The sequence below is a fragment of the Miniopterus natalensis genome, chromosome 16 (genome assembly GCF_054644295.1).
Source record: "Miniopterus natalensis isolate mMinNat1 chromosome 16, mMinNat1.hap1, whole genome shotgun sequence".
In the NCBI taxonomy this organism is placed as follows: Eukaryota; Metazoa; Chordata; class Mammalia; order Chiroptera; family Miniopteridae; genus Miniopterus; species Miniopterus natalensis.
In genome coordinates, this window is record NC_142096.1 from 42,349,769 (window position 1) to 42,405,588 (window position 55,820).

The 55,820-nt window shown below is 53.0% G+C and overlaps 1 protein-coding gene across 1 annotated transcript; it reads left to right on the forward strand.

Moving 5' to 3' along the window:
* The first annotated feature begins 16,521 nt into the window (after nucleotides 1-16,521).
* Nucleotides 16,522-55,576, forward strand: DENND3 (DENN domain containing 3). Its single transcript, XM_016207790.2, has 23 exons — nucleotides 16,522-16,617; nucleotides 22,336-22,615; nucleotides 23,704-23,819; nucleotides 24,695-24,837; nucleotides 25,623-25,734; nucleotides 26,501-26,620; nucleotides 27,179-27,397; nucleotides 30,188-30,312; nucleotides 33,247-33,402; nucleotides 33,788-33,884; nucleotides 38,226-38,329; nucleotides 38,847-39,046; nucleotides 40,667-41,188; nucleotides 43,901-44,160; nucleotides 45,132-45,302; nucleotides 45,881-46,010; nucleotides 47,643-47,750; nucleotides 48,423-48,562; nucleotides 50,434-50,594; nucleotides 51,150-51,283; nucleotides 54,093-54,205; nucleotides 54,293-54,427; nucleotides 54,556-55,576. The coding sequence occupies exons 1-23, from the start codon at nucleotides 16,540-16,542 to the stop codon at nucleotides 54,754-54,756; spliced, it is 3,825 nt and encodes a 1,274-aa protein (XP_016063276.2). The 5' UTR covers nucleotides 16,522-16,539; the 3' UTR covers nucleotides 54,757-55,576.
* The last annotated feature ends 244 nt before the right edge of the window (nucleotides 55,577-55,820 follow it).

The window sequence follows — 55,820 nt, forward strand, 5'->3', positions numbered from 1 at the left end:
TCGCCAAAAGTCCCTTCATTTCCTGGTGGCCACATCAGTTGTGCAGTGACAAGATTTTGAAATAAGTGTGTGTGTTTTTCTCACATTAGAAATTCTATATAATTACAGCACAAATAATTGAAAATAAGCAAAAAGAAAAAATACACCTCCTGCAATCCCACTGCTGCCTGGCAGTATAAACCCTGTGTTTGTCTATTCATCCAGCATATACTTATTGAACACCTACTATGTGCCAGGCCTTGTTAGGCCTTGGGGTATGAAAATGAAAACACACCTGCATTTACAGAGATGTGGACTGGCTCAGTGCTTGAGGCTCTGTGATCTAATCACCCCAGCCAACAACATGACACGGTGTGACGTCTATGCTGGGGCATCTCAGAATGGCCTGCCTGGGGGGGCACATTGCAAGTTTCTCTGCCAAGCCCATCTAGTGCACCCCCACATCTGGCCTGAAGCAGACGCCCAGCTGCCTGGGTGAGTCTGTGGTGTGTAGGTGACAGGGCCAGACTGCTCCCTCTCTGGGCCCCAGCTCCCCACCCTGGGGCCTCCCAATTTTGCCTGTCCCAGGGGCACCTCTTCTCCTGCCAGTCCTTGCTTCCTCAGCCCCTGCCCAGCCCAGCAGGGTGGGTGTGGGGAGGGCGAGAGGGGAAGGGTGAAAGGCTTTACCCCTGCTGGAGTGAAAGACGGCCAGGAAGGGGTGTGTGGTTATGTGAGGAAGGGGGCAGAACTGACCTGCGCTCATCCATGGCAGCTTTCTGGGGGAGGCAACTCGGTCGTTCACATCACAGATGCAGAGTGGGTAGGGATCTCAGTGTGTCCCTTGGTATAGTCTCCTTCCTGCCTCTGGGCTCAGGGTGCACCACCTTCCACCTGTCAAGGAAAAAGAATGAATGAATGAACGAATGATGAATGAATGAATGAATGAATGAATGAATGAATGAATGAATGGACCGTCTCTGGGCCCATCTGCTTAAGCTCGAGCAGCGTGGCTTCCAGGCCTGTGTGCCCCTGAGTAAGCCACCTTCAGGGCTGGGAGCTGGGGAACGCTGGTGCAGGAGCCTCTCCTCTGTGAACCTGGTCACATTACTCCCCTTGGCCTCTACCCCTCATCCACATTCCGCCACCTGGGCTGTTCCTAAGTGCCAGCTTATTCTCCGGGGCCATCCCTCTGGCCCCAGCTCTGTCCCAGGTCCCAGCTGTGAAGTCAGCATGGAGCTGGGGTCTCTGATCCTCCCTCAGAGTCATCATCTGTCTGTGCCGACATCTGCTGAGATGGCCCGTTCCTGTCAGCTCTGGGTGCTGGTCCATGCAGGGAATGGCTGCGTGCTGCGTACTCGAAAGCAAGGCCCCTGTGGGCCTGCCCACTCCTGTGTTAGTCTTGGGCCCACGGGGAATCTGTGTGCTGTCACACTGGGACGCAGAGATGTCCATGCTGCCTCAGGCCTGACGTGAAGGCTGTCTCCTCACCAAATTTCCTGGGGCTCCGTCATTGCCCACCACCGTCAGTGGGGACCGGCTTGGTGGGGGCGGAAGGTGGGACTGGCCTTCCCTCTGTGGAACATCACTGTGGAACATCACAGCAGGCTTAGCAGGTGGCAGGCAGACGCCTCTCCTCGCGTGTCCCTGCCAGACCCTGGAGGTGGGAAATGGCCAGATTCAGCTCTTCATTCTCTGTAAGTCGGTCTGCTGTCGCTTTCCCAGGCCAGGAGTTTCAAAGACACCCCAGCTGTGGCCAGATCGGGGAAGGCTGTGGCAGGGTGGCAGGAAGTCTGGGGGAAACCCTCAGTGGTTAATATCTCAAGAATATTAACCCACTCACAGCACCTACTGATGCAGCCAGAGAGACAAGGATGACAGAAGGCAGCTTGGGCACTGTTCTGGAAGGGCCCAAACTCCTGCTAGGGCACTGGTTCTGTTCCTGTCGGCGGTGGGGAGTCCCCAAGAGCTGTGGCCACCACATGGACTTTGGATGGGGGATGAAGGTGGAGACCGACGTAATTTAGTTGTCCAGGGAGAGTGCTGCAGTGGCTTGCCAACCAGGTGTTTGGGTGCAGAATCTGCAGGTGGCAGGGCCACGAGTCTGGGCTATGACAGAATGAGGTGCCTTGCCTACCCATCCTAGCACAGTGCCTGGCACGTAGGACAGGTGCACCACGGGGATATCGCAGGCTTGGTTCCAGACAACCGCCATGAAGTGAGTGCCACAATAAAGAGCTTTTTGCTGGTAGAGGGTCTTGCCTGCCATTTTTACAAAAGGCAACACCTGTGAAGTGCAACAAACAGGTCTGCCTGTAGGTGCTCAGCAGGTGGAGGAGGCCTGAGGCTCACCAGGTGTCAGGTGCAGTGCCAGCTGCTTCCAGGCCCACGATGTCATCTCAGGAGACAAATCCCACCTTGCTCCACACCAGCCAAGGGCCCGAGGGCAAGTTGCTCCAGTGCTCTGAGCCTGTCACATGTGGCATGAGGCTCCCTGCTTGCAGGGTTACTGGGAGGATTATGTGAAATAGGCAGGTGAACACAACCATTTGTAAAGGGTTCTGGGAAGATGGAAGTTTGGGGGGCTACAAAGTTTTAAATAGCCCCAAATCTTCACATAAAAATGAACTAGATGGCAAACCAAAGAATAACACTCATGGCAGGACTCTGCTACAGATGTCCCCATGCACCCAAAGTGCACACAGGTGTGGATGAATCAAGGGTCTTCCACTTCAAAGGGGGCTCTGGTCCCTCTCATCTTAGTTTACCTAAATCCACTTGGAGTTCCATCACCCACCCACCTTTGTGCTGGCGCTCAGCCTGGGGAGTGAGGAATCCAGGCCTTTCCAGGGACATCAGACCTGCTTGTCCAGTACCTAAGTTTAGATAAGAAGAAAAGAAGGACACAACTGTTACCTATGAGACAATGAGACCTCGGTTCTTATGTTCTTGAAGGAAAGAATTCAGTCAAGAGACAAAGTGCAGCAAAGCAAGAATTTATTGACTGCAACAAAAGCACACTCAGGACAGTGAAACAAGGAAGGGCTTAGCATAGAAGAAGCACCAGGAGAGCCGAGGCTGGGCTGCTTTGGCTCACTGGGGAGTCGGAGAAAAGGGGGCCCTGGCCACAGGTTCAGGGGTAGGCTTGGGACGAGCTGCTGCTGCCCCTGGTTGCAAGTCTTGTGGGGACCCTTAGAGTTTAGGAGATGCACGCCTGTGGAGGAAGGAAAGGGGGAAGGGAATGGCACCGGCATGCTCCCCAGGGGGAGAGCACATATGTCCTGAGGGTTTTTATTTCTCTCTTGCAGATGAGAATCTTAGGGGAGGTCTCAGAGGAGGATTTCAGCAGAACAGTCATCCACTTTCCACATATGCTCTTTTGGGGCGTGATTGGTCAGTGCCAACACGGGGTCATTAGTCAATGCAGCTGGTGCATGGCGTCACTTATCTGGTTTTGCTGCTTCTCTGGGTCTAGAGCTGAAACACAACAGAGGCCTAGATATTATCTTTAGGGAGGAGAGGTCAGGGGGTTTAAACCGCATGACCAGCAATATGCTAGGGGAGGAAATGTTACCCTGGGGGTGAGGTCCTTGCTTTCCCAGTTTTGCCCCCTGCTAGGCACCCAGGGCTTTCCACCGTGGTGACCTTCTATACCTGGCCCATTGTTCTTGCACTGCTCATGTCTGTCTAACTACCTATTACACAACTGGGCAGTTGGTGGGCTTTCAACCAGGAAAGCAGCAAGGGGCCACGGGAATTCTCCAGCATGTGCAGCCACCTGAAGACAAAGGGTCTCACCCACCCAAAAGCAGGTGCGTGCAGGGGCATGCAGGGAGGAGGGAGGGCTGGACCTCAAAAGTGCCAGTGTTTTGTGAACCCTCAAAACTGCCAGGGCATCATGTGGAGTCATGTGCGTGACATGGAGAAAGGCTGCGAGCAAGTGGCAGGGACAGCCAGCATCTCAATCCCTTCTGTCAAGTGTGTGGTGCTTCCCAGCCCAGCCTGAGGGCGAGTCACTGTTGCTTCGTCAGCTGGGAGCTTTTGGGGGGGGGGGAGTTGTTGTTGTTGTTGTTTGTTTGTTTTTAAATCAGGTTATTTGAGATCTTTCTTTTTTAAAATTAAATATGTTTTTATTGATTTTAGAGAGAGGAGGGAGAGGGAAGAGAGAGAGAAACATTGATTAGTTGCCTCAACCAGGGTCAAAACCACAACTAGGCATGTGCCCTGACTGGGAACCAAACCAGTGACCTTTTGGTGCCCAGGACAATGCCCAGCTGGCCAGGGCTGGGTGCTTTGTTTTCATCATAATCTCTGTATTGTGCCTTGATGTAGTTGCAGACATGTGAGCCCAGCAGTATTTCTAGTTGACCAAATATTCCAATCTTTCTTCATTTATATGCAAAAGAAATACTTCTAAGTAACTTTCACATAACAAGATGCTAAGAAAGGTATGAGTGTAACCTAAGTTTCCTCCTCAGGTGGCTGCAACTGCACTTTTCACTTTATTCCTTGTGGTGAAGTTATGGGGCAGACATCATGGGGCCTCTGGGGAGCGGGTCCTTCCTAGACCAGGCTTCGGAGGGGTGAGCTGCCCATCTGAGAGCTCAGCCGATGTACTCACACCTCACCTTGCCAGTCTGGGAGGACAAGCCCTCTTGAACTTTCAGGGCTTCTTTTCTCCTGTAAATTTTGGACGAAATTTTTGTTTCTGTTTTTTTGTCTGCCTCTGCCCCTGGGACCTCAGAAGGTAGGCTAGCGGCCCTGGAGTCTTAGCTGCCTCCTCCTCCCCCTTGTTTCTGGGGGCGCTGACCAGGGCCGTGCGTGCTGGGCCCTGGGAAGGGCGGGCCGCGCTTGGCAGGCCGCACAAAGCGAGGAAGCCTGACGTCGCCGGGCGAAGGCGGAGGGCGCTTCCTCTTTTGCTTCCACAGCTCCTGCCGGGTCCAGAAGGGTCTTGAATTACAGAAAAGTTTCTCTTCCAGCCAGCACAGGGGCTCAGGCAGCTCTTCTAGGGTCACACTTTGTGGGGAGGAGAGGGTTAAAAACAAACAGAACAGGTGAGGTGTCCCAGAGTGGACAGTGCCAGAGTCCCAGAGGCGACAGCCAGAGGGTCTTGGTGGCCGACGCCGGCCGCACCCAGCCCAACCCCAGGAAACGGAGTCCCAGAGGGTTTGCATGACTCCTGGACAGGTGATGGGGACAGAGCAGCCCCAGTCCTGTGGCTTTCGAGGGAGGGGGCCTCTGCTGGCCCTCAGGCTGCTCCCTCTGCGGCGCTGCGCACCGGCGGCCGCACCGGCCCGTTCTCTCCTCGCCGCGCACGCTGGCCGGGGGCACCTGCGCTGGGGGCTCCGCTCGGCCTGGTCATCTGCTCCCGCAGGTCATTTCCCCCCGGGTGGGCCTCCTCCTCTGTGAATGGGATGTGGACCCCGCCTCACAGAGCTACCACGAGGATGACTGAGGTAACATACGTAAACCCCCAGCTTGGAGCCTGGCCCATAGTAATTTCTATAAAATGAAGATAAGAATTATACCTTCTGCGGCCTTTAGGATTAGATTAGGCAACGTGTCAGAAAGCCTCAAATAAGTGCCCTAAGCAAGATAAAAATTTGTTTCTTCCTCATGTTAGAAAAAATTCTGGAACTAGGTAGTCCAGGTTTGGTGTAGAACTTCACAGTCATCAGAGACCAGCCGCCTTCGGCCTTTCTGCTCCGTCACCCTTAACACCTTGTGGTACGAAATGGCTGCTAGAAACCCGGCCATCACACCCCAGCTCCAGGGAGCAGGAGGGGGGAGGAAGCTAGTGTGTAAGAACTTCCCTAGAAGCCTCACCCAAAGGCTCCGCACTCATTCCTACTTTCAAGGAAGGCAGGGAAATGTCATTTTTCTGGCTGGGCACATTGTCACCCCCAGTATTATAAAGGTTCTGTTAGTAAGAAAGGGGAAAATGGGTACTAAACATGAGACCGACAGTGTTTTATATACCCTCCTCATAGAGCCTTTGAAAAATAGATAATATCATGATTGATAAGGTGTCTTAGTACCTTTAATCATTAATCAAATATAAAAAACCTGTTATCTGAATACCTGAAAAAATATTCAGGGTGGAAGAGCAGTGGGGAGACACAGGGGCTACGGGGCCACCTCCTCTTCCCCACCCCCTTTTATTCAGCTCCGTCTGCACCAAGGGCCAGTTTCTGCAGTGAGGGGCCCCTCTGCCAGCACATGGCTGTCCCGCAGGGAACTGCTACCAGGAGGCCTGGCCAGCTCCCTGTGGCTACAGTGCCAGCTCAGGAGGATAGACCAAGCCCCAGCTGGGTGAAAAGGCTGCTCCACTAGGCCAGGCAGGGACGTGGGTGCCAGGCAGGGCATAGACGACAGCTTGGGTGTGGTCACCAGGAACTATGGACAGGAGGCAGGCGGGGGACCTAGTTGCTAGAAGGACAGGGTAACAAAGATGCTCTGAGCCAAGGCAGTGGCTAGTGGTGGGGACCAGGTTTTGGTAGCAGAGGATCAACGCTTTATTCCGCTGCACTCGGAGGGCTCGCTGGGCCGCTCAGGCTGAGGGAACACATGGACTTGTCTCCCAGCTCCAGGCCACCCGGGACCCTGCGAACCTGAGTCTGTGAGGCAGACCGAACGGGAGCGCGGCCCAGAGTGTGTGTGGGGCAACGGAACAGCATGGCCACAGGTCCTGGCACAAAGTGGGTGCCCGGGAACCACTGCCATGATCACCAGCTGCGAGACGCTGGCCAGCCCTGGGCTCCAATTTTCTCTGGTGTAAAATGCTATGTTGGTTCTTATCTCATGAAGTGTGGGGAGGATTCGATAACAGATAAAGTCTGTGGATAATTGTCCCTCTGCAGATATCTCTTCAAAGACCAGCATTTTCAAAAACAGCTCTGCTAAGTTTTGCCGAGCACTTCCCAGCGTATTTCATTAGCCTGTGTCTCTGGGTTTGTTTTTCCCCAATTAGAATCACCAGTGGAGCATGTGCCAAATCCATCAAGTGAGGACAAGCAGGAGTTTAGGCCAGAGAACAGGTGCTTCGCTTTCATAAGGCAGAAAAATCAGGGCAAGAATGAGATGCTTTGGGAAAACCTGAATCCCAGAGTTCAATCTCTCTCACCAAACTGTGATCATCACAGTGAGATGACAGCACAGCCTTTCTGACCGGTTTGGGGATTTAAAGACTCAGGGGGAGATCCGAGCATGAGATGCACTTACTCTGTTCAAGGAAATCTCATTCTCCAGAAATGAATGTTCATCTAAAGAAAGAGTTCTCAGTATGGGAAGAAGCAGAATTACGGGTTGACTTAGCACTTTCCTGTATGTTTCTTTAAAAAGGGGTCAATAGAAATAGGCTCAGCGTAATTGTAAGAAAACCCCACAGCACGTCCTAAACCATGATGTGCCCTGCTCCTCTCTCACTTCTGTGTTTGGTGGGATAGAGTTGGGCACTGTGTGGGTGTGTCACCCACCCCAGCTCAGTGTCCCCTTAGGCCACCTGGGGATGGCCACCCCGCTGGACTTGGAGAAACACAGTGACATGAGACAGTCACTCAGGCAGGGTGAAGGGGCAGCTGGGATGGAGCCTGTGCTTCAGTCCACCAGTCACAGTCTCTGAGAAGGAAAGACCGACACCCATGCTTAGCTGTGTCCCCCTGCCTTGGAGCATGGCTTTGAGGAGGATACCTGACCTTCTGGGAAGTCTGGAGGCCAGGAACCTGGCTGACTTGTCCTGCATCCCTGACGTGTAGTAAGTGCTCAATTAATGTCAGTTTAGGGGCATCCGCGAATTTCTCTCCCAGATGTCCTTTTCAGGACTAGCGCTGGCTGTGCCATAAGCAGAGGTGGAATGCCAGCCACACAGTAACCTTAGCAGCCACGTTAAAAAAGTGGAAAGAAACAGATGAAATTAATTTTAATAGTACATTTTACTTAACTCAGCATAGCTAAGATATTCTCACCTCAACATGTGATAGATGTACAATTATAACAAGATATTTACATTCTCCTGTGCTAAGTTTTCGAAATCCATTCAGAGCCAACATACGAAGCCGGTTGCTGTTTGCACAGCTCAGGACTGAATAGCCCAGCAGAAGCTAAGCAAGTGGGGCTGAGGCACTGTGCGTGCCACGGCCATGGGGCCCAGGGGCGACGGCCAGTGGGGGTGGTCAGGGGAAAAGGCTGTGGCAGGTTTGGGGGACAGCTGTAAGGCCATCCATAGGTTCCTGTCACCCTTGTCCTGGAGTGAGTGGGAATGAGTGAAAGACAGTCAAAGGGGAGCAGATAGACACAGCCCTGCCCAAAGCACCTGCCCTGCAGGGGAGCAGGCGCTGCCTAGGGCAGTGGCAGATGCGGAGCCTGGCACGCAGGGTGCTGTGGCTGCAGCTCTCTGCCCTCTCCGGCCTGACACCCAGGGCAGGGGTGAGGAGCTCCAGAACCCGAAACAGCAGCTCTGAACCCACTGGCCAGGTGAGGCTGTGTTTCAAGTAGTGAAGCGTCTGGGGCCCAACACCTGTACTATTTTGAACAAATCCATCTTTGGCTGACTCCCCAGCAGGCCCTTCTGGATCATTTGATTAAACTCATCTGAGGCCAATGTCATTGTCCCCAGTTCTCCCCTGTGGGACAGGACTCTGCTCGGGACAGCAGCCTCCACCCTGGCTGGGACAGTTCCTAGATGTAAGGGGGAAGTGGGAGTGATGCCTTCCTTCCGTGAAGATCTGCATGAAGTTCTTGGAAGGAATCCAGGTCCTTGAATAGAATGTCTCGGAGGTCAAGGTAGAATGGGAAACCGGCGGTGACCCAAGTCCCAGGAACCACCTTCACCCCAGCCCACACTTCACAGGATGGCCCTCCGTGTCCCTCCCCCACCCAGATACACACACACGCTCACACATGTTCACACTCACTCACACATGCTCACATGCACAGACACACACATATAGACACGTGCACATACATATGTCCACGCACGTGCACGCGCCTGGCAGTGGGCGGTCGTGGCTCCATCAGTGGCCAGCTGCATGAGAAGCAGTGGGGCTGGGCAGCAGCTGGGCCTCCAGGCCTCTGCCACTTCTGCACCCTGGGGTCAGCCAGGCTTTGGGCTTGGAGGTGAAAGGGGACAGAGACGGGGCAGGAGAGCCCAGCTGCTGTTCTGACCTGAGCAGGCCCAGGGAACCCAGAGGTGTTTGTGGTTGAGGCCTGAACTGCCCCTTGGCCTCCAGTCCCACTTCCTTCTGGGCTGTGAGGCTGTGCCCCTCTCCGTGGGTGTGTGCAGGACTGGCTTCCCTGGCTCCTTTGAAAGCCCTTAGAGGAGAAATCCTCCAGTCTGTGGATGTGTGTCCAGTGGGAAGATAGTGTTTCCAGTCTGGACTCGGGGGTACCTCTTGGAGGCCCTGAGACTCTCTCTCCTCTCCAAGCCTCCTCTCTAGATGTTTCACTCAGGAGTTGGCTGGAGCCCCTGCCCTGGCATCTGTGCCAACATCCACCATGTGCAGGAACACCCACACCAACTGGGGTATTTGTAAGGTGCAGTGGGAATGAATTTGAGGAAGCAGCTTTGAACTAGGCCCCTGGTGAGTTCGAGTTGATGGAAGTTTGGCCAAGTGGTACAAAATCCCTTCTAAGGATAGCATTCCAGCATGGGGGAGGGGTACCTCTTAAACACTAAGCAAATTTTAGTATCACCTAAAATTTCAGGTAGTGAAAAAATCTTGGGCCCAAAGCCTGGGCTGTTTTTCTACAAATCCACCCTTTGCTGACTCTCCCCAGTGCCAATTAGGGGAGCACTCAGTTATTGCCATTGTCATTGTCCCTTTTCTGTCATCCTAGCCAGGCCTTGTGGCTGGTAGACAGACCCAAAGAGGGGAGAGTACAGGGCAAGGTGGGGCAGGGCAGTACCCTGTCTCCTAGAAAGTACTCATGTGAGATGGGACTTGTCTGAGGCTCTGGAGGCAGAAACAAGCAAGGTTGTCAGGTCGGAGGCCCAAGGGCAAGCACAGAGGGCAGGGACCGCCCATGTGGCACTTGTGGTCAAAGGGGGCCCAAAGAGGTGGGAAGGGTCAGCTGTCCCCTCCTGTATGGAAAAAGCAGAGAGGGCTTTCTGGAGGAGGTAGCATCTGAGCCAATGAAAGGAAAGTCACTTATCTGGGCAGAAAAGGGGACAGGACATTCTAGGGCAGTGGGAACAGCAGGTGCAGAGTAAAATAACCTTGAATAACCTTGGGCTTCCCTCTTGGGCCCTCAAGAGCCGGTAGGTACCTGACTTCCCCTTTCCCACCCATTTACTGTCAGCTATCTATTTTTATTTGTCTTGATTCCCAGTCTGGGTGGGTTAAGATAGTTCTCACATCTGCCTCCCTCCTCCCTGCCCAGCACACAGCAGCACTGCACCGCAGCTTCCTGTCTTTCTTCATACAGCAAAGGCCAAGTGTGGCCACCCCACCGTGTGGGCTTAGACCTGGTGGCTGATGGCTGCTTTGCACGGGGCTCTGCCCTGCAGGACGCAGGCGTCTGCAGCTCGTGCTGCCAGGAGCCAAAGGTTCTGAGGGGCTCCCTCAGTCTGGCCGTCTGTCATCGTTCCTTTCCTAGGATCTCTTTACATGAGAGCCTTGTGAGGGGCCATGACGTTTCAGAGCTGGCATCACTGGGAGCGGGAGACAGTGCTGGGTACAAGGCACCTCCCGGCCATCAGTGTGGGGACCTTGAGACAGCCCACAGCAGCCACATTGTTTGAACACAATAGTGTTCCAGAAATAGACCAGACCATGGAATTTCTCTTTTTTTCTGATAAAGTTTTTCATATTTACAAAGAACGTGTTTAACCATTATAACAGGGACCCCTGCCCCACCCCTTGCCGCTGAGACCACTCCGGTCCTGAACTTGGTGTCACCATCCCTTGCTGTCCTTAATAGCTTTGCATGTCTGTGTGTTGTGTCCAGGCTCGGACTTTGCTAAGCGGTGTCGTGGTGCGTGTGCCCGTGACTCGATTCTTTTTCTCGTCTCAGGCGAGTGGCTGTTGAATGGCCAGCTGCGCGGGGGAGCCTTGATCAGTGGATAGTGCAACTTTACTCAAGTGCTCCTGTGCACCTGGGTGTGCTGGGAACTCGCGTGGGCAGAGTGGGGTCCCCAGCCTGTGGGCGCTGGGCACGTCCACATGTGGTGGACTGTAATTCACCACATATATTCAGTCCTACTATGCGCCAGATCTGTCAGGCATGACAGTGGCCAGCACACAGTGGGCTCTCAGTGTTTGCTAAGCAGAACCAAATGTTTTTGTTTGGGAGAGGGAAGTACCATTACTTCTGTTTTACAATGAATAACTATAGCTTGAGCCCAGTGGTTTTGAAGCCTGGCTGCTCCTCAGATGGCTGGGGCTGCCTGTGAGACTACAGCCGCTGGCCCAGCCCAGCACATGCTCCTCCGCCACCCAGGGCAGCCCTCTAAGGGGTTTCAGGAACCGTCCCATGGGTTTCCAACCTGCTGGAGTTAAGAGCCATCATTTGAACCCCTCATAGTCCTCTGAGATCCTGAGCTCACAGAGGTCAGTCTCCATGGGAGCCTGGGCGGGTAGCACTTACCAGCATGTGGCTTCCTCTTATTTACTTTAAAAAGAGAAAACAACTTTTGACAGTGGGGTGACAGCTGGTTCGGCCAGGAGCAACGGGCAAGGTGGCCCCCTCCTGTGGGTGGTGAAGTTTGCTGTGACGCCATCATTTCCATCTCTCTGATGCTGGCTGGGGCTTGTCGCCTGAGGCCCATGCCCAGAGCCTGTGGATTGTCTGTTGTCACAACCCTCTGGTCTCTTAGGATTGATTCTACCTGAGGAGAAGGAGGAAAGAGGCCCAGACCTGAAGGCAACAGTACACACACACACATGCATACACACACGCATACACGCACACCCAGCGCACATATGGCCTGTGAGTCATGGTGCTTAGGTGTCCCCAGGCTATCAAGGCTGTCTGTCTCTCTGAGGATCCTCTTTCCACCTGCCTGATCCTCATCAGATTTCCCTACATGAGTGAGAGTTGACTCTGTGCTGGGTGGACTCTGTGCCAGCTCCAGGGACATTGTCCCTGCCCTCAGGGAGCTGATGGACCAATGAGCCTCTAGAGTACAGTGCCGTCCACACTGGGGAGGTGGTCTTGTTTGTGGGGCAGGGAGGAGAAACCTGGAGTCACGCGTCCCCCTCCCTGCCCTGGCGATAGCTCTGCCCCCCAACTCTGCATCCACTGCCCATTCCAACCCCTGCCTTCCTGCCTGATGATTGCAGAATTCAGCGTGTTCTCCTGCTTCAGTGCTGCAGCCGAGTCAGCTTTCCCCAATACCAAACTGACCCATTTCTTTCCTGACCAAAGTGCTTAGCTGTTTGTCATGATCCCCAGGACAGATGCCAAACTCCTGAGCATGGTGCCTTTCCCCTCTGGCTCCTGCCCCCTTTCCAGCTGTCTATTCCTCCCGAGTGTGCATGGAGCCCCCACCATGCTGTGGGCACTGTCCCAGGGGCTGGGGAGAGACAGACATCTCTCACTTGCTCCCACAGCTCAGGGCCCAAGGGCTCACTTGTGGGCCTCTGTGCACACCATGCTGTTCCCTCTGCCTAGCCTGCCATGCCCTTTGAGCTTCACCCCTTGCAGTTGGTTTCAGGGTTTTTCCTCTTGCCTGAGTCCCTGCTGGGTCTTCTCTGATTCCACAGCACCCTCTTCTTCCTTCTCTCCACTGGACACCCACTTACTGGCTGGGAGCTCCTGGGGGAGGGTGTATTTGCATTTTATTCTTTGTGTTCCCAGCTATTATCACAGGACCAGGCATACAGTAGGTGCTCAATAAACACCCCAACAGCAATGAGTAGGCTGAGGCTCGGGATGAGAGATGGCTGCTTTGTCCAAGCAGGTATAGTCACTGTAGTGGCCCATCCCTGCTCTCGGGAGACATATGGCTCTTCCACAGCTATTCATGTGTTCAATTTTCCCAGCAGCCCTTGAGGTGGGCATCACCCTGATTTACAGATAAGAAAACTGAGGCTCAGAGAAGTGGGGTGAGTTACCCAGGATTATGCCCCCAGTGGCCCCTACTGGCCAGTCTTCTGCTTCTCAACCTGGCACCTCCATTCCAGTACAGGCAGCTGTTGGAGGGGACGGGGCAGGCTGGCATGGGCTCTGGCAGCCATGTGCCCATGTGCTGTTACATAAACTCATCACCAGACCTTCCCCCCCACCCCAAGGACAAAGGGGGTTGGTCTAGAGCAGAATAATGAACATCCTACACATTCATAGCCTATTTTGTTGTTGTTTCGGTGGGCTTTTAAATTGGAGAAATCAGATCATTTTGCTCTCACATCGCCCATCAAATCCTTAGTACACTGGTTATGTTTGAATATTTATGTACATATAAAAAGGGCACATTGTACCATGCAACATCTGTGGCTCTGAGGAATCCTAGGATGCAGGTGGGAGGTGGTGCACCTGAGCACTGAACAGCTGGGGGAGGCATGTGCAATTGGGTGGTTTTCAATGAAAGGAAAAGAGTAGATGTTTTTCCAGTCACCCACTGAGAGACACCAAGTTGTTCCACTTTTTGGGTATTGTAATAATGTGGGAAGCAGACTGTGACCCCAAACTACACCACTTGGCCACGTGGATCATTATGAGCTGAAGGCAGTCAAGACCCTGCAGACTCGAGAAAAATGCTTGCCTCTCCCTTCACGACTGAAAGATTTAGGTGGGGGGCCTGCCCAGAGAGAGCTAGTCCCAGAATAACTTATCTAAGGTCCTGCCTGTAGGGCAGGGCAAACATCTAATCACCAGACATCTGTTCTTCCACCATCCTGTGAATTAGCCCCCTCCCTTCTGAAGCCCCAGCCCCTGTCCCATTCCTTAGCTCAGGATAGCACATGTGCCTCAACTGCTGGCTTGTCCTGGGCATCATGTTCTTGGGGGGCCCCCATATGTACATAATTAAATTTGTTTTTTTCCTGTTAATCTGTCTTGTATTAATCTGACCTAAAAAAAAAGTTGTCCTCCTGGACACTGGTTACCTCCATTTCTACCTCAATCCCATTAGAGCTTTCTCAGGGATGGGGCAAAGCTTTCTGTAAGGCACTTTGGGGGTCCCTAGAGCCTGAGTGTGGGGGACTTATTAAAAAGCACAGTGAGGAGCTGGGAGCCCCATGGAGGTCATGTGGCCCTTCTCTGGTATTAAGGGTGAGAAAGGGAGGTCTAGGAAAATAGAGCGAATAGCCCTGGCCCAGCTGGAGCCAGCGGGACTTTCCACTCCAAGCTGGACCTCCCCTTCCTTAAACCGTTCCACCTTGCAGAGAAAAAGAGACACCTGCTCCTGCTTGAGTTGACTGGGTCCCCATCTCCACAGCTGCCAACTGTTTACCTCCCTGAATCCTGACCACACCGGCAATGCTCAAACACAACACCAAGGCTCAAGGACGCTGGGGAGCCAGAGTCCAGCCCAGGCCCCTCCAGCCCCAGGCTTTGCTGCCGTCCTGGGAGGTGCTCATGCCTCCAGCGGGTATCTTCCAGCCTCTCTCCTGGGCACCGGGGATTCCCAGGTGACAGACTGTGCCCTCTCTGGTGAGGCCACCAACACTGAGGACACCGAGGACACCGTGGGGAGGGCCAGACAAGAATGAGTAAAATCTGCCCCCCTTTTTTTTTTAACCCTCACCTGAGGATATTTTTTTCATTGCTTTTCAGAGAGTGGAAGGGAGAGAGGGAGAGAAACAGAGAGAAACACCAATGTGAGGGAGACACACTGATTAGTTGCCTCCCACAGGTGCCTGGGCTGGGGATCAAGCCAGCAACAGATCGGGCCTGAACCAAGGCACATGCCTTTGGCCAGAAATGAACCTGGGACCCTTCAGCCTGCAGGCCGATGCTCTAACCACTGAGCACCTGGTTAGGGCAAAAATCTGTCCTTTTGAAGTCAGTTACTGCAACTGCTTGTCAGCTCAGTGAGGGGAGCCATGGCTGCCAGGCCACCTGCAGACCTGAGAACCAGCAGTGACTCACGATCCTCAGGAGACTGCTTTTTTTTGGTTTGTTTGTTTGTTTTTTAAATATATTTATTGATTTCAGAGAGAGGAAAGGAGAGGGAGACAGAAACATCAATGATGAGAGAGTCATTGAGTGGCTGCCTCCTGCACGTCCCCTACTGGGGATGGAGTCGGCAACCCTGGGAGGTGCCCTAACCGGGAATGGAACTAGGATCTCCTGGTAGTTGCTCAACTGCTGAGCCACGCCCGGCTGGGCCTCAGGTGACTTACTATTAAGTGAAACACAGATCCCCTGTGTGAGTCAGGCTGTGGGCTGCACCTGCTGGAAGGGGTGCAGGAATCCTTCCCCTTCCGGTCGAGGCCCACCCCTTTTGATTTCCATGTTGCCTTGTAGTTATTGTTTCTTTTGTATTTAGGCTGAGGGCAGCTGTTTGAAGTTATGATTAAGCATCTCCGGTTTTAAAATCATGGCTTATTAGAACTAGAAAAGTTTTTTTGGAATCATTTCCCTTTCCGTGTTATAGATGCATATTCTAGGGTCCAGCGGGGATCTGCCCAAGGTCAGCTGGAACCTGGTCCCCTTCCGGCTGTGTCCAATGACCAGGCACCAAAGCCTGTCCCTAAGTAAGCAGATAGCCTAGTTTCACTGGGCCCAGCGGTCCACAGAGATCAGGCCAGGCCTGGAGCTGGCCGGGCAAGGGCCCTGTCTGGCCTTGGACCCTCCTCAGTCTGTGTTCCCAGGCCTCCATTCTAGTGGCGTCCATCCCACTCCGTTTCCTGCTGAATTTTACTCAACCTCTTACTGGTCATGGCCAGCCTTGGGTTAAACTGTCAGAGTTACTAACCAGGAATGGATCTTTCCACCCCCTTTCTGCGCGGGCCCTTCCTGCTGTCCACGCCCAGCCATTCCCAGGCCGAGGGCCAGAGGGCTTCCTGGAGGCGGAGGCAGCAACGACGGCGGCGAGTGGTGGTGGGGCGCGCTGGGCCTTAGTTCCCCCGGGTCACGGGCCACCTGGGACCCCGCCCACTCCTCCGGTTCCCAGGGGAATGAGCCTCTAGCGTAGACGCCGCGCACGAGCTCGGACCAGCCAGAGGAGCTCGGAAATAACATCCTTGGGGGCAGCCCTGCGCCCGCCCCGCCCCGCCAGGCCCCGCCCCCTCCTCCTGGCCCGCTCGGCTCTCCGGCCCCGCCCCCGACGAGGCCTCGCCCCCTCCTCCTGGCCGGCTCCGCTCTCCGGCCCCGCCCGGCCAGGCCCCGCCCCCTCCAGGCCCCGCCCCTCCAGGCCCCGCCCCTCCAGGCCCCGCCCCTCCAGGCCCCGCCCCTCCAGGCCCCGCCCCCGCCTCGGCGGGCTCGGCTCTCCGGCCCCGCCCCCGGTCAGGCCTCGCCTCGCGGGCCGCGGTCTGGGCGGATCCAGCCTGGCGAAGGTCGTGAGCCCCGGGACGGTCGGTGGCGCTGCTGGGGCGCAGGGTCGGGGTGGGGGTCGGGGTCGTGTCGCGCGGCCCGAGGCGCCCGAGCGGGGTGCGCCCGGCGAGCCGCGGCGGCGGAGCAGCCATGGCGCTGCCCTCGGGGCTGTTGGAGCTGTGCGCGCTGCTGGGGGCCTCCCGGGACAGCCTCCGCGGCCTGGAGCAGGTGAGGGCCCCACGGGAAACCGAGGCGGGGCGACGGTCGCAGAGCGGGCCGCACCCCGAGTCAGTGTCCAGAGGACCCCCGTGCCCCCGGCGCCCCCGAGCGGGGACTCTGCGGCCAGTGCTCCGGGGCCCGGCCAAGCCCGGCTGCCTCCAGCCTGCCCCGTGCGGAGAACCGCAGGTGTTCTCCCCAGAGGTGGAGTCGCGAGTGGCTGCCCCTGGGGTCCCCGCCCAGCACCCCCTGGAGTCGTTCCGGAGACTCCCGGGCGGGACGGAGGCCACAGGGCCGCTGTTCGCAGCGTAAGATGTTTCGATTTAAGGGCCGCCTTTACATGTCCTGCAGTTAGGGGTTGTGCGACGAAACCTCGCAGTAGAGGCCCCCCCCCCCCCCCATCAGCCGGAGAGATCAGCTCACGCCCCCTTTTGTGGGAAAGCAGCAGTTTGGGACATTGTGGCTCTGTTCCTTCCTGTGCTCTCTTAGTCCTGGAACCTGGCTTTCTGTCCAGTGGTCTGAGGCCCTCTTTTTCTCTTGGCTGAGGGTGTCCAGGACTCTCGTTTTTCTCCCGTTAAAGGGGATGCACAGTGTGTTCAGAGACACCCGGACTTGACTCCCAGTTATCTGGGCAAGTCAGTGAAAGGCAGAGAAAGGCATTTGCGTGTTTAAGACCAGGGTTGAAGGCACAGAAGCTAAGTGTCGCTAAAATTAACCCAATTAATGTTAATGTCTGCGAATGCTTTGCTGGGCTCTACTCCTTGGTCAGTCTCCACGATGTCTGCATTTCCCTCCTTTCTTACTTCCTGAACCCCAAAAATGTCTGTGTCCCCTTTTTGATCTGTCTCCTCTGACTCTTTCCAGTTGGTCAAGTTGTCTTCCTGCCTCTCACTCGCCAATGGCCGTTCCTCCTTTTCCTTCCAGAAGGAAATGCCCAGGTTTCGGCCCTGGTCTTCCCCGCAGTTAGGCGTCTGTGCGTCCTGGGCCGTTACAACACGTCAGTTAGTTGCCTCAGTGTGAGATGTGTTTTGAGAGCAGGATGAGTCAACTGAAATATTTACAGCGCTGCTTCCTGAACCAGGCGGGCTGCAACGTCCTCCCAGGTCCAGGGGACAGTTTGCTCCTCTTAGTTTGCTACTTTTACCTTGACCCTCTGTTCTGTACTTCGGTTCTGTTAGGGGTTTGGTGAAGGGCGGGGGGAAAAGTAGTTGAAGGCGCAGGAAGAAAGGAGCGGGAAGATCTGAGTTACGCTTCCTGGAGCAGCCCTATTTGTAAGACTCGCATTAATGTTAAAATGAACCAAACATATGATTTTATTTAGTTAGTTTTATGTTTTAGAGCTTTTTAATAACTTTTAATTTTGCTTTTTAATTTAATTTTATTGTTGACAGTATTACAGATGTCCCCTTACTTTTCCTTTTGTTAAATCACCATTTCTCTGTGATTCAGTCATTCATTCCTATTCCATGAGCCTAGAGGAATGAGAACCATCCAGCTTAATCATAGGATAGTGTAGTGCCCTAACTTTGGGGTTTATTTATTTCTTAGATGAGGTGATATTTGTTTTGTTGATAATAGTGACAGAGAATTGGAGGATACAGTTCAATTCCCATGTGAGTTATGTAGTTAGTGACATTTCTCGCCACTCCTTGGTTGCTATGGAAACTAAGCATAGGGTGTGAAACTGTGGGGCACAAATCCATCATAGAGTGGAAAAGTGCTCAGAGCAGCTCTCACCGTGCAGGTCACCCGCACTGTTCTTGAGTGGGAAGGCGCATTTGCAGTTTTTAGTGGAAAGCATCCTGGCTTTCAGTTCGGAGACCAGCACTGCCCAACAGAACTTTCTGGAGAGGACAGTGTTCTTTACCCATGCTGTCTAGTACACTGGCTACGACCACATAGGGCTACCGAGTGCTCCAACTGTGTCTAGTGCCACTGAGGAACTGGATTTTACATTTAATTTAATTTAAATTTGAACAGCCACCTGTGGCACTGGCAGCTGTGTTGGATAGCAGTTCTAGAGCATTAGGAAATTATTAATTTCTGTTCTATTTCACAGATGAAGTGAATCCCATATTGAAGGTCAGGGCCACTGTGTCATCTAACAGAAATCTGTGACTCCAATGAATTAGTGTGTTGTAGTTTTTACTTGTTAGATATTTTTAAACTAAAATGATGTTTTTAGGGAAGGGCTTAGTAAGTCCCTGTACGCTAGAAAAGAGCAGGAAGTCACTCAGAGAGTCTGTGGAAATGGAACTGTCTTCCCAGGGGGTGGGCAGTGGCAGTGTGTGTCAGAAAGTAGTACCAGAACATGGGTTGAGGCCTGTGCTTTCAGGAACAACTCTAATTGAGGAGTTCCAGCATGTGCAAATACGTGTTGGTGAAACTTCCATGCTGCCCTGGTTCAGGTTGTTTAGCGGGAAGACTCACAGCAGTGCAGCCACCCCTTAGTAGGGGCTCGGCACATACATTGCAGCATTGTCACACCAGGTGACACTGCAGTGTGGCCAGGGAGGCCAGCCCAATGTGCAGTTACATGGAGGAAAACCCATGGCTACTGGAACCATTTAAATAGGATGATTCTATTTTTGAAAAAAAAAAAAAAGATATTTATAGATTCATAAAAAGTGGGAAGAGGAGAGCTCAGGCCAGGCAGTGTCCCCTTTGAGCCACGGAATTAGGTGGAGGCCTCATTTTTCAAACAAGTCTGTATTGCTTATCCAATCAGAAGAGGTAACAGTGGCAAAGATTTCCACTTTGGAAAAAACAGATGTGTGATGACCTGCTGACTGCCAGCTTGGTGGATTGGGCCACATCACTGTAAGTGACCAAAGACAGAAAGAGAGAACCACTGGGAGTATGTCGGTTTCAGTGTGATGACTGGCATTCAAACCAGATGAGTGTGTCCCTAAGGCGTGACCAAGTGCTGCAGTGGGAGTGGATGAAGAGCAGCCACTAAGCTGTCGTCTGTGCTAGATGTGGGGCACAGAGAGGAAGACACGACAGTCCCTGCCTCATCCCACCCGCAGCTCCTAGGGGCAGCCATGCTCTAGAGGGGATGAGGGAGACGGGCCTAAGGAGGTGTTCTGGGAGGTGATGAGTTGAAACTCTAAGTTTAAGGGACCCACACAGGTATGTCAGAGGCACTAGAGTACATTCTGGGAGTAGAAAGAAGTGTGAGCTGGGTGTGGGACTCTGGGAGCTGTCCCCATGTGCATCCACGGAGCCCCGTGAGTATTGAGAGTAGTGAGGAGGGACTGGGGCCAAGGGCTCAGTCCTGGGAGGTGAAAGGCAGGAAGAAGGGGTCTGCAGGGGGCTTCCAAAGAGCAGGAGGGAAGGGACTTGGTGGAGCTTCTGGAAAAGGGGCTCATCAGCCATCTCATATGTTGCCTGGAGGAATGCATATGCTCCTCTGACTGTCATTTCGATTGAGAGATTGTTCCTAGGGTGGTGTCTCTCCCAGTCTTCATGTATGTAACTTCTCATGTGAGAGAGAAAGGGAGAACATAGGTTCACAGTTAATTAGGTCCAAACTGCTGGGTTTTGAAAGGAAAGTTGTGCAAAAGGTTTCATGTAGCCAAAGAAATGGGCTCCTATGTGTATGATGCATAGTTTTAAGTTGTATAGTAATCTGAATTTCCCATGTTCCTACTGGTATTAATAGTTTCCCCCTAAATACAAATAAATTATTGAATTTAAATTCCATAGCATAAAAATAAGTGTATTGACTTTATTTTTAAAAATTTATTGATTTTATATAGAGAGAGACATAGATTTGTTGCTCCACTTTATGCACTGGTTGGTTGATTCTTGTATGTGCCTGAATGGAGATCCAGCCCACAACCTTGGCGTATTGGGATGGCACTCTAACCAACTGAGTTACTGAGTTACCCGACCAGGGCAGTACTCTAGAGTGTATTTAGTGACTGAAAATGCTGTCACTGTATAAACCTTTTAGGTGTAAGAATCCCCTGTTGGTACCACTGATTTTTTTTTTAATATATCTTTACTGATTTCAGAGAGAGGAAGGGAGAGGGAGAGAGAGATGGAAACATCAATGATGAGAGTCATTGATGGGCTGCCTCCTGTACGCCCCCCACTGGGGATCGAGCCCGCAACCCGGGCATGTGCCCTGACTGGGAATAGAACCCTGATCGCCTGGATCCTAGGTCAACGCTCAACTGCTGAGCCACGCCTGGCCGGGCTGTTACCACCGATTCTTACTGAGATGTTGATGTTGGCTGTTCCCTTTCTGCTGGTCAAGGTCACATTCTCCTTGCTACAGTGATGTCCTTCCTAATGTCCTTTCTAGGGTCTAATGAGTAGCCTCTAATTACCCCCCCCCCCCGCCCATTCCCTTCCCCTCCCCTCCCCCTCTGCTTCCTCTTCCCTTTCCCCTCTCCCTTCCCCTCCCCTCCCCCTCCCCTTCCCTTCCCCTCCCTCTTCCCCCTTCACTTCCCCCTTCCCCTTCCCTTCCCCTTCCCCTCCCTCTTCCTCCTTCACTTCCCCTCCCTCTCCCCTCCCCTGCCCCCTCCCCTCTCCCCCTCCCTCCCCTCCCCCTTCCCCTTCCCTTGCCCCTCCCTCCCCCTCCCCTCCCCTCCCCCTTCCCCTGCCCTTCACTCTCCCTCCCCTTCCCCTCCCCCTTCCCTTTATATCCAGAGAACGGGGCTTTAGACCTGCCTATTTTTAGCTGGCAGGGCACCTGACCACTCCCAGCTCTCACAGGATGCGTTCCCACCGGCTCTTTGGAGGCTCTGAATTCAGCCTGGCAGCAACATGTTTAGCCCTAACTCTACTAAGAAGTCCCTCAGACACTGTCGTTAGGAAAGGAATAAAAGTAGCCCGGCCGGGCATGGCTCAGCGGTTGAGCATCGACCTAGGATCCAGGTGATCGGGGTTCGATTCCCGGTCAGGGCACATGCCCGGGTTGAGGGCTTGATCAATGACTCTCTGGTCATTGATGTTTCTTTCTCTCTGTCTCTCTCTTCCTCTCCTTCCCTCTCTCTGAGATCAATGAAGACATATAAAAAAAAAAGAAAGAAAAAAAAGAAAAGAAATAAAAGTAGAGCCCATGTTCCTTATATTATTTGGGGGAAGAATGAGAAGAAGAGGTTGAAAATAAAACGTGTGCCCAGTTAAAGTTTAGAAGAATTCAGGCTAAGTGACCCCCTGTTATTGACCCCAAGGGACATCTGGTCAAGTGAGGAGAGACGTGTGGCCCTCCTCTGCGCCCTTACTGCTCTCTCCATCCTCCTGGGTCAGTGGCGACAGCCCCGCTGGTGTGACGGGCTAGACAGTGCACAGAGCCCGTCACTGCACTGCCCTCCCCACCAGCCTGTGAGGGGACGTGGGAACTGAGCACTTGACCTGTGGCGTCTCCTTTATTTCCTGCACTTACCCCTTGATGGAAGCTCAAGGCTGAGGCCGTAATTCGCCGCCCCGGCTGGAGGCAGAGACTGCATTTGAACTCGGGTCTGCCCATCACAGCTCCGGGCTTTGTGCAGGAGGGTCGGGGCCTTGCCTCCACATCAGCGGCCACAGAGCTGACTGGCAGTGTCCGTTGCCTGAACATCAGGCCTGAGAAGTTCCTGAAAGTAACTTCCAATGGGTCCTTACTGTCGTGAGCCGCTGGTGGGAGAAGCCACACCCATGACAGCGGGCAACTGCCCGTGTTGCGTTTGTGAGTCCAAAGGGGCAACACCATTGTACTAACCCTTATTTCTGTCCCAGGTTTCCCAGCAAAGGGGAGTTCAAAGCCTCCCCCCCCTCGACCCGGAGGTGCTGTCCGTCTTCGTGCCACCCTTCGTCAGTGAGGAGGCCGGTCAGATGGCCGGCGCGAGCTGCGGGACTCTGAGCAGAACCAAGAGGCGCTCCTTCAGGAAGAAGAGGGAGAAGCCCAGAGCAGAGCCCTCCAAGGGCCTCCCTGGGGGCCCTCGAGGGCTGGACGCTGAAGACATCAGCGTGCCCAACGGTGTAGACCTGCTGGCCCTGCCTCAGCTGTGCTTCCCAGGTACCTGGTGCCCGGGCATGGGGATGGCTGAGCCTAAGGCCACACCCGTGACCTGTGTTTGGAAGCAGCACACTCAGGAGGGTGCAGCTAGAGGCGAGCTGGCCCCCCCTTGGGCCCCTGCATCCTGTCCTGGGACAGAGCTTCCTTGATCTTGGGGGTTTCAAAGTTAAAAGGCAGCTTAGCCCGGCCGGGCGTGGCTCAGTGGTTGAGCGTTGACCTAGGATCCAGGCTATCAGGGTTCGATTCCCGATCAGGGCACATGCCCGGTTGTGGGCTCGATCAATGACTCTCTCATCATTGATGTTTCTATGTCTCTCTCCCTCCCTCTCCTTTCCTCTCTCTGAAATCAATAAAGATATATTAAAAAAAAAAAAAAAGCTTAGGTCATTTAGCACAGTCCCCATGTTTTTTGAAAACTGAGTCCTAGAAGACAGGGATGTTTCAAAGGAATTTCAGCTCCAATTTTGACCAGTCTTCAGGGGCCTGGCAGGGGCTTAAATGATGTCAGGTTAGCCAGTTCTGCCTTTCCTACTTATTTCCTGGGTCCCCACAGCTAGGCTCACAGGTTGTGTTTTTCCCCCCAAAACTGGCCAGCTCTGCCAACAGCAGGCTTATGTTTGGGGCTTCACTTTTTGGCTGGTCTTGGAGAAACATTAAAGAGGCCAATGTAGCCTAACCGGTGTGGCTCAGTGGTTGAACATCAACCCATGAACCAGGAGGTCACGGTTCAATTCCAGCTCAGGGCACATGCCTGGGTTGCGGCTTGATCCCTTGCAGGGGGGATGTAGGAGGCAGCCAATAGGTGATATTTCTCTCTCATTGATGATTCTTTCTCTCCCTCTCCCTTCCTCTCTCTCAAAAAAAATCAATAATAAAAATTTTAAAAATAAGTATTTATTTAAAAAAAAAAAGGCTGGTGTAGAAAACTCATACTGAGGACAGGATGTAAGTACCTGTCTGGTCATTTCCATGAGAAATAGAAATTGATGCTGCTGCTTGGTTTCAGGGATTATACACCAGGGGTCCACTGTTCTCAGGAAAACAGCTGCCACCCAGCTTCACAGAGTCTTTCTTGTTTCTGTCTCCAGGGGGCCTGTGTGTGGCCTCTGAACCAAAGGAGGACCGTGTCCACTTCCTGGTGCTGACCGACGTCTGTGGGAATAGGACGTACGCCGTGGTTGCCCAGTACTACCGGCCGCTGCATGTAGGTGACTCCCATGCCTCCTCTCTGACACTGGGTCTAAGTTGGGTTATTAGGACCATCCCGTTTTATAGATGAGAAAATGGTGGCACAGAGAGGTCAGGTGACTGGCCTGAGGTCACACGGCAGCCAGGATTTGAACCTGAGTAGACTGGCCCTAGAGCAGTAGGCACTCATTAAATGGTGGTGGGCAGACGGTGACGTAGCCGACTGTTTCCAGGACTTCTCCCTTTACCTGGTCATTTTACAATTACCTCCAGTTCAAGAAGTCCCAAACTGAAGCTATCATCACGCTCCTCTATCCCTCCCCCGAGACCCCCAAATAGCCCCCTCCTTAGGGCCCAGATTATGGCCCCCACATAGAGTACCATTTGTGAGCTGTGCCTTCTGGAACCCACTGTGGCACTTTTTCTCTGGCTGAGATCCCTTGTCACAGGTGAAGGTCCCTCCTGTTCCCTCCTCCTATCCATGACACCTCCTGTCTGTGACACCCAATTGGCTCCCAGGCACCCACAAATGCTGCATTTGTTCCTTGTTAAGCCAAGCCCCTGTGGCCCCTTCTGGTGTCTTGCTGTGTTCTAACTGTGCATTCTTCTCCCCCGAGCCTGGGGCTTCCCCAGGGCAAGGACACACCTTACCTCTGTCACCTCCGAACCTCTACGGAGCAAGCGCCCAGTGGGGCAGTCACTATGATTGAAAGGCTGATTCCCGCTCAGACTCGGCAGTGAAACTGGGGGGGGCGCTGGCAGGGGTGTCGGGGAGGAGGACTCTCTCCAGCCCCCACTGTCCTGTTTCTGTCTGGAGATGTGGTGTTGTTGAAGATACACACCGAGGATCCGCCAGGCGGGAGGTGACCGTCACCGGCGCTCTTTCCCTAGGATGAGTACTGTTTCTACAAGGGCAAGTCGCACTGGGAGTCGCCTTGGCCGAGCGTGAGTGCTGCTGGCTGCTTCGTGCCCTTCGCCGTGTGCGTGGTCTCCCGGCTCCCCTACTACAGTGCCCTCAGGGACTGCCTGTCCTGGTGAGCTGCTGAGGGCCCTGGGGCTGCCACTGAGGACCTGGGGGCAGGCTCCGGAGCTCTTGTGAAAACCCCAGGTCTGGAAGTGCTAAAATGGCGATGGTCTGACAGGAGGGGGAGACAGAGGCAAACTATCAGAAGGAAAAGTCAGTATGGAGGGGTTTTTCTTGGGTTTTAAAAAAGAGACATAAATAAGGAAAACCTCTTTCCCTGGCTATCTGAGAAAATCAGCAGGCTGCTGTCAATTCTGATGAGTTTTTCTGGCATTTTAAAAGTTACCCTTTTGGGTAGAATTGTTAACTGACTTAATGCCAAAGCCTGAGGATTCAGAGAACATTTGAAAAATCGGGAAAGTGTCGGGAAACCGATCAACTCCCATTGCCAGGGGTGTGGCCCTGAGCAAGGATTCGACGAGGTCTGTCACACCGGGCACGTGCGCACTGCCACCAAGTTCTGTCCTTAGAATTTGGAGTGTTTGATTACAGACTGAGAAAAAGACATGAGCAGCGGTTCTCTTGTGTCGTGATACAGCAGAGCAATGCGGGCAGGCCCCTTCTGAGTCCTGGTGGAGGGCAATCCATTCAGACTCACACCCTGATCAGGGGCTGAGCAAGAATCCGCACCAGTCAAACGAACCATGTTTGTAATTCAAATTCCTACACTCCACTGTTTTATTTTTTAAAAGGTGGCTGGTATTTGGACATAGTTTGGGTCTAGCTTGTATTTATTGCCACAGACATAACATATTTTGTAGAACAGAGGACTGACTTTTTCTTTTTAAATTTCAGTTTATTGACTCATCTGAAGCTCTGTAAAGATTTTGAAGTTGACAATCATATAAAAGATTTTGCTGCAAAACTATCTTTAATCCCTAGCCCTCCACCTGGGCCTCTCCATTTGGTAATTATATTTTTTTCTTTGCATATAGTAACAGAACATGATGAAGATGACTTCAGTGTTTTAAAAGATTCCTTATGTTATAGCTGTGTTTAAACTTTGCTTTTCAAGTTCCTTACAAGCATATTATACACTATATCTAAATGTAGAAAAAACTAAAAATAGAAATTTATTTCCTAAAAATTTAGAAATGAAATTTTGTTCTTGCGTCCAATAGCTAGGCTTGAGTTTTGCTGAGTGGCTCCTGATAAATAGGTACTGAGCTGGTAACCAGCCCCTTTAGTAGTTAACACAAAAACATATAGCATTTACTTAAATTACAAATTTCCCTTTTGTTTGTCCAGAATATTGGGTATTATAACTTGTTAATTAATGTTTTCTCCTGTCTGATGTGATTAATGACAGATAACTGGTTATATATATATATATATATATATATATATATATATATATAATTTTGTTACTCACAGTGTCACTGTGTTATTTAATTAATAGACAATCATTTCCCAAACTGGGTTCTGTGGAACCCTTGTTCCAAGATGTTTTCGGCTATTTCATGACGGGGATTTCAGGGTTAAAGAGAGTTAGAAAAAAACAGACCACAGCCTGCTTTTGTTGAGTGACAGGTCAGACTGCTATGCCATGTGATGAAACTTAGCATTTTTCAGACTAATTAACCACAGGATGCTTCCTTTAAAAACAAACAAAACACCAGAAAACCAGGCTGGGAACAGCTCTCTGAACTAATTATGGAAATTTGTCTTTGCAGATATTTAACATGAAGCCACTACAGATTGTATTCCCTGCACGAGCAGACCCCGAGAGCCCAGTCATCGACCTGGACCTTCATCTGCCCCTACTGTGCTTCCAACCTGAGAAGGTGCTACAGGTGCGCATCCTTCCACACTTGAGTATCTCATGCCAGTCAGCTCATGGGCCAACACTACAGTTGCATCAAAGATGATTTGAATGGCCCAGCCAGTGTGGCTCAGTGGTTGAACTTTGACCCATGAACCTGGTCAGGACACATGCCCGGGTTGCTGGCTTGATCCCCAGTAGGGGGCTTGCAGGAGGCAGCCGATCGATGATTCTCATCATTGATATTTCTTTCTCTCTCCCTCTCCCCTTCTCTCTCTGAAATCAATAAAATCATATTAAATAAAAAAGAAAAAGTATGATTCGAATGCAAGTGTCTTCCACAACGTACAGACAGGTGTACTCAAAGTGTTAATGTTTTGTTTAAAGCCAACTTCTACTACAGTGCATGCTATTTGCAAATTACACTTCTTTGAGGGATCCAAGTGGCTTTTGTTTTGGCAAATGGAGCAGGGAAATCTGGGTAGAACCTGTATCACAGGTACTGGCTTCGGTGGGGCGTGTTCAAAGCGTCTTAAGTGGGCTGTGCCCAGTTGGAAGCATGTCCATGGTCTGTTGTCCATCCCCCCAGATCCTGACGTGCCTGCTGACAGAGCAGCGGATCGTCTTCTTCTCAGCCAGCTGGGCCCTGCTGACGCTGATGGCCGAGTGCTTCCTGGCCTACCTGCACCCCCTGCAGTGGCAGCACACGCTCGTGCCCATCCTGTCGGGGCAGATGCTGGACTTCGTCATGGCTCCCACCTCCTTTCTCATGGGCTGCCATGTCAGCCACTTCGAAGAAGTCAACAAGGTCAGGTATTGACCTTCGGATTCAGAACCTTAAATTCTTGGGAGCCCACTGTGGGGACTAATGAGAAGTTGCTTAGAAAGTGCTGGAAGTGAGGGCTGAGCACACACGGCCACGGAGAGATTGCATCACTTTCGTCACAAGTCCCTTGTTATGCTTGGGTGCCACACACACAGTGTACCACCTCACCTGTCCTCGCTCCATCCCCCTGCGGACCCCAGGTTGTGTTCAAGGCCATGGTGTTTCTGGGTGCATTGTGTCACGTCTCAGTCCACTTAAAGTCACAGTAGCTCAAAAGGCTTCCCAGAGATTTTCAGTGGGGAGAGCGTAGGCATTGGAGTTGATGGAACCCGGTTTCAAGTGTAGCCTCTGCCGCTTACTAACTCTGCTTGTGAGCGAGTTACCTGCCTTTTTTAAGCCTCAGTTTCCTCACCTGTGAGGCAGGCAGGGCTCTGAGCTGAAGACACTCCTCTGCCCCCACCGAGTGCCAGGAACTGGGACTTGGAAGACGGTGGTTGCCTTTGCTACTGCTCCATATTTCCTTTCTTTTTAAAAAAATTTTCTTAGGCTTTTGTTACTCTATGGCCTTCTTCCTAGAAAATGCATGTGCACTGAACATGTTGCTCGGCGTTAGTGGGTTTGTGGGCCTTCCTGAGTTCAGTGGCTACATTCTCGCTGTGTGACAGTGTTGAACCCTTTAGTGCCCCAGTTGTAAAAGGACAGTAAGTGTGCTGGCCGCATTGTCATGGCAAACATCAAAGGAGCCAACGGGAAGCGTGGGGCATGCAGTAAGTGCGTAGTAAGTGGAAGGGGCTTTTACTCTTCTGTCTGGAGATGGCACAGGTTTACAAGGAAAGCTAATGTCATGGACTTGTGGTAAATACTGTGAGTGCTGGCAGGCAGGGTGGGTTTGGTTTTAAAACAGCTTTATTCAGATGCAATTTACATACCACAAAGTTGATCCAGTTAAAGTATACAGTTCAGTCGCTTTTGGTAACTTTATAGCACTGTGCCAGCTAATTTTAGACATTTCATCATCCCAAGAAACATGTTCTGTCCCTCCCCCCCCGGTCCCTGCTGCCACCATCTACTCTCTGTGGCTCTGGATTTGCCGAGTCCACTTCCATGGATTTTATGTAAATGGATTCATGTATGTGGCGTTTCGTGTCTGGCTGCTTTCCCTCAGCACAGTGGTGTTTTATTGCCAAGTAGAATTTTATTATACGGTTACAACACAGCTTGTTTCTCCATTCATCATTGGATGGACATGTGAGCTGTTTGTACCTTTTGACTGTTTTGAATAATGCAGCTGTGAATGTTTGTGTGTGAATCTCCGTGTGGACACAGTTTTCATTTCCCCGGGATGGGATGGCTGGGCCCATGATGACTCTGTTTAACCCTGTGAGACGTGGCTGGACTGTATTGCACAGCAGCTGCACCATTTTCACGCCCACTGGCACTCGCACCTTCCAGCTTCCCCACATCCTTGTCAGCGCTGCTGTTGCCGGCCTTTCGCGCCTAGCCTCCTGGTGGTGGGAGTGGGATCTCATGGTGGCTTCCATGTTCAATGTGTGTTTCCCTGTGACTGCCCTGCCGAGCACCTTACCTTGTCATGTGCCTGCTGGCAGTTCCTACAGGGTAGGTTTTCATTTAACGTTTCATTTTGGAGACTTCTAAGTGTGCACACAACAGAGTGAAGACCAGAATGGGTGCCGCGGGTCCCTGGCTGTCCTCAGGCGCAGCCCCACTAGCACGTCCTGGAAGGTGGCAGGCATGGTGCTGGCAGCCTCCGGGGGCTCGCCAAGGCGTGACTCACCAGGGGACAAACACACTTTAAGTAAACGCCATTCAGACCTTCACGGGAGGAATGGAAAACATCACCCACCCCCCTTGCACATGAGGAAAAAAATAGGCCATGTTCTGAAGTTTAAAATGGTTTCTTTTTTAGTCATCGAGGGGAAGAAAACCATCTTGTTTCAGACCCTTCAGAAGGGAATCATTTCATCATGTTTACCTAGCAGTTGCGGTTGGTTGTCATGAAGGACTCCCTTTTAATCCTTTACCTGTTCTGGATGATTTCAGCACAAGCAGCAGGACTTGCCCGAATGCTTGGGGTTTGGCTGTTTTTGTCAGTGGTGCTGGGACCCGCAGGTATCAGCTCTCGGCCCGCAGCAGCACCCTGCCCACAGGCTGGCTTGGTGCCTGCACGCGTCGTCTGCATATTTCATGTGAGGTGGGGCCCAGCAGGAACACTGGGGGTGGTGACCTGCAGAGATTCCCCGTCACATTCCGGGGACTGTTGAACCCCCTGACTCTAGTGCATGCCTCACTGTGTATTTTGTCACAGATAAGACTTCACAAGTAGGCCATATACGTATTTTAAAAATTCTAAGTGTACGTGGTCACTGAGCCCAGGGCCCTGCCAGGCCGGGTTCTTGGAGGGGCAGAGCTGGAGGGGCAGCTGAATAGACATGTCAGGCACTGATGTTGGTGTTGCTCTCACTAGAGTTTTGGAATGTTCTCTCCAGGCTCCCTGAAGTAGAGCCTGCAGCTTACTAGGGCAGATGAAAGCCTGATAATGTGTATTGGAATCTTGACTCAAAGACACAGGAATTTAGCTTGTTAATATAATTCATGGTATTTAATGCACTTTGGGTAGAGATAATATAAGGCTCTGTGTCCACATTAAGTCGGGTGATTTAATAATGCTGACTTCCTCAGTGTGTGCAAATGTATGTGTGTTTTCAAAGATGTATTCAGATTCTCACATCAGCCTTTATGCTTATTTTATAGGAAGCTGACGGTTTAATTCTGATCAACATCGATAATGGGAGCGTCACCTACTCCAGTGACGATAGCATGGACTTCCCCGACATCCCTGATGTCCCTCTTTTGGCAGCACAGGCATTCATCCAGAGGTAACGTTGAAAACAATGTGTGTTGGAAAACACCTCTGTTCAAGTCCTCACTGGCCAGTTTTGAGTATCTTTTCCAATCTTATATTATTGATAGATGTTTTATGTGTTTATAGTTTGGAAATTATGTGTGAGTTTTAAAAAATAAAAGTCATTGTATTTATTCTGATCTTGTCTAAGTATCAGTTATGGGCTTATAGAGTCTGGTGCTGGTCACAGTCCCAGGAAACCTGCCTCCCTTCTTGCCCCACGATCCTGTGCCTATGATCTTTGAAGTTCCCTTTCTTGTTCGCTCACTCATTCACCTGCCCATCCCTCCCTCCACCTACCCGCCTGTCCATCTCCTGTTCCCTCATGCCTTCCACCCACCCATCCATCTCTTCACCCACCCAGCCACCCAGCCACCATCCATCCATCCATCCATCCATCCATCCATCCATCCATCCATCCAACTGTCATCCGTCCATCAATCCATTCATCCACCATCCATCCATTCATTCATCCCTAGATATGTTTCCAGCACCCACTGTGCACAGCCCCTGCCCTGTGATATTGTCAGTCTGGGGACTCCGATGGATAGGACCTGCCATCCCTGCGCAAGAAGCTCTCTTGTCACTGCCCCACCCTCTGTCGATGTCTTATTTTTTCATACCTTGTTTCATAGCTGCTATGGTTTTTTACCTCTCCTGCTAAACTTCATTGGCCAAGATCAGGCATCAGCAACCTTCTTCCAAAAAGGGCCAGATTATAAACATCTTAGGCTTTGTGTGTCCCTCAGCTGCTGTCGTAGTGAAAAGAGGCTTGGTGGGGCCCTCGTGCCCATGCTGCTCCCAGGGAGGGTGAAAGGGGTGTGACTGCTGTTCTGTCGGATAGAGGTGCTTCCTGGGCGCCTGGCATCCCGGGGGGGCTGGAGGATGGGGTGGGCTGGTGGGTTGTTCTGGGGGGCTCTTTTTCCACTTTGGAATTGAATGCAATGGTAGTCGGAGAGACCCTGCTTTGAGCCCTCCCGGCCCGTGGGCGTGGGGGCGGGGTTCGCGTGGGGCAGCAGGAGGCCAGGCAGTGCTGTTTCTGGAGGAGCCTGTGATGCAGTCAAGGTGAAGTCGGTGGGACCAGTGACTTCATTATTTTATTTTGTCTTTCGGGAGATCAGACGGGGGACTAGCTGAAACCTGGGGGAGCAGGAGGAAGCGGGGGCGTCTGTCTGACTGCTGACTGCGTTCATCAGCTCGGGCTATAGGAAACACGGGACCAACGCGTGTTGTCTGAGAGCCCTGGAGGCTGGAGGCTGAGAGCCAGGTGTGCGCAGGGCTGGTTCCTCCTGACGCCTCTCTCCTTGACGTGTGGGCGGCTGTCTTGTCTCTGTGTCCTCACAGGTCACCCCTCTGTGCCTGTCTGTGTCCTAATCACCTTATTTTCTTTTTTTTTAACCCTCACCCGAGGACACCTTTTTCCATTGCTTTTCAGAGAGAGTGGAAAGGAGAGAGAGAAACACAGATGTGAGAGAGACACATCGATTGGCTGCCTCCCACACATGGCCCTACCCAGGCTGAGGATCGAGCCTGACACTGAGGTGCGTGCCCTTGGCCAGAATCGAACCCAGGACCCTTCAGTCTGCTGGCCGACACTCTAACCACTCAGCCAAACCGGCCAGGGCTAATCTCCTCTTCTTATGGAGTCTCAGTGGATCAGGGCCCACCCCATGACCTCATTTTACCTAATCATGTCTTTAAAGGCCCTCTCTCCTGTTACAGTTACAATCTGAGCATCTAGGGGTTAGGACTCCAACATGAATTTTGGGGACATAATTCAGCCAGTGTTTCCTTCTACCTTCATGGTTTCTGCAGAAGACATAGGATTCCCATCTCTGTTATTGTCCCTTCCATATTAAAGAATGCACCGGTCCCACAGCCAGTTCACAAGCACACATGTGTCTTCCTGGGGGCTGTGGGCATGGAGTCCACCTGTTCTCCTCTGTGGCCGCTGGCTGGCTTGTGCTCAGGGGCCTCAGCCACTTGTCCTGGGGATATGTTTGTCTGAAAAACCTATGTTCCTAATCGTCTGTTCACTTTCTGACTCAGAAAAGCCACTTTGCCCTGAGGGTCAGAGTAAACTTCCAGGACTATTGGCTTGTGTTCGCATTGGTCTGATGTCCCCACTGGGACCTGGCCTCTGCCCCACCCCTCGACAAGCCCACCCACCCTGCTGAGGGGCCTGTGGCAGTTGGGTGCCCTTCCCCCCATCTGCTCGTGGCTGTGTGCACCCTGCCTTCCACCTGCCGGGTCCAAGGTCCCCAAGAGCATTTATTTCTTTTCCTGTTTCTTCCCACTTGAATGTGAGCCCCACAGAGCTGGTTTTGCTGTGTTCTTGTCGTCTACACCTAGATGGTGCCTGGTTTGGAAAGTTCGTGCTCAGAAATATTGGTGGGATGGACTTGGTGGGTCTGTTTATTTTGTGATTTAAACCTGGGAATGCCTTGGTCTCCCAAGCCTAAAAGTGCAGCTGTGCGTAGTATTGGGGGGCGGGAGTGGGACCTATCTGAGGCCAACTCATGGTTTAGAAGAGATACCTTGAGGTCCTTGGGATGAGTATGTGGCCATCCCTGGATGTTTGGTGCCTCTGAGCATGCCCAGGCAGGGCGTGCAGTCAAGGGGCCTGAGCTGGAACCCTTTGGCTCTCCTGGAGGAGTGTGCCCTCGCTGGGCAGAACGTGGGGAACAGAATGACTCATCTTGGATAAAAATGTGTGTGCTCAAAGTCAAGGCCTCCGTGAGTTCTGCACTAATTAGCTATTTATGTCAGAGGTGAATAAACACTTCCAAGGGTATATTTTTGACGTCCCCCGACCTCTATTATTGACGGGCATTCTTAGCCCCAGGCCTACCTGGAGCATTCTCTCGGCCCAGAAGGAGCACACGTGTCACATACCTGCTTCCTCCAGGGTTCAGAGCCTCCAGCTGCACCACGACCTAGACCTGGCCCACCTGGGCTCCAGCACAGACCTGCACGACGGACGAGCCCGCAGGCGGGCCTGGCAGCAGAGGCTCAATGGCCAGATCCAGCAGCTCACCCTGCAGCTGCTCGTCAGCATCTTCAGGTATCTTCCGCATCCCGGTCTATAAGAGGCGAGTCCCTTAGAAGGGGGGTGGCTGGAAGGTCCTTCTGCCCCAAGGGGTTCAGAACAGAGAGCTTGCCAACTGGCTCACCAGCTGGAACTCACTTTTGTTTGTATGAACCATTATTGATCATTGCATCTTCATTTCTGTGAGAAGTCAGGGACCTGAGGTGACAGTGACAGACCCTTCTGGACTGTTCTGGTAGGAGGGAAAAGCTGTGCTAGAAGTAGTGAAACAGCTCGACCACCAGGCACCCCAAACCGCGTCACTCTGGTGTTTGAATAATCCTCCTGAAGATGGGCTTTTCCAAGTGTACGTGTCATTTCCCTGCTTCTCATTGTGACATGTTTTGTCTGTGTCTGTCAGGGAGGTGAAGAACCACCTGAATTACGAGCACAGAGTGTTTAACAGTGAGGAGTTTCTCAAAACGCGAGCCCCCGAGGACCAGCACTTCTACAAGCAGGTCAGAGGGGCTCATGTGGGGCCTGTCCCTACTTTCTGCAGTTGAAACATTCTCCATTCAAGTGTTTTCAGCGTCTGTTAATATCTGATTAAGTGTGTTAGCTTTCCCAGAAGTTAATTTTAGTTTACTTCCTGTCCATCCTCTGGCCGAGACTTTTTTTATTTTTATTTTTTAAATTTTATTTAAAATTTATCTTTATTGTTGAAAGAAATACAACAATAAAGATAAATTTTCCCCCATTGATCCCCTCCCCCCATCCCCCTTGGACTCCTCCCCCAGGCCTTCACCACACTCTTATCTGTGTCCATGGGTTATGCATATATGCATATAAATTGTTAGGTTAATCTCTCCCCACCCACCCACCTCTGCCTTCTCTCTGATCTTCGTCAGTCTATTCCATGCTTCTGTCTCTGGATCTATTTTGTTCATTAGATTCCACATATGAGTAAGATCATGTGACACTTGTCTTTCTCTGACTGGCTTATTTTGCTTAGCATAATACTCTCCAGGTCCCACCATGCTGTCTCAAAGGGCAAGGGATCCTTCTTTTTTACAGCTGCATAGTATTCCATGTGTGTAAATGTCCAAGAACATGTTTGATATGATTTCAATCTTCTTGAACTTGTAGAGACTTGTTTTGTGTCCTAACATGTAGTTTATCTTGGAGAATGTCCCATGTGCACTTGAGGACATGCCTATTCTGCAGCTTTGGGGTGAAATGTTCTGCAAATGTCAGTTAAATCCATCTGATCTAGTGTGTCATTTACAGTCACTGTTTCGTTGTTGATTTTTTGTCTGGAAAATCTATCTAGTAAAGTCAGCGGGGTGTTAAAGTCCCCCACTATGCCCGGCTGGGTGTGGCTCAGTGGTTGAGCGTTGACCTAGGATCCAGGAGATTGGGGTTCGATTCCCAGTCAGGGCATGTGCCCGGGTTGCGGGCTTGATCAATGACTCTCTCATCATTGATGTTTCTATCTCTCTCTCTGCCTCTCCTTTACTCTCTCTGAAATCAATAAAGATATATATTAAAAAAAAAAGTCCCCCACTATGACTGTATTGCTGTCGATCTCGCCTTTAAAGTCCTCCAGAAGTTTTTTTTTTCCAGCCTGTGTGAGCCTTTTGTTCTGAGGTGGTCTCTTGTATACAGCATATATTTGGGTCATGTTTTCTTATCCATTCAGTTACCCTATGTCCTTTGATTGGAGCATTTAATCCATTTATATTTGAGGTTATTATTGATAGGTACTTATCTATTGCCATTTTATTTCTTTATGCCTATATTTTTCTTTCTCTCTCTTTCTACTTCTTATTACAGTAGTCCCTTTAACATTTCTTGCAATGCTGGTTCGGTGGTGATAAACTCCTTTGGCCTTGTTTTGTCTAGAAAGCTCTTTATTTCACCATCTATTTTGAATGATAGCCTTGCTGGATAGAATATTCTTGGTTTCAGGTTCTTGCTTTTCATTACCTTGAATCCTTCATGCCATTCCTTTCTGGCTTGTAGAGTTTCTGGTGAGAAGTCAGCTGACAGCCTTATGGGAGCTCCTTTGTAGGTAACAGATTGCTTTTCTCTTGCTGCCTTTAAGATTCTCTCTTTGTCTTGGATTTTTGTCACTTTAATTATGATGTGTCTGGGCATGAGCCTCTTTGGGTTCTTCTTGCTTGGGACTCTCTGTGCCTCCTGAACTTGTGTGACTTTTTCCTTCACCAGGTTAGGGAAGTTTTCTGCCATTATTTCTTCAAACAGGTTCTCTAACTCTTGCTTACTTTTGGCCTCTTCTGGCACTCCTATGATGTGAATATTGTTACCTTTCATGTTGTCCCACATCTCCCTTAGACTGGCCTCCTGTTTTTTCATTGTTTTTCCTTTTTGCATCTCTGATTGAGTGATTTTTTTGCTACCTTGTCTTCTAATTCACTGATCCAATCCTCACCTTCCTCTAATCTGCTGTTTATTCCTTCCAGTGTATTTTTTATTTCTGCTATGTCATTCTTAATTTCCTTCATAGTTTCCATTTCTTTTCTCATTTCTTTTCTCATGTTGTTGAGCATCCTTATGAGCAGTATTCTTAACTCCATATCTGATAGATTGCTTATCTCCTTTTAATTTAGCTCTTCTTCTGGAGAATTCTCTTGTTCTTTCATTTGGGGCTTGTTTTTTTGTCTCCCCATTTTGGCTGCCTGTTTGGATTTGTTTCTATGAATTAGATCTGCTAGGACTCTCAGTCTTTTTGGAGGGTCTCTGGTGCAGGCCAGTGTCAGACGCTGTTTGTGACTGGCCTTGAGTATCCTGTTTGGAGCTATCAACAACCCACTGCTTGAGGTCCCCTCTGCTGGGGCTGGGTGTGTTTGGACAGGACCAAGATGTGCACCAAAATCTGCTTTTCTAAGCCCTGGGTCCAGAAGCAAATCAGGCAAAGACTCAAAGCACCCAGAGGCTGTTATCAGTCTCTTAACAGCCTCAGGCTGAGAAACTCCACAGGGTGGGATGAGGTTTTCCAGCAGGGTGGGGCAATTACCCCCCCCCCCCCAGGCAAAAGCTACTTGGAAGGTAAATGTCTGCCTGAGAAAGATGTCCTCTGCCCTATGGGGGAATGACTCAGCACAGGGATCCAGATGGCTGCCCTCTGAGCTCTATTCCCCCAGCCAGCATCTCTGAATTCTCCTCACACAGCTCTAGTCCACTCTGCCCTCCCTCTGTCAGAGCCCAAGGTGGGTGGCTGCACAGGAGACTTTGTGCATTGGCCCTGTAAGAGGGTGCCTGCATTTCTAGCCATCTCTCTCTGGAAGACAGAAACCCGACTGCTTTTCACAGCCAGATGTTATGTGGGCACCTTTCTCAGTTCTGGTGTTCTGGACTGGGAAGCCCCGCCAGGGGTTTAGGCCCCAGAGTTCTCAGTGGGAACCCCCCACAGCTGAGATCTCCCTCTGGACCTTTAGCTGCTGCCTGTGGGATCCCAGCCAGCCCTCTCATGCCCCCACACTTCCTACCAGTCTCTGTGTGGTCTCTTCTTTTCCTCCTTGATTATGAGGGTGCTGTCCAGTTCATCTTTAGTTGTAGTTGACTATTCAGGATGGTTTTTCTCTATTTTAGTTGTAAGTCCAGTTTGGACCTGGGAGAGTGTCAGTGTAGCTTCCACTCAGTCCGCCACCATCTTGGAATCCCTTCAAGTCTTATTTTTAGAGTATAATTTACATAGAATAAAATGTACCCATTTTAAATGTGGAGTGTGATGAATTTTGACATATGCCCACCTGAGTAACTACCTCCTCAGTCTGGATGGAGACCTTCCTGTCATCCCAAACAGTCCCTTGTCCCCACCCCCCCTCACGGCTGTGTGCCTCACTGCAGGCGAGTTTCATGTTGGCTGGTCACAGGCCTGTGCTTCCAGTGTCTTCTTTCCCCAGAAGAATCCCAGGTCAGGGTGCAGCCCTTCTGTCTATCTCTCTTCCTGTTCATGACCATCTGCCTTGCTCAACTCTTGTCTGTTAGAAAAGTAGCATTTAGGGGTTTCTCTGGAGGTTCAGCTGCATGCCAATCTTCTGATCCTCGAGGGCATGTTTCCACACTTTTAGGGGAGGCTAAGGCCCCTGTGTGTTCCCCTTCTTTGTGGGCCAGCTCCATGACCATCCCTTAGTGTCCTCATCTGGCCTTTCCTTTTGCTCCACAGATGTCACTGATCCCTCCGGCTGTGGAGGTGGCACCCAGGCCATACCCTTCTGTATGGCCCTGCCCTCTCTTCATCTTCCTAGGAGCATTCAGCACGTGGAACTTTCCAGCTCCTTCCTCTCTGAGCCCCAGTCCCCCTGTGTGGCCCTTAGTTTTTTGTCGGTGGCCTTGTCCTCTCCAGCCCACCCACCCAAATGCCTGGGGCAGCAGAGAACAGGTGTTGCTGTGGAAACAGCCCTGGCTGAGGGAAACTCACCTTTGTGTGGGCAGCGGGAACTCAGGGCAGGTGTCCCAGAGCCAATGAAAGGCAGGCAGGAAAGGCAGGCAGGGTGGCTGCTGTGAGGTGCGGGGTGCGGGGAGAGCCATGGTCCCCAGGACATCACAGAATCTGTGCCCGACTCAGAGATTGTGGCTGTGCTGCCATGGGAGCTGGCAGTCTGGACTTTTGAACTTTCTTGTGTTTTTTTCAAATGCACAGAGTGGCACATTTTTTCTGATCCCTGGTGAGGAGCCGAAGAGAGTGTTAGGAGGTTGCAATAAGTTAGGGAAGCAGAGTCTGGAAACGTGTGTCCATAGGAGCCAGTGTGGGAGGGCCTGGTGAGGAAGGGACAGAATAGAGGAGACAGGACCATGCAGGTGTGTCCCAGTAAGTCACCTGTCATCTCTTCCAGGTCCTGGACACCTACATGTTTCATTCTTTCCTTAAAGCCCGGCTCAGCCGGAGGATGGACGCCTTTGCTCAGATGGAGCTCAGCATGCAGTCTGAGGAGGACAGGTGCTTGCGACGGCATGTTTGGGTGGACGACTCTTTGGGGACCAGACCCTTACATGGTGTAGTTTTATTTGCACAGATAAACAATATAGTCAATCGCAAGGCCCACATTCAGCACTTCGTGATGAGCTGGGTAACAGTCAGGCTTCTCTCTGAGTATTCATTTGGGATCACTCTGAACCCCCCGCTGGCACACCCCCTGCGTTTGCACCTCGGTCTGTGTTCAGGCCGTTCACTCCCCATCTTTTTTCTCTCTCCCCCCTCCCCACATTTCTGTGGTGCTTTTCCTGAGACCCTCCAGCATACACCCGCTGGGGGTGAGGTGCTGAAGCCTCTCCCAGGGGTGCAGTCCATCCTCTGGCCTCTCTTGCCCGTGGGAAGACTAGACAGACTGCTCCGCCGAGCTTTCCACTCGTGTGCGAGGACCGGACGGTGGCCACAACCCTGGGGGACGTGCGTAGTGGAGGCTCCTCTTCCAGTCATTTTGGTGTCTGTAAAACTTTGCTACTTTCTACCCCAGAATAAACGAGATGTTTCTGAGCCCAAGAAGGCCAACCATCGAGAAAATGGCCTCTCGCAAACCTTCACCACAGTGCGTGGCTCACCGGCGTATGGTGGTCAGCATGCCGAACCTGCAAGACATCACTGCCCCCGAGCTGCCACCCAGGAACTCCTCGCTCCGGAAGGTCGACGACACAGGCTGTGGCTGCAGCAGAGCAGGTGGTGCTTCAGAATATTCACTTTGCAAACTATGTTCATTATAGAAACTGTTCCCTGTCTGTATTTCCCGTCACCCAGCCTCACTGCTCACAGTGCTTGTTTTTCACATATATGTGTGTGTCTGCTCATGTCTGCACTTGCCTGTGCGTGTAGGTATGTATATAAAATACACATTTACATATGTCGCTGTCTAATGGGCCTGACGAGTGTTAGGCCCCCAGGAAGTGCCCAGCCCTCTCTGGTCCTGGGTGGGAAAGAGCCCAGTGCCCCGCCCTCGTGGAGCAGACCTTCGGGGGATGAAAGCCAACCATGTGCACATAGACCCTAATGTGGGGTAGGCAACGTCGTGGTATGAAGGAAGCAGTTTGGGTGTGGCAATGGTGTGTGGCAGTGACATTTCAGCAGAGCCACGCGGTCACTGGGGAGGCACGTTCTAGGCATGGGGACAGTGAGAGCCCGTCTTCCCATCTTCCCATTGTGAGTTGTAGTGGCTGCATCTCTGGAGCAAACCCATGTGCACAGCTCTGACCTCAGCTTGGACTTTCCTGGGCTCATCAATTGCTACGAAACACCTTTGAACGTGTGTAAGCCTGTGTCTTATTTCATGCAGCAAACCATGCGACTGGTGACATCGGTGATTTATACTCTGGGCCCCTGTCCTGCAGATGGAATCGGGCACTGTGAGCCATGTGGGCCCCCTGGTGGCCACTGTCTTGGACTAAGGCACCAGGTACCAATTGGTGCCTCCCCATGATACTTAGGAAGGGTGAGACTGAGTGAGGAATACATCTCACTGACACTAGAGTCCTTTAAATGAAAGGAACTGGAAGACGACTGCTGGGTCCCAGTCCCCTGCACAGCTGCTTCCTGGTGGTGTGAACCTGGGAAGGTTGCTTCACCTCTCTGGGCCTACACTTCCTGTTTTGGAAAACCCAGTGGCGCCTTTCACCTCTTCACCGTGCTTGCTTCTGTGTGGGAGCACATTCTGCAACCTCTGGGCCCTCACCTGGAATGCCCTGCTTCTCCCAGGCTCTCCCTCCTCTGGGCTTCGTGGCTGAGACCCCAGCTCCCTGGGGTGAGGGCCTACCTGCAGGGCTTGCCTTGTCCTGGGAAAGGAGGCACCCTGGCTACCTGGGAGGCCCTTAGGTGGTATTTGTTGAAGGAATCAGTATGAAGCACCCTGGTTTAGGGTTGGCCCTGGCACTGAGTAGCTGTGTACCTAAGGGACAGGTGGAAGCCTCAGTCTCCACATCTATAAGATGGGAATAACACCACCTGACTCACAGGGCTGCCGTTAAGGAAGCAAAACAGTGATTGTATGGGGCTGAGCCCTGCCCAGCAAGGACACCTGGGCTCAGGTTATTAGCTTAATCTTCCATAAAGACTCACCGACAGGTGTCAGTTCAGCATTAATAGTTTCAGCAAATAAAATTATTTGGTATTCTCAGGGTGTCATGCAAGCAAAATGAAGCTTGAGGCTCTATGGAACTTTCCAGAAGAGGCCACAGGTTCTTGCTTTGCGTTGCAGGAGGTTGACATTTCCTGGACAGTGTGGCGGGAGGGGAACATGGGCTTGTCTTCAGGTCTGTGCTAACTGTCTGCTTCTCTCCTTCACTCTAGTTCTGAATGTGAGCCCCAGGTCTACGTACATGTTCAAGATCCCGGAAATCCACTTCCCCCTGGTGAGCCAGTGTGTGCAGACCTATTACTCGGACTGTGTGGTCCTGCTGAGCAAAGCCATGAGCTGCCTGGCTCCCGACAACTCCATGCTGCTGGCCAGGTACTTGTACCTGCGGGGACTCTTCTACCTGATGCAGGGCCAGCTACTGGACGCACTGCTGGACTTCCAGAGCCTGTACAAGACGGACCTCAGGATCTTTCCCGCCAAGCTGGTGAGGAGCGCAGTGCAGTCCATGCCAGGCCCCGAGCGCGCCCAGGCCGAGCGCATGCCGGAGCTGCGCAGGCTCATCAGCCAGGTCCTGGACAAGCCCGGGGAGAACCCCAAGGCCGACGACCACGTGAAAAACTTCGAGCTGCCAAGCCGGCACATGCCGTTGGATGACTTCGTGCAGAGGGTGCAGGAGTCCGGCATCGTGAAGGACGCCAGCATTATCAGCCGCTTGTTTGAGGCCTTGACTGTGGGTAAGAGGCGCAGTTATAGGAGGAGCGGTCAGCTAATGGGAGGGGCCCTGCAGTGTGAGGGCCATGCCGCTGGCCTGGGTACTTCCAGGGACGGGAGAGAGGGGTGGCCGTGCCTTCCGGCCAGTGTGTAGTGTTCTGTACACGAAAGTGCTGTCTTCCTCCAGGCGATGGGACCATTTGTTGCCTCTGTTCACTGATCCTGGTTGGTCTGATGACAGTGCGGCCGGAGAAGCACTCCCTGGCCACTCATGGGCCATGCCCTGGAAATGCTGAGAGGAAATGGCACTGCCTTGGCCCACACAGGCACAGGGGGGCTGGTGTCATTGGGGATCTGGGAGTGGGCGAACACTGCCCAGGAAATGCCCGTGGGGCAGGGCAGCACGGGATAGTGAGTGGTGTCCGAGGAGGACAGGTACCCACAGAGACCTGAGGACAGCACCAGCCAGGGCACCTCTTAGAGCAGGCCCTGCCCCTTCCCTCTATGGCACCTTCATGGGCACACAGGTGCCCGCTGGTTCAGCAGCAAAGCCTGAAATACAGTGGCGTAAAGCCACCAGGGGTGTGTTCCCATGTCCCAGGACGTCACCGTGTACCATGTCTCCTCTCTGCTCTGCTCCTCCAGCACAGGCTTGATGCTCCAGCCGCAGATGGCTGATGACCCCGGTGTCCCTGTTCTCCTGACAGGAAGAGGGTCTGTCCGCTGGGCATCACCTCTCATGGGCCAAGGCATAACCCACTTGCAAGGGTGCCTGGGGAGTGTGGTTTTATGGCTGGACACGAGGGCCTGTCCAGCAGTCCCATGTATGTCAGTGGGGACGTGGTGAGGCTGTCGGGAGGATATCAGCAGACTGAGCCACACTGGTCATGTGTCCACAGCCCCGTTGTCACTGTGGCTCCACTAACATTGCAAAGTCAGTGAACAGACTGGACTTCGGGACATGGGAGCCACTGTACTGAGGCACCAAATGTACATTTTGGCCTCAGGGCCATGTGGTAGGAAAGTATTATTAAGTCAAAGCTGAATGTCACCGTCTTGGGATGAACTGGTGTGTATAAGACGACACTGGAGATTTTATTAGAAAAATTACTATGTCACATCCAGGCTCTGCAGACCAGTGAGTGTGGGTGAGCGCCCCCTGGTGGAGATTCTCCTAAGCAGTCTGGCGCCTGCACCTGGGGTCTGACTTCCCCGCCTTAATTCCAACAGCATCAGCAATTCTTATTACCTAACCCTCCTCTCCTGACCTGTGGTCGGGCCCTCCCTTTCACTGGCCACCCACAGATGGTTGCTGTGACTGCTGAGTTGCGCTAAACTCAGCTGTGGCCGTGATATCAAATTCCCCAGATAACCGTCACCCCAACACTGTTACGGAACCCAAGCAGGTCATGGCCGCACAGCCAGGCTAGGGACAGGAGGACTCAGTTCCTGCCCTCCAGAGCAGAGCACCAGCAGTGGAGCTGCCTGCCTGGCCTTGGCCCAGCTCCACACTTACTGCCTGCCAGGAAGGGCTTTCCTGTCTATACCTGTTTCCTGCTTCTTGAATGAGCGTGGTAATAGTGCCTCCTGGTAAGGCGGTTCAGGGTGACTGTTCACTGGGGAGGCTGCAGAGATGTCTTATCTGGGCCTTGAAGGATAGTTAGGAGTTTCCTGGCCCAAAAACTCCAGACCAGCATGTGTAGAGGCGCATACAACATACTTGGTGTGACTGGAACGTGGGTGTGGAGAGGTGGGCCCAGTCATGGAGGAATTTGGGGCCTGGTGCAGACGAGGAGCCCTGAAGTGTTTGAACAAGGGAGTGGAGCCCTTACTTGCATCTTAGAAAAGCCATTCTGGGGGTGAGTGAAGCAGGCTGGAAGCAGGGACAAGGCCGTTTAGGAGCTGCTTCCTGTGTGGAATGATGGGGCTGCTGTGTGACAGGGCAGACGGGGACAGATGTGGGGCCTGGCACGGGGGCAGAACAGAGCTAAGGCAGGAGCAGACACAGTCTAGTCTAGTCTAGGCTGGACTAGAATGGGCCAGGCTTCTTAGCGGTTGTGTGGGGTTGTACGGGGGGGGGTGTAGTCCCGCTTCCATGTTATAGACAAGGAAGTGTGCCCCTTCCCAGCTGCCTGCAGTCACACTGCTAAACAATAGTGACACTGGGCTGAGTATTGGACTTTGTAAAGCTTACCGCATTAATTAAGATCTTGGTTACAAATAATGAAAGTAACTTGCTCACATAACCAAGGAGTACTGAGATAGTTGGCTTCGGGCACAGCTTGATCCAGTGGCATGGGAGTGTCTCCAAGGATCTGGTCTCTTCATTCTTAGCTTCATCCAAGGACTAGCTCCCCTCATGGCCCCAAGGTGGCTGCCACCAGTTCTAATGGTGACAAAGATCTTTGATACCATAGTGTCCTCGTCGCAGTGTTCCCACCCGATGTCCTAAGTTACTGTGACTACCTGGCCTAGGTCACCCAGCGACCCCCTTCCCTGCGTCAGGGGCTGGAGAGAGCGGATGGGTTGGGTTTAGATCCTGTGCCCACCCTGGGCACTTAGGGCTGCAGGGGAAGGGAGGGGAGAACTCCCTCCCAGGGGTTTTCCCTCCAGGTGAACAAGTATGGGTGCCACCTGCTGCCCTGTTTGGGTAATGCACTACTTTAGGTAAAGCAAAAGTATTGGCCCACACCTGTGTAGGTGGCTAAGCAACCTCTTTTCTTTATACAACTCAGGGCAGCAGAAACTGATTGACCCAGAGACGTTCAAAGATTTCTACACCTGCTGGAAGGAGACAGAGGCCGAAGCCCAGGAGGTCAGCCTGCCGGCGTCAGTGATGGAGCACCTGGACAAAAATGAGTGTGTCTACAAGCTGTCTAGCTCGGTGAAGACAAGCCGCGGCGTGGGCAAGATCGCCATGACCCAGAAGCGGCTGTTCCTCCTGACGGAAGGAAGGCCAGGCTATGTGGAGATCTCCACCTTCCGGAACATAGAGGTGAGAGGAGCCAGGCCCTGCCTCCTGCCCTGCGGCAGCCTGAGGCCTGTGAGGTTTCAAAGCCGTCATTCTGCCCGTGGGGGAAACCCGAGAAACTGGGCCTCTGCTTGTGCCTGATGTTCATTTTCCAAATTTACACGAGTCAGATGTGTTGTTCTCACACTATTCAGAGGCAGGGAAGACAGTGAATGGCTGCACGGTGGCGAGGACAGCTGGACCTGTGGACCCATCTTGTGTTTTTCTTTAGTTTTCCCCACACTGGGTCTGCCAGACTTGCCCCTAGAATCCAAAGAAAGAAATACCTAAGGAGGTGACAGAAGGAAGCACCTTTAAGTGCTGTGGGCATGGCCATGTGTGGGGAAGTGGATGAGATCTACCAGGAAGACACTGAGCCCTCCCTCAGGCTCCAACCCTGACCCTGACTTGACTTTGTCCATGTCTGAGCCCAGGTCATGTGGAGGCTTCTGCCACCGCCCTGCCCCTCCACTCCTTTCTGGGACCAGGGTCATTTCAGGGCCTTCTCTGTCCTGCTGGGATCCCCTCCCACCTCCACCAGCCCAGCTCTGGGCCAAGCCCCCAGGGGCCTGTCTGGGTTCTCTGGGCAGCCTTCACCTTCTCTAGCAGGTCCCCACAGTGGGTGCAGATGACAGCAGCCTTGGTCTTTAAATTTTTTAAAAATCCTCACTTGAGGATGTTTTTTCAATTGATTTTTTAGAGAGAGTAAGGAGAGAAAGAAACATCCACGTGAGAGACAAGCATAGACTGGCCACCTCCTGCCTGTGCCCTGACCAGGGATCGAATCTACAACCTCCAGGGCACCGGACGGTGCTCCAACCAGCTGAGCCACTGGGCCAGGGCACAGCGGGTCTTTGGATGCAGCCGCCCCTTCTTGCCCATCTCCCCTGGCTGCCCTGGTCCCGGGGTCTGGGGGGCATCCTGTGCTCAGCGTCCTCCCTTCTCTGCCTCCGCAGGAAGTCAGGAGCACCACCGTAGCTTTCCTGCTTCTCCGAGTACCCACTTTAAAAATTAAGACGGCATCCAAGAAGGAGGTCTTTGAAGCCAACCTGAAAACAGAGTGCAACCTGTGGCACCTGATGGTGAAGGAGATGTGGGCCGGGAAGAAGCTGGCGGACGACCACAAGGTCTGCTGGCTACCGCCACTCCTCCGGGCCTGTCTGGCTGTCCCGTGCCCCTGGGGGGACAGCCCTTAGACTCCTCGGGCGCGTCAAGCTGGGCGAGGTCTGGCCAGGGGGCGCCAACGATGCCTTGAGCTGCAAGGCCCAGTCCGGGGCCCTGGGGCGGAACTTCCATGTCCCCAGTTCCCTGCCTGGTGACGTCCAGGGAGTGCAGGGCTGGGGGCCGGGCTCCTCAGGCCCGCGTGGGTGCCGCGGGCGGCACGCGAGCAGCGCCTGTGCCCGGCGTCTGCGCCCTCACTCCCTCTGGCCACGTGGGTGGCTTCGCGTCGGGGTCGCAGAGGCAGCGCGGAGACGGGAGGTGGGGGGTTCCATGCATTGTCGAAATGGCAGGTGAGACGGGAAAACGCACAACACGGGCCAAGACCGGGACGGGGAACCCACAGGGCAGAGTTCGGAGGTGCCCCCCGACCACCGGAGGTTCGAGGAGGCAGCTCCCGCCCCGGCGAACGGCAGCGAGGCCCGCGAGCCGCCCGTCTGTTTGGAGGCCGGGGCCGCGCGTGGTCTCAGTGCCTGTGTCCCCGCAGGACCCGCAGTACGTCCAGCAGGCGCTGACCCACGTCTTGCTGATGGACGCCGTCGTGGGCGCGCTGCAGTCGCCCAGCGCCATTGACGCCGCCTCCAAATTGTCGTACTTCGATAAGATGAAGAACGAAAGTAAGAGACGTGAAGGGATTTTTATCTCGACGACTGTTTACTTCTTAATCCCAAATTCATCATGTGGCGGCACCTCCGCCGTCTGGGTGACACCCGAGGAGCAGGCGGGCGGCGAGTCAGCCGAGGCCCTTCCAGGCTGAGTGGCGCCCGCCGTGTGGACAGCACGTCGTGGGGAGGCGCCGCGGGCCGGCGGCACTCCCGCTGCTGTGACCAGTGCTGAGCGCGCGCGCGCGCGCGAGCGCATTTCTCTTGGGGATGCAGACGGGACTGGTTTTGAGAATTCTGGGGAACGGAGGAAAACCTCGGTTTACTCACCTCCGCTCATTTGATCTTTGCCATTTGTCACTGAGCTCACTTCCTGCCCGTGTCCCATAATCCCCGTCCCGCGTCCCACAATCCTTCTCCCGTGTCCCAGAATCCCCCTATCCCGTGTCCCACAATCCTCCTCCCGTGTCCCACAATCCCCGTCCCGCGTCCCACAATCCTTCTCCCGCGTCCCGGAATCCCCCTATCCCGTGTCCCACAATCCCTGTCCCGGGTCCCACAATCCCCGTCCCGCGTCCCGGAATCCCCCTATCCCGTGTCCCACAATCCCTGTCCCGTGTCCCACAATCCCTGTCCCGCGTCCCACAATCCCCCTGTCCCGCGTCCCACTATCCCCGTCCCGCGTCCCACAATCCTCCTCCTGCGTCCCAGAATCCCCCTATCCCGTGTCCCACAACCCCCGTCCTGCGTCCCACAATCCCCCTGTCCCGCATCCCACAATCCCCCTATCCCGCGTCCCACAATCCCCTTCTCCCGTGTTCCCACAAGCCCCTTCTCCCGCGTCCCACAAGCCCCTTCTCCCGCGTCCCACAATCCCTTTCCTGGACAGTCAGATGCTCGGGTTACCAGACCTGCTGGGCGGCTCGGGGGGACTCTCGTTAATGGTCTTGGAATAAGAGGTTGACTGCAGGTTTTTTCTTAGGAGCAAAACCAACAGCGCTACACTGTGGCTGGGAGATGCCCAGACTCACGCCGAGCCTTTGTCAAGTCTGTAGAAAAGCCTCCTGCTCCTTAAATACTGCACGGTCCCCCCCACGTGACAGCTTCCCCTCCTTCCACGTGGCAGAGGGCGACCTGTCTGGGCTCCTGTCCCCCGTCCCTTGTTTACAAATCAAGACCCGTTCTCTGTGTATGGAGCTTAATGAGGCCTGGGGGCCCGTCCTGGGCTTATGTTAGGAGTTTATGATAGAAATAATGAAAATTAGATTTTCTCCAGTTCTCACGCCATACCTGGCGGGTGTGTGTCGGGGGAGGGTGCTGCTCAGCGCGGCACAGCAGGGCGGCGTGGGCGGTCACGTGGATGGCCGGGGTGTCCGCACGGAGGCATGTTGGTCTCCGGGCCCTGCGTAGGGCGCTCCCGGCCCCGTGTAGGGCGAGCGCGGTGGGATCGGACTGCAGAGCTCTCTGAACGGGAGAAAGGCCCCTGGGCTGCACGTGGCCTTGTGCCAGGGTCTGCTTTCAGAGCTTCATCTCACAAATTACTGAGTTCCACCCCAAACCAGCATTTTAGAGAAGCAGAGGCGTGGCTGCGGCACCACGGAGGCTTCATTCAGTCTAGTAAACTCACCCCTGGTGTTTGCGTTTCAGCACCCGCGGTCGTGCCCAAGATGACAGCGGAGACGCTGAAGCACAAGATCAACCCTTCGGCTGGAGAGACCTTCCCGCAGGCCGTCGACGTCCTGCTGTACACGCCAGGTACGTGGTGGTCCTTGCCTGTCATGCTGCTGTGAGGACAGCCAACCTAGTCTTGCATTCAGGTCAGCCAGGCAGCAATGCAGGTGAATGGGGCCATGTGGGCTCCTCCTCTTAGAGGTGGAACCATTGCAGGCGCCCTGTGACCCTCTGTGATGTCACCTCGCGGAGGCCAGAGCCTAGGGGCCTGGATGGAGAAGGGGCATGCTTCACGTGGGTCCCACTCCAGAGACGTCCCTCAGTCATGTGGCAGTTTACGGAGCACAGGCGCTCACATCCTCTCCTTGTGCAGTTAATCTGGTCCTGTTGTCTTGTCACAAAATGACCACACCTCAGTCCCACTGGGCGCACACTGGGCCCAGGCACTGCTCAGTGTCTCAGCGCTAACCTCCCTCCTTCCGGCCCATCCCTGGTGCCCACAGCTCCTCCCTTCCTCCAAAACCCGTCGTCTAATGAGGTATCAGATACCATCCGGATCCTGGCTCGGTGGAGCCACCCAGCTGTACAAGCTCCTGACTCTTGTCTGTGTGGCTCTCACTTCCTAAGTTCCAAGAGGGCCTGGGGATTCTGGGCCCCCAGCACAGCACCTGGCGCCTCCCAGGTACCCAGGCAGTGCCCATGTTGATGCAGCGAAGGGTTTTCCTTGACACATTCTTGGGTGGTTTTTCTCTTCAGGACATCTTGACCCGGCGGAGAGAGTTGGAGATGCCCACCCTAAGCTGTGGTGTGCCCTGCACGGGGGCAAAGTGATTGTGTTTGATGCTTCATCTTGGAGCATCCACCAACATTGTGTCCGTGTGGGGTCCTCCAAGCTGGTGAGTATGGGCATGTCAAGTGGGGACATGTTCAGTCAGCTTCCAGGTCACACTAGACAGGGCCCCGGGACACCCCACAGCACCCTCCACCTGAAATAGGGGGCTGTTGTGTCTACCTTGAGTTTTTAAATTAACTCTAAGCTTGTGCTAGCCTTTACCTAAATGTTCTCATTTAAATGAGCAGATAATGGCTTTAATCACTCTGAAATCTACGCCTCAGTGTGTATCCTCCACTCACCTAAAGTGGGCACTTGGAGTTGCTTTAACATATTTGGGAATAAAAACTAAGAATAATTTAAATCAAGTTCACAGGAAGCCTTAATTCTTTGAGCTTATAGACTGATTACTTTTAAAAAATTAATTCCTGCACCTGCCCCCATCACACACACAGATATCCAAGGGCAGGTTTCAGACCCATAGTCTGCAGACCTATAGAGAACCCAGTTCCTGCTTTCCAGATGCCTGGGCCTCGAGCTGGCCTTTGAAAGTCATTCCGTACATTCCACACAGCAAGACAGCTACCCACACACACCAGGGCCTTAAGGTGGGCCCCTCTCAGACCCAAAGAAAAGGTGCTGCTACCACCCCCCTGATGAAAAGGAACAGGATCCAAGATACAGAAGATGGAAATGTTTATAAAAGTCTAATAATAATGCTGTAGCCCAGACAGTGAAGCAAGGAGAAATTAAGGAAGTTCTTCTGATTCTAAATTTAATTTTTTCATTCTTAGTTACAAGCATTTCAAAGATTTTTTTTTTTTAATATATCTTTATTGATTTCTGAGAAAGGGAAACATCAATGATGAGAGTCATTGGTCGGCTGCCTCCTGCACACCCCCGACTGGGGATCGAGCCTGCAACCAGGGCATGTGCCCTGACCAGGAATTGAAGCCTCCACCTTTTGGTCCGCCAGCCAACACCCTTTTAACTGTTATGGTTTTGGGCTGGTGATGCAGGCTGTGAACGATTTCATGACTAAAAGGAGAGATTTTACTTTCCCAGAGAAGGGAAAGGGCTGGTGCAGTGCTAATCAGTACAAGGTCAAGAAACAAAAGGGTCAGCCAGCTTTTAAACAGGTACTGTTGCTAGGTGACAAGGAAGGGAGGGTTTTGGGTTGTGTGTTGAAGTTGAGCAGATACCAGGGGCTGTACTGAAAAGTTAGTTTGTTTGCTTTCTAGGAGACAGTCCAGCAGGTGTCCTAGGGAGGTGTCTTATCTGCATTTTTCCCAGGTCCGTAAAACATGCTCAGAGCAGAAGTTGTGAAGAGGTCAAAGGAGGCCTGTTTGAAGGGGGTGGGGGGGCTTTCTACTAACTCAGGACTCCTTGGTGGGAATCAGCAGGAGGAGGGGATGCAACAATGTAGCCTTGAGAGGAGCTTATCCTCAGTTTGAGCAGAGGAGCCCTTAGAATCAGAGGAGCCCGCAATCTCGGGGCTTAATTACCAGGTGCTTCGCATAGATTGTGCACGGCCACAGCAAAGGAAAGGAAAGGCCTTTTTCTGGCATTATGCTAACCACTGAGCAAAACTAGCCAGGGCAGTTTTGTGCTTTTTATGGGTGATTTCTGCTGTTGAACATGGTCCCCAACTGTAGAGCTGAAGTACGTCTAGCGTTCCTACGAGCGAGAAGGCCGTTAGGCCAACTTTGCTCAGACACACGTTCCAGTGCTGTTAGCTGTGGGTTTGACGTTAACAAATCAATGGTTCATATAAAATATGCTGTGTGATGGGTTGAAAAAAATGTTACCAGAAGCTCGCAGGAACCTGACTGTATGTTCCCCAGGAGCGCTGGCTCTATATTCACGGATTTGGTGACATTTTACAAGGTAACACACTGCATAACAAAACCGTTCCAATTTTCCCGGGACACGCAGAACTGCATGGTGATGGTGGAGCACAGCCAACTGTGGGTCGGCTCGGAGGACTCTGTCATCTACATCATCAACATCCACAGCATGTCCTGCAACAAGCAGCTTACCGACCACCGCGCCAGCATCACGGGCTTGGTGGTGCAGGACGGGCCGGAGGCACCCAGGTACGCTGGGCTCCGCAGGAGGAGGTCTCAGGACCACTGTGGGCGATCATCTGCAGGGGCCAGACATGGCGAGGGAAGCAGGTCTGGGATGAGATGTTAGGTGATGTTCTTGTCCGTTTCTGGTCTTGGGTACAGAGAAGCACATCTCTTCTGCGGACTCGTTCCTTAGTTTCAGGGGTGCTATGTATCCTTAGTCAGGCCCAGTTCAGGTGGACATAAGGTGCCATGCACTGCACTGGCCAGAGTCCACCCTCCCTGCAGCTGCCAATCATCAAGGCCTGGGCCAAGTGCTGAACTTGAGCTTGGGGAGTGCACGCGCTCTCCAGCCTCTGCTGTAGGGGCCGCATTTTAGTTCATGATCCTGTTTCGGTTCAGCTCACAAGCCCGCTTTTCCTGCTGAATCGGTTATGTTTTAACCGTGGCTTCTTGCTGTATGAATAGTGTTTGCGTGTCATTCTATCCCTGTTGTGGATGCTTTAATGGCAACTTTGTTCTTTTCTGGTTAAAATGTACAGTGTTTTTCAAGGCCAAAATGAAACGTGTTTATACCTCTAGCCAGGTGTATTCGTGCAGCGTGGACGGGACGGTCCTGGTGTGGAATGTGAGCACGCTGCGGGTGACCAGCAGGTTCCAGCTGCCGAGTGGTGGCCTTTTATCCATCGGACTGCATGGTGGCTGCCTGTGGTGCTGTAAGTCCTCCGCTGTCATGATGGGAGCCAACCCCCTACTCCAGGCAGAATGAGCGCTAAAGGCCTGTTTGCTTTACACATTTCCAACTTTCATTTTAAAAGTCCACTGTCTTTCAGAGCTCTGGTCCCTCCTCTGTGCTCCCTGCTTCCCCAGGCTGTGTTTACTCCACAGCTAAGGGACGCCTCTCGGCCCTCCCCTCCTTACCTCTGCCCCTGTTGTAGTGTGGACACAGCCTACGTGTTCCCAGGAATGATCTCTGCTCCTCTGTGACCCTGTCCCCTGTGTGCAGCTGGAGGGCAAGCTGTGTGCACCCTCCACTCCCAGCACAGACCTGCATGGGAGTCTGGGGAGCTGACAGTCCCTTTGCCAGGGTTGTGACAGGGAGGTGCGGCCGATGTGCCTGTGGCGTGTTCTGCATTTCTGAGCATCTCAGAGTGCAGAAGCTGTCTGCTCGTGACATCTTCCCCGGCGTGTGCTGGGTAACACGGGTGATGGTCGCTCACTCTGTACAGTTAACATCTGATAAAGTGCACAAAGCATCCGTCACATATAGTTGCCACCCCAGCTAGAAGCTTCTTGTGCCCCTTGCAGCAGCCCATGCCCAGGGATGCTTGTCCTGACTTGCTGTCTGGGACCCGATTCACCTATCCCTGAACTTTCTATACACGTGTCCCTTTTATCTGCTCTACACTGGCACCGTGATGTTGTTAGGACTCACCTGTGACGATCCAAGTGTGAGTAGCCGAGTACCTCACTGCGAATGCACCGCGTTGCTATCTGTTCTCCTGGCGTGGATTCGGGTTAGTCACTGTGTTCACCCATTTGAGAGACTGTCAGACTCCTTTCCAAAGCTGTGGCAGCATTTACGTGTCCACCTGCAGCCTACAGGGTCCAGTTCCCCTTCCTCCCCAAGGCTTGTTCCGTTTCTGTAGGAACCATCCCTGATGCAGTGACATCGGTGTCTCTTCATTGGCCGTCTGTTTGGATCTTTTGCCCAATGGTCTGTTCACTTTTAACGCTACTAATGATGTAACTGGAGGGAAGTCTGCCGTGGTCCTTCTTTTCCATTTTTCCTGTCTGTTCTTTTATGTCCCCTTCCTGCCTCCTTTTGGACTAAGTATCCTTTATATTCATTTAGTCTTTGTCTTTTCAGCTCTGCTTTTTCAGTGGCTGCTGTAAGGACTGCAGGGTGACCTTAACTGGCTCTATCTGCCTCTGTCACACCACCTCACGTACCGTGAGCGGCTCACAACAGGACACTAACTCCGCTTACCTCTTTCTGGCCCCCGTGGTGTTAAACGTGGGATTTGATTTCTGTGATTGTGTGATAAACCTCATATTTTTGAAACTTTTGCTTTAGTACCTGTAGTCAGAAAACCTGTGTCTGGGAGGTGGCTGGTGCCCTGTGGTTCAGGTAGTGACCTTCAGGTGCATCCAGGTTCAAATCCAGACTTTGTCCCGGGATGGTTGTCCAGCTGTTGGCGTCTGTGTTGTTGTTTGGGAAGTGAGATGGAAAACCACCTTCCACATGAGTGCTTAGGGCTGAGATGCCAGGGAAAACATCGGCCTCTGTGCTGGTGAGGGGCTAGCGACAGGAGCCCTGAAAGTGGCACTACACCCAGGCCCTAAGCTGGCTGGGTAAAAGGATAAGGGCAGGACAAGGTGTCAAAGGGGGATTGAGCACTGGGGCAGCAGAGGAGCGCCCCCATGGGGTCATATCTTGGACATAGCTTCCCAGATCCTTCTCCCGCCTCCCCGCCTGCAGCAGGGCCTCCCCGAGCTCTTGGCCCAGCCGCATCGGTTACCACCGGGCCGCAGCATTAGCACAGCTGAGAACAGTTAGGAAGAGCCTGGTGTGGTTTGATCCGCTGCTTGGTGCAAAGGAGGGGCCCTGAGGATCAGGGGACCACTGAGGGCCTCCGTCCAGGCCAGGCCTTCTTAAATAGTCTGCGTGGGTGATGGCCTACCTGGAGAAGAGGGCTCTGTAGGGGCTGGTTGTTGCTTGTTAGGCCTCAGGAAACACGTTACATGTGCCGAGAAGTAGGAGAGATGTGGCGGCTCTCGCTTTCTGTGAATGGAAACAGCTGCCGCATCCTCAGGGTGGCTGAGGACAGAGGGGTCACTTCTCTGTCAGGCTGACTCTCCGGGGACAGCAAGCCAGAGCAGCTGGCCATGCAGGTACGCCCTCTGCCTCAGGCTGGTGCTGTGAGGGTCTTCCCACGCCCCCAGATGGCGCTCCCCGAGGGCACAACTGTCTCCCTGATCTGCCATGCTGGGTGGCTCATGGCTTCACACCTGGGGGCAGGGGTGGGGCACATGCAATAAACGTGCACAGAAGTCTAGGCCTGTGGACTCCCACCACCCAGACCCTGCAGACAGTGGTCCCTCCTGCTCCTGGGCCTGGTGCTGATGGCCTGTGCCCTCATGACGTGCAAATGAATCACAGAAACAGGAAAGAAGCACCTAAGTACAGGCGTGTGTGTGGAGCAGGAGCTTCAAGGGGTGGGAAATCCCAAACCCCGCGGTGCCGCCTCTGCATCCTCTTGCCCTCTCCTGATGAAGCCTAGGAAGTGGGCACCAGAGTCCAGCGGGCTCCTCACAGTGAAAGTGGGTTGCAGCTCACGCATGTCCCTGTGAGCACCGTGGTGCGAGGGTGAGAGTGCCTTCTCCACACCGCAGTGAGGGTCCGGGCACAGGCTCCCCAGCCCAAGCCAGTGGAAGGGACCAGGGGCCCACAGTCCCTTCTTAGTAGTTTGAACCCAAAGCTTGAGATTCGCTCTGCCTCTCACCCCGGCTTTCCTTCTGCAGGGACAGGTACCAGTATCGTGGTGGTGAACGGCCGCCTCCGTCAGGAACTGAAGATCCACGAGAACTTCGAGGAGAAGAGCACCTCCTTCGTGGCTTTCCAGCTCCTCCCCGAGGTACCTGGCAGCATCTGTTGGTGCAACGCAGCCCGAGGGTGCCAGCGCACGTAGCTGCCAGCCCCTGCGTCATGGTTTCTGTTTCAGCAGGAGCAGCTGTGGGCGGCGTGCTTAGGGTGCAACATTTGCATCTGGGGCCTGAAGGACCTGGCCCAGCCCCCTGGGAGGATTCACCTGCCCGACTGCACCGAGATCAACTGCATGATCAGGGTGAAGAGGCAGGTAAGGTAGCTGCCCCTGCAGGGCCTGTGTGGGAAGGACATGGGTCTGGGCGAACCTTCCACGGGCATAGCAAGTAAAGCACTCACGGCACACGCATGCATGTGTACTGATGCCTGTTCCCCCGGCAGATCTGGGTGGGCGGCACAGGGCTGTCTCAGGGGAAATCCAAAGGGAAGATCTACGTGATCGATGCTGAGAGGAGGACGGTGGAGAAGGAGCTGGTGGCCCATGCGGACACCGTGAAGACCCTGTGCTCTGCAGAGGACAGATACGTGCTGAGTGGGTCCGGCAGGGAGGAGGGGAAGATCGCCATCTGGAAAGTCGAGTGAACGTGGTCAGTGTGCTGATTGGAGCTGTGCTCTGGGAGCAAGCGCCACGTGCCTTACGCCTGCTTTCCTTGCACTCCAGAGAAGGCGGGAGATGCCAGCCTAGTAGGCGCGTCCACTGCAAGTGCCTGTTCCGCCTGTTATGAGACCAAGGATCATGCACTTTCTCTCTCGGACTTTCCTGATTACACTGTACCAACAGTGTGTCCAGTTGGGGTGCTTCTTGGGCAGGCAGCTGGATCAACTCTGTGGTAACCTCTGCTGAGACACTCCCCCGTGTGTTGTCTAGAAAGTTCCAGAGTCCACGACCAGCACCGGAGCCAAGTCACACCTGACCTGCAGACTTGACGTTGCTCTCTGGTTTGCCGTTCCTGCACTTCACCCATTCACTCAATAAACACAGCCCCAGGCCTATGGGAGCCTTACGTGGACGTCCTGTTTCCAGCGAAGCTTGCGAGCAGGGGTATTTTAACGTGAGCGCTTTGTGCCTGCCGGGGGTGGGACGGGACAACACCACTGTGACGGCTGTCTGGACAGGGGTTGGGGCAGCTAAGGCAAACTCTGTTTTTAACTAATGCAGAATTTTTATAATGAAGGAACCTAGAGACTTTTTTCTACCACAGACCAAAGCTTCCTGTAAGTCAGCCTGGTGGCCTAGTTTCCCAGTAAAGTTGCTGCCACGTGCCCCTCAGTAGACACTAATGTACGTGCCACCACACTGGCGTCCTGCGTGCACATGGTACGTGGACGTGTAGACGGTGTATTATTATTTAACTCAAGACGATCTTATTAACTATAAATAACTAAATATTTGCGAAAAAGACCTTTTGCACATTTTTCCTTGGTTATTGCGGTTTCGTTCCCTGTAAGTCCAGCAGGAAGGTTTGGCATGTTTGCTGGGCATGGGACGCACACCTGCTGTCGCTGGGTGTGGGGCCGCTGGACCCTGGGCTCTGGTTTTCGGGACTCCATCCTCTGAGCAGCCTCTGAGGTGCGTGCCAGGCCCCCAGGACAGGGCCGCATGCCAGACGCACCTGAAGGGCCCCCAGGAGGGATTGCTTTGGCCA

Coding starts and splice junctions, on each gene's coding strand:
- DENND3 (XM_016207790.2), top strand. CDS start 16,540: ATGGCGCTGCCCTCGGGGCTGTTGGAGCTGTGCGCGCTGCTGGGGGCC. Junction 33,885..38,225: donor ACCAGCACTTCTACAAGCAG/GTCAGAGGGGCT, acceptor CATCTCTTCCAG/GTCCTGGACACCTACATGTT. Junction 38,330..38,846: donor ATGCAGTCTGAGGAGGACAG/GTGCTTGCGACG, acceptor TTTCTACCCCAG/AATAAACGAGATGTTTCTGA.